The sequence below is a fragment of the Phacochoerus africanus genome, chromosome 15, assembly GCF_016906955.1.
Source record: "Phacochoerus africanus isolate WHEZ1 chromosome 15, ROS_Pafr_v1, whole genome shotgun sequence".
Lineage (NCBI taxonomy): Eukaryota > Metazoa > Chordata > Mammalia > Artiodactyla > Suidae > Phacochoerus > Phacochoerus africanus.
Window position 1 is genome coordinate 90,867,442 of NC_062558.1, and position 70,634 is coordinate 90,938,075.

The 70,634-nt window shown below is 49.0% G+C and overlaps 3 protein-coding genes across 3 annotated transcripts in view; all 3 read left to right on the forward strand.

Annotated features, from left to right (window-relative positions):
* The window catches only part of SLC18A3 (solute carrier family 18 member A3), a 2,216-nt gene extending 277 nt beyond the window's left edge, over window positions 1–1,939 (forward strand). The window contains exon 1 of the mRNA XM_047761113.1: window positions 1–1,939. This exon is cut by the window's left edge and continues 277 nt beyond it. Within this exon, the coding sequence (XP_047617069.1) occupies window positions 1–1,551 (1,551 nt within the window). The 3' untranslated portion in view covers window positions 1,552–1,939.
* A 3,878-nt stretch (window positions 1,940–5,817) lies between these two features.
* Window positions 5,818–55,356, forward strand: CHAT (choline O-acetyltransferase). Its single transcript, XM_047761117.1, has 14 exons — window positions 5,818–5,925; window positions 8,813–9,004; window positions 9,692–9,810; window positions 11,918–11,971; window positions 14,226–14,406; window positions 16,268–16,445; window positions 35,652–35,821; window positions 38,564–38,664; window positions 39,800–39,928; window positions 42,976–43,098; window positions 46,234–46,375; window positions 46,525–46,587; window positions 52,330–52,467; window positions 54,218–55,356. The coding sequence occupies exons 1-14, from the start codon at window positions 5,860–5,862 to the stop codon at window positions 54,485–54,487; spliced, it is 1,926 nt and encodes a 641-aa protein (XP_047617073.1). The 5' UTR covers window positions 5,818–5,859; the 3' UTR covers window positions 54,488–55,356.
* Window positions 55,357–64,399: 9,043 nt separating this feature from the next.
* C15H10orf53 (chromosome 15 C10orf53 homolog) overlaps window positions 64,400–70,634 on the forward strand; it is a 10,151-nt gene continuing 3,916 nt past the window's right edge. Inside the window, exon 1 of the mRNA XM_047759789.1 lies at window positions 64,400–64,496. Within this exon, the coding sequence (XP_047615745.1) occupies window positions 64,400–64,496 (97 nt within the window). The remainder of the gene's footprint in view (window positions 64,497–70,634) is intronic.

Genomic DNA, 70,634 nt, shown 5'->3' on the forward strand with positions numbered 1-70,634 from the left:
GCAGCCAGCAAGCTGTCGGAGGTGGTGGGCGCGGCGCTGCAAGATCCCCGGCGGCAGCGGCGCCTGGTGCTGGTCATCGTGTGCGTGGCGCTGTTCCTGGACAACATGCTGTACATGGTCATTGTGCCCATCGTGCCCTACTACATAAGTGCGGCCAACGAAAACCCCACCCCGACTTCCAAAGTGAACGCGCCCATCTTGCTACCGACTACTCCGGCCAATGCCAGTGCCAACATGGCCAACACCTCAGAGTCCTCGACGGCCGCGACGCCAGCGGGTTCTACAGTGAAGCCGCACTATCCCGAAGACAGCGAGGACGTGAAGATCGGGGCGCTGTTTGCCTCCAAGGCCATCCTGCAACTGCTAGTGAACCCTTTGAGCGGGACCTTCATCGACCGCATGAGCTATGACTTGCCGCTGCTTATGGGCCTGGGGGTACTGTTCGCTTCTACCGTGATGTTTGCTTTCGCGGAGGACTACGCGACGCTCTTTGCTGCGCGCAGTCTGCAAGGTCTGGGTTCCGCCTTTGCGGATACGTCCGGCATCGCTATGATCGCCGACAAGTATCCCGAGGAGCCCGAGCGCAGTCGCGCCCTAGGCTTGGCGCTGGCCTTCATCAGCTTCGGAAGCCTAGTGGCGCCGCCCTTCGGGGGGTTCCTCCACAAGTTCGCGGGCAAGCCCGCGCCTTTTCTGGTGCTCGCCACGGTTTCACTGCTCGACGCCCTGTTGCTGCTGGCGGTAGCTAAGCCCTTCTCGGCTGCAGCACGGGCGCGGGCCAACCTGCCAGTGGGCACGCCTATCCACCGTCTTATGTTGGACCCCTACATAGCCGTGGTTGCAGGCGCGCTCACGACATGCAACATCCCCCTAGCTTTCCTCGAGCCCACCATCGCCACGTGGATGAAGCACACGATGGCGGCGTCTGAGTTGGAGACGGGCATGGCCTGGCTGCCGGCCTTCGTGCCACACTTACTAGGCGTCTACCTCACAGTGCGACTGGCAGCGCGCTACCCGCACCTGCAATGGCTATACGGTGCGTTCGGGCTGGCAGTGATCGGCGCCAGCTCATGCTTGGTGCCTGCCTGCCGCTCCTTCGCACCATTAGTAGTCTCGCTCTGCGGCCTCTGCTTTGGCATTGCGCTGGTGGACACTGCGCTGCTGCCCACCCTCGCCTTTCTCGTGGACGTGCGCCACGTCTCGGTCTACGGCAGCGTTTACGCCATCGCCGACATCTCCTATTCCGTGGCCTATGCGCTGGGGCCCATAGTGGCGGGCCACATCGTGCATTCTCTTGGCTTTACGCAGCTTAGCCTTGGCATGGGCTTGGCCAACCTCCTCTACGCGCCTGTCCTACTGCTGCTGCGCAACGTGGGCCTCCTGAAGCGCTCTCGCTCCGAACGCGACGTGCTGCTGGATGAGCCGCCGCAGGGTCTGTACGATGCTGTGCGCCTCCGGGAGCGCCCTGTGTCCGACCGGGATGGAGCACCTGGCAGTCCGCCTGGCCCCTTTGATGAGTGTGAGGACGACTATGACTACTATGCCCGCAGTTAGCAGCCCCGCTCCTCCTCCAGGCCACCAACCCACTACCCACCCCCTCCCCACACCCCACCCTTATCCTTGGGTCAAGGTGGCTGCTCTGTGAGCACCCTGGCCAGCTGAGGCTCAGGACCCGCCCCCTCCAGCGAGTACCCTAGCCCCTCCTCTGTCTTTATTTCCCCTGTCCAAGTCCCTTCTCTTTGAGCTTTTCTGTGTCCAATGGGGCGTGGAGCACCGAGGCACGTGAATTGATGTGCTCCTGGAAGAGATGAGGCGCCGGGGCCGCCACCTCGGGGCTCCCGGGTGTGGAGCTGTGCCTCTGTCTGTCCTTCCTTCCTTATCTCCCAATGCCAACTTGGCCCGCTGCACCTCCGGGCCGAATCAATAAACTATATCTGTATGAGACCGAGTCTCTTTACTGATGGGGGTGGGCGGCCGGGCAAGGGGCTAGGGCAGAGGGGAGGGTGAGCTGGGTCTAGACCCAATCCGGGTCTCAGTCCAGCGGCCACGTAGGAAGCCTGTGGCTCTTTCGCTACCTGGAAAAGGTGATAGGAAATAAGCAAATCCAACAAGGGCTCTCATTCAAGAACACCCTAGTGTACACGGAGCCCTCAGCGCTCAATAGCCCTTCCCCCACCCCAGGCCCGGCGCAGCGCCCCAGGGCGCCACCCGGGGGAGCCTGAGGACCCGCTCCCTCCGGGTGCGCTGGCCCCACCCCTTGAGGACACTCCCTGAATCAGCTACAGAGCTCGAGGGAGCCCAAGCTGGGCTTCCCTTCGAGTCTGGCAGCCTGCCCCGTCCAGGCTTCGAAAGGAAATTGGAACCGAGCTGTTATGGGCAGCGAAAGAAAAACTAGCCCCATTTTAAAGGGCTCGATTTCTGGAAACATGCGTGTGTGAAGTGGGTGTGTTCGTTAGAGACCTAGGCTCTATCCTACAGAGCAGTGGGGAAGCAGTTGCTGGTGTTTCCGCTGTGTCCTGGATGTACAGGTTTGAGTGGGGGCTGGAGAGTGTGCGAGTGTGCGAGCTGGTACCAACCCCTACCCCACTCGGTCCTGAGTTGAAGCAGCCCCCTAGGGCTGTCAGAGAAGTCTCCCCACTTTGACAGCGCGTACCCACAGTCCCAGACCGGCGTTTGTGCACCACTCCCAGACCTGCAACCTGGGTCCAGGCCGCAGAGTCCTCCGATTCTGGCATGGAGCGGCCACTGTGTTGGGGTACGCCTCTGTATTAGACAACGTCTGTGGGGGTCTGCACTGCTCGTGTGTGCACGTCTGTTCTTGGTTTAAGAGTCCGGCTGCGTGTCTGTTTGGGCAGGGTCTGTTTTGGTGGGTCTGTCTGTGTGTGTTCTGGTGTAAGGATCTAAAGGGGGGGGGGATGCTTTGTCTGGGAGGAGTGTCTGCCTCTGCCTGCATGTCTCTAAGCATCACCAGATCTTTCTCCTGCATATTCCTCATAATGCCAGACTGGATGAGTGGGAATATAAAAGAGGGACCCGCAGTGATCAACAAACAGGTTTATTACTGTTATTATTATCGTCAGTAATAGGGTTTGAGCCTGCCCTAGACGGTGGGGAGGGCACAGATTTACCCAGACTGAACCCTTCCCAGGGCTCTCCAGACGCAGCCAGGGCTGGGAAAAAGGGGTTGGGGGAGCGCGGGGGAATAGGGAAGGCTGGGCTGAGGGCGATGGGCACCAGCGAAGCAGTGTTCTGCACCCCCTTCTCCGGCCTGGATTCTGATGCCTTTGCGAGAGCTCGAGCTCCTCCGGGAAGCCGTCAGCGGGGGATGGGGGCCGGGAGGTGGGGTCCCGGAAGGCAGGGGGTGCGGGGAACGGAGGATGGAGAGGGAGAGAGGTAGGGGTGGGGCTGGGGGAGGGAGGAAAAGGAAGAAAGGGGAGGGAGGAGGAACAGGAGGAAAGAGGGGAGGGAACTGGCGCGGCCGTCTCTCTCGCAGCCAGTCGCGAGGCCTCGGGGACCCGGCGACGTCGGAGGCTCTACCTCAAGCAGAGGGAGCAGTCCCTACCCCCGCACTGCTGATGCGCCCCCCGAATCCCTTCCGGCTCACATTCTAGCCCCTAGTTCTGCTTGGTGCGGTGCAGCGGCGGCCGAGGCAGCAGAGCCCAGGAGAGCAGGTGAGAAGGGCTGGCTGGCGGAGCACAGGGCGGGGAGCAGCTCTTAGGAGCAGAGAGCCGCGGTCCGTCCGGGGACAGCGCGGGGCCGAGAAGCTCCAGAACCCGCGGAATCCTCCCAGTCCTGAAGGGCAGAGGCCGTCGGGGGGCACCGCCAGGAGAGTGGGATTCTGTGGCTCCGTTTTTCTACCCAGGGTCTGGACACGGGGAGACTGGGAGCAAGCTGGACAATGAGAAGTTAAGGAGAAAGGGCTTGGACAGGCTTGACTGTCAGGGCTTCAGGGCTTTACGGCTCCACGTGGATGTCCACACTTCTCATGGACCCCCGACTGCTAAACGCCAGGGTCTGCACTTCCTGTGCGTGGTCAGAGGGTCTGCAGGTCTCATGCTGACAGGCTGAGGTAATTGGCTGGAATCCGCCTCTCTCAGACTCTGGTGGAGGCAGGGGGTGGGCTGTCAGCGTGGTCGCAGTGAGTCCCTGGAGCATGCCAACAGCCAATCGCCCCACGGCTAAGCTGGGTTTGGGCCTCTGGGGCAGAGCAGAGACCCCCTCCAGGCATCCTTCAGAAACTAGGCTGGCAGAAGCATGGACTGGAGGGCACCAAACTGACACAGAAAGACACAAACACATATACACCCTTTAGGTGCCAGCCTGAGAGCCAAAGAGAAAGAACACCTGGCAGGCAGGGATCAGGCCCTTCCCTTTGGTACACACAAAACCATCCTACTCCAATCTTGTGTCTCTCTCTGAGACATGAGGTCTCTGAGGCTTGACTGGTATCTTCCCGCTGTGGCTGGGAGCCAGAGCAAGAGGACACATTAGCCACACTGTCTGTCAGGTCTTTACCAACTTGACCGTGGCCTCGTCACCCCCTCAAAACTCCACTGTGCTGGGATTGACTCTCACCGGGATGCTGCTGCTGCTGCTGCTTTTGCTTTGCAGTGAGTAGCCCCCCACCCCCACCCCTCTGCCGCACTCCAGGGCCAATGAGGACTCCACATTCTTTGCCCAGTGCTGCCAGGCAACCCTGGGCTCCTCTACCCCTGGGCTAGGATTATCCATCTTTCTGGATGCTCTGTCTTTGGGTCAGCTGTGCTTTGCACCCAGCTTCCACTCTCTCACTTTGCCTGTGCGGGGGTGGGGGTAAGGTGGGGGTAAGGTGGTGAAGTGGAATGGAGTAAGCTGTAGCTTTAGGCTCTTAGGAAAGAATGGGGGTAAATGAGCAGAAACTATGGGTAGGTGTTTATGCCTATGCAGGTGATCTCTGGGAAGAGGTTGGGCCCCACTAGCTTTAAAACTGGCTTTTGGCCCTTTTGGCCTGGCTCACTTCTACCGTACCTTGAAAATTAATCCACCTCTCTCCAGGCCTATTCAAGGGGGCCTAAGGGCCTGAGCAGCTCAGCTTCCCTGTACCACCTCTTTCAGTATTCCCATGCCACCTATACTGGGAGCCTGCAGACCAAAGACTACCTACTTCACAGCCCATCCAACAGGGTCCTCCCTGTTTTGGCCACAGGCCAGTTTCCCATCAGCCTAGAGTGCCTCCTGGAGCCCAGCACCTTGGAGGACATTGTATTCATTCATGCACACATGCATTCCTTATACTTAGCTACCCAACACTGATTTTACCCCATGCCAGAGAAGGGCTGGGGACCAGAGGTAAAGCACTGAACAGGGCCGGTATAGTCTTGCCCTGAAGAAGCGCACAATCTGGTGGGAAAAAGAGATTTTAATCTGCAAAGCACATATCTATCAGTGCCAGACAGGAACAATGCAAGTGCTCAGCCAATGACCTCGTGGATTTGGAGTGAGCAAGCCCAGCCCTGCTCCCTCCCATACTGCTCTGGTGGTGGTTGTTGGGGCTGGGGGGGGGGGGGGGTGGTCAGCTGAGCCTGGATGACGCAGTCTTGTGGAACAAGGGCCAGATGAAGGCTCACTTCAGGCCCCACCCTCTCCTAATGGAAGCTCAAAGAGGACACTGTGGTCAGGGGAACTGGTCTGGAAGTCAGAAGATTGGAGCCAAGCTCCTGAATACTCCTGCCCAGCTTTGGCCTCCTCATAGGGCAGGGACAGGGTGCCAGGCGGTGGAAGGTGAAGGGTCCATGGCAGGTCTAGGTGGCTGTCATGTTGATGCCTCTCTGCTTCTTGGTCCTCAGGTCTGCATCTCTGCTTCCCCAATCAGGAGTCATCAAGATGCCCATCCTGGAAAAAACTCCCCCTAAGATGGCAGCAAAAAGTCCCAGCAGTGAGGAGGAGCCTGTGAGTGATGTTTGGAGCTCTCTCTCTCATCCCTGCTCTCCCTACTCACAAGCCTTTGCTTCCAGAACACTCCTGAGTGAGATCGGCCCCCAACGCTTGCCTGACCCCCAGTCCTGCGCTCTCCTGTGCATGAAGTCCACACTGCAGAGCTGCCCCAAGTTTGTTGAGGAGCCCAGGAGGGCCTGGAGGGTCTGGGAGTAGCTTCAGGGGATACTGAGAGAATGCTGACAGCTCACACTTCTAAGCCCCAAAGTCAGGGCAAGCCCCTGACCTGGGCTGGGTACTCTCTTTTCTCTCAGGGCCTCCACTCTCCTTCCAATGGCTTTGAGCCTAATAGAGTTGCCTTAGGATGAGGCTGGATTCCAGAATCTAAGCCTTGTCCCATCCTAGTCCCAGCCTTTAAAGCACCATCTTCTCTGCTGGTTTGGGACAATGCTGACCCTCCTTGAACAGGAATCCTTCCTCCCACCCCAACTCACCTTCCAATGTAGATAGAGCAACAGATCTGATCTTCAGGTTGTTGCACATGTTGGTCCCTCTTTTTGACACCTCTTTACTCCAACCCCTGATCAGAACTCTGATCAGGGAGATCAAGGGCATCTCCCCTTGAAGTTGCTCACCACATTGTCCAACAAACACTTCTGTTGTTGCCTCTGATCTGTCCCTCCTTTTGGACTGTGGCCACCTTGAGAGCAGGCCCTGTCTCTCCATTGTCCCTGGGCTCAGCCCAGGGTGTGGCTCACATGAACTGCCCAGAAATGTTTATTTATCTGAGACCCCAGGGCCCAAAGACCCTGATTTGTAGAAGTCCCTGCCCCTGTACCCAGGCAAAGCCAGAAGTCCATAAGTCTGGGAAGAGCCCTAAGGGGCTAAGACATTTGAGCAGAGATTTACTTCCTGCCTCTCTCTTTCTTACCCTTCGCTGATTCTCTGGGACGCAGGCTGAGTCAGAGTCCCGAAGAAGGGTAGCCTGTTTCTAGCAGGGGCTCCAGCCAGACCTGCCGGCACTCTTAGCCAGGCCACCAGCTGGACTGAGCTTTTTGTAGGTGTTTGCCTCCCACTCATCCATCACAAGGACCCCCAGACCTCAAGAGAAGGAAAAAGGAACCAGAGTGGTTAGGTGGGGAGGCTGGTCCTGGCTCTCTAAGAGTGGGCTGGGCAAACTGGACTGCTGCCCAGACCCGTCCTTGAGTGCTCCTCAGGGCAGAGACAGCCCATCCACCACACTGCCATCTGCCTTCCTCCGCCTAGGTCAGTGAACTGTAGATAGGCTCAGACAGGCGGAGCCCATTCACTCATCAGCGCATGCGCTCCGGCACACGCGCGCTCTGCGTACTCGCACTCGGGGGTCCCTTCCGCCCAGGGCGTCTGAGGGTGATGGGGTCGGCCCAGTTCCTGCAGCAGCAGCCGCAGCAGCAGCAGCAGCAGGAGCAAAACACAGGTAAGCCTTCAAGGGACCCCTTCACTCCGCAGCCTGGCCGAGGTGGAAATTCACTGTCTCCACCAGCCCACAGAGGAGAAACCCCTGAAAGAAGGCAGCTCACTATCCGCCAACTTTGCGAAGTTTAAGCAATAACATGAAAAGCAGCGATTTCTGATTGTGACCAGCTAAGTGAGGAAAAGGAAAAGGAGGGATGGAAATGGAAAAGAAAGCAAGGGAGAGAACGGCCAGAGGAAAGAGTAGAAGCGCGGTGGGAGGACCAGACTTCAGGTCCGGCCTCTGCCTTCGAAAGGCTGGATGACCTTGGATACTAGTCTCTCCTCTCTCTGGCCCTCAGCTTCCTCATCTGAAAATAGGACAAAAATCCCTGCGCAGGCAAAGCCGTAATTGTTGAACACACACAGGAGAAGCCAGAGTGACCAAGCTGATTAACGGAGAAACCCAAATCAGGAGGACATTGGTGGGGAGTTCTGCTCAGACTCTTGAGACACTCTGGGGGCCCTCAGGTATTATGGGTTTTCTATTAGGAATCCCCCCAGAGGGATAAAGATAGTAACATCACAACATTTTATGATGTGTCTACTTGGGGCTAATAGTTTCCCTTATTTAATTCTCTCTGTGCCCCTCTAAGGTAGGAATTGTTATTTATGTTTTACGGATGAGGAAGCCAAAGCTTGGAGGGATTAAGAAAGGAAGGATTTCCATTGCAATCCCCACCCCCACTCCCTCCCCATACCTATGTGGAACTAAATGCCCTTACCTGGGTTTCATAACTGAGAGCGATTTTAACAAGGAGTCTAGGGCATGAGTCACCTTTCTAGGAAATACCATGCAGAATTCTGGCCCTTAGGACAAGCAGCGAACTATACCTCTCACCCTCTTTCACCTGTCCAAACCTCACCCTTTGGATTCAGTCACACCCTTTGGGTTCAGAGATCAATTGGGTTGTGGAGCCCCAGTTGGGAAAAGTTCCTAAATTAAGAATGGCCAGCAGTCAATATGAGTGACAGGACTATTTCATCTTAGACTCATTCTTTATGCTTTATAAGCACATCTACGGTCTCTTTGATGCTGTGAGAGGTATAAATTACTACCCCCATTTTACAGGGGAGGAAACTGAGGCACAGAGATAGTGGTTATTTGTTCAGGATCTCACAGATGGTCCACAGGAGGGTCAGGCCATGAACCCAGGTCTGTCTGGTGTCAGTATCAAGGTCTTTTCCTCTGCACTGTGTCCTCTCCCAGAGGCAGGCCTGGGGTGTGGGAGAAAGCAAATAGGAGCTACCTAAGTCCATAATTCTGCTGAACTGAGCCCTAGAAACAGATGAGTCCCAGGATAGGGAACAAGGATGGGGCAGATAGAGACAGACACAGGGGATCAATCTGGTGACAGGCACAGACCACACATAAGGGCAAGCATGAAACCCTGTGAACCTTCTCTTCCAGGGGCTGCCCAAACTCCCTGTGCCCCCATTGCAGCAGACCCTGGCCACCTACCTGCGGTGCATGCAGCACCTGGTACCTGAGGAGCAATTTAGGAGGAGCCAGGCCATTGTGCAGCGGTTTGGGGCCCCTGGTGGCCTTGGCGAGACCCTGCAGCAGAAGCTCCTGGAACGGCAGGAGCAGACAGCTAACTGGGTAAGAACTGCTGAGAGGGGCAGACAAGGACTCCATGGGGCGGGGTACAGCAGGCAAATATGGAGACAGAAGGATCTGGATGAGGGGCAGGTTGGTGAACAAAGATGGAGCAAATGGACAGTAAGGCATGGGGAAGAGCCAGAGGGATAGCAGAGAGCAAGAGTGAAGGACAGACAAGTTTGGGGTGGGGGATAGGGTTGGGAACAGAGAGGGAACAGATGGGAATAGAGATGGGATGACAGAGAGACAGGGTGCAGGGATGGAGGACAGGTGGGGATAAGGATGGGGGACGGAGGGGGCAGATAGGGGGCAGTAATAGGGGGCAGATGAGTAGCAGGGATGGGGGCAGCAGAGGATGGCGATGAGGTCAGGGAAGCAGAGAGGGGTGAAAAACAGGGGCAGGCAGGTGATGTGGGTGAAGTATCAAACAACCAGGAGGAACACTGGGGTGGGAAAAAGGAGATAGTATGGGCCAGAGCTGAAGCACAGGCATGGTGGACCAGGGAAGACAGAGGCCCAAGCACATAACTGAGGCTTGGTGAAATGAATGAATGGAAAAAGTGCATGATCCAGTGAAGAGTCCCCATTTTCCTTTGAGGTCATTAGGATGGGACTGGTGCACTCCACAGGCAAGGCGTGTGTGCAACCATCACAGGTAATGGCGCCCTTCCCCACCTTCCCTGGCAGGTGTCTGAGTACTGGCTGAACGACATGTATCTCAATAACCGTCTGGCCCTGCCTGTCAACTCCAGCCCAGCTGTGATTTTTGCCCGGCAGCACTTCCAAGACACCAATGACCAGCTAAGGTGAGGCCACCAGGCTCCGGGCTCACAGCTCGGGAGTCTGCCTGGAGGAGGGGGCCTGGCTTCAGCACCAGGAAGGAAAGGCCAGAACTTGTGCCGTCCTGAACTTTCTGAGGCCAAATGACCCTGAGACAGTGGCCCGTCCAGGCCATGGGGTCAGAAAGGAGGTCAGAAAGGTGAGGGGCACATGCGTAACAAATGCAGGATCTGCCTTTGAATGTATATATTTGGGGTGGGCCCCACTGGAAGCCATGGTCCCCTAGGTGTCCCTGTGGCAGTCTGGACCCAGTTGAGGCCCTGGGAGGAAGCCTATACCCTCTGATCCCACCAGTACTTGAGGCTGGGGCTTGTTCCTGGGACACGCTGCCCCAGGCTATCTCAGAGGGCTGGGCCTCTACTGTCCTGCAGCTCCCAGCTCTAACCAGAGACTCCGAGGGGGTGGAAATGGTTCTTTCCCACCAGCCGCCGCCACCAGAGTCTCTGCCATCTGCTGCAATTTCAGAGCTCACTGAGCTGCTGGAATGGTCTCAGGAACCACTGATGACTATGGAGGGGCCCTTTTTGCAGCAGGGGTTGTGGGGCAAGGGGTGGGGTTCTCCCTGCTGGAGTCTCTCAGAGACAAACTCAGGTCTCTGGCCTCAAGACCAAAGGTGGCACAGCGTGGGCAGAGTTCAGAAGGAGTTAAAAAACAGGAGGCACGGCTCCCCTCAGCCTCGGGGCAGGGCTCAACCCTGCCTGCCTCCTTCCTCACCAAAACCAGCCCAACTAACCTGCAGGCCGGGGGCAGCCTTCCCCCTCCGCTGCAGCCTGGCCTTTCCTGGGCAGAAGGAAGTGGGCAGACAGATGAATGACTCCTGGAAACAGTTCTCAAAATTACATAGAAGGGGGGGTGCTTCTCTCCTGATGCAATTAAGCCAGCCAGGTTCATCATCCTTGGGCGATTAAGATGATGCAGTCCCGTGGCATAGTTCTCTGATGCCACCCCCTCCAGCCCTCAGCACCCGCTTTCCTTTTCATTAACAATAACAGGACCAAATTACTGACTTTTCCCAGGAGACTGGATTTCCCCAAACCACGGGGGTCTTGGTCCAGTCCAGCCCCAGCACGCACAGGCTTTCCCCTGGAAGAACTCCACCACCCCTGACTGTCCAGCCCTCTCCTGCCTATTCTGTGGCCTCTCCTGGCTTCCTCTCCATCCTCCTCCTCATTCACCTTCCAGTTTCCTCTCCTGCTCACAGTTCTCTCCTTAGGACCTTTTTTTTTCTAAATTTTTATTATAGGAGTTCCCATCATGGCACAGTGGAAACGAATCCAACTGGGAACCATGAGGTTGTGGGTTCGATCCCTGGCCTCGCCCAGTGGGTTAAGGATCTGGCATTGCTGTGAGTTGTGGCGTAGGTAGCAGACATGGCTCGGATCTGGTGTTGCCATGGCTGTGGCATGGACTGGCAGCAACAGCTCCAATTAGACCCCTAGCCTGGGAAACTGCATATGCCATGGGTGTGGCCCTAAAAAGACAAAAAAGGCAAAAAAAATTTTTATTATAGATGATTTACAGTGTTCTGTCCATTTCTGCTGTACAGCAAAGTAACCCAATCATACACACATATACATTCTTTTTCTGACATTATCTTCTATCATGTTCTGTTACAAGAGATTGGATATAGTTGCCTGTGCTGTACAGTAGGCTCTCACTGCTTATTCATTCTCAATGTAATGGTTTGCATCTACCTACCCCAAGCTCCCCTCCCCCTTGGCAACCACGAGAGTCTGCTCTCCACATTCTGTGCATAGGTTCATCTGTGATCAGGACCATTTTTAATCTAAGGTTTGTGAAGGATTGAGGGCATGGGGGTGGGGGTGGGGCAGCAGGAATCCGATCTGATTAGGGCACCACCAAGCCAGGCATCTGGTGGGTTGTCCATGAATTTGGGAGAGACAGAGGGAGGAGGGAGGAGGGAAGGGAACAGGGGGGTAGAGAGAACAGAAGAAAGAAGGGATGCAGGAAGAAGGAAGGGAAGGAAGGAGGGAGCTGAAGGATGGAGGAAGGGAGGGAGCCTAGGTCAGGAAGAGGAGAAACTAAGGCGTCTTGTCTCATGTCTCTCTGCAGGTTTGCAGCCAACCTTATCTCTGGTGTGCTCAGCTACAAGGCCCTGCTGGACAGGTAGGAGTGAGCCCAGCCTGGGAAGGGCAGTGCTCTGTTCTGGCACAATCTGTTGATTCATCAGTCTCCCTGCCACATCAGACAAAGAGCTCCCAGAGGGCAGGGACCTTGTCTGTCTCAGTGTTCCTGGCTGCGCCCATCACAGAGCAAATAACCTCACGCTCATGTGCTGTGCGCACGCACGCACACACACACACACACACACTTCCCTAGCATCAGAATGACCTTTCCCCCATCTGGCCCACCATTAACAACTACGTTTCCCGGGGTAAACACATTCCCTCCTTGATCTCTTTAAAATGCTCCCCTCCCTCCATACCTCATATATATACACATGCTATAGATCACTGTCAGGAATCTAGAGAGCACATCAAAAGTAGGGAAGGAAAAGTCCTTGGAGCCAAGTGATGGTGAGTTCAGCCTTGCTACTTGTTGCTTGAAGGGAACAGTCTCCCCTTTCTGAGCCTGTTTCCTCAACCTCATCAAGCTTGAGAGCTAACTCAGTGGACACAGGGTGTCCTGATAGCTAGAGAGCTGCATAAGCAGAGTGGGTATCACTGATCTTAGGAGGAAAATCCCTCTTTTTTTTTTTTTTTTGTCTTTTTAGGGCCGCACCCACGGCATATGGAGGTTCTCAGGCTAGGGGTCCAATCAGAGCTGCAGCTGCCGGCCTACACCAGAGCCACAGCAACACAGGATCTGAGCCCTGTCTGTGACTTATACCACAGCTCACAGCAATGCCAGATCCTTAACCCACTGAGTGAGGCCAGGGAGCGAACCCTCAACCTCGTGGATCCTAGTCGGGTTTGTTAATGGCTGAGCCATGAAGGGAACTCCAGAAGGCCCCGCTTCTGGCCAAGCACCAGGTGCCTGGGAGCAGCAGGAGAGTAAGAAGGTGTGAGGGACCCAGGGACCCCAGAAGCAGGTAATATAAGAGCATCCAGTGCTAGACAGAGAGAAGGGCCCTAAGCAGTGTCCACTGCACAGACAGGAAGCTGAGGCTCAGAGAGGTTAAGGGGGTTGTGCTTGTGGTCATACAGCCCAGAGGTAGCAGAGCAAGGAAGGCACAGGAGCTAACATCACTCACTTTTTAAGTTGGTCCAGTTTAGTCTTACCTAGCCTTAGAGTGGAAGTTCAGACCTGCAGCTCCTTCAGGGTAGGGTGATTCCTCTGGAGAGGAGGGGGCAGAGTGACTCAGGGCTTGGACCCTGGGGTCAGAATTCTGACACCCACAACACAGGATTTTTTTTTTTTTTTGTCTTTTTAGGGCCACACCCATGACATATGGAAGTTCCCAGACCAGAAGTCAAATTGGAGCCGTAGCTGCTGGCCTACACCACGGTAATGCCAGATCAGATCCATGTCTGCGACCTATACCACAGCTCATGGCAACACTGATCCTTAACCCCCTGAGCAAGGCCAGGGATAGAACCTGCATCCTCATGCATACTAGTCAGGTTCATTACTGCTGAGCCCTGTCTGTCTCATCCCCCTGTCTCACCACCTGCTTGTTCTCTTTGACCCACCTACATACCCCAGACCTGCTCCCCACTAGAATGGGAAACTAAGGTCTTGTCTGCAGCTATATCACCAGATCCCAGTATGGTGCCTGGCCCAGGAGAATGCTCAGTAACATTTGGTGGCTGAAAGAGTGGCAGGAGGGAAGGAAGGAAGGGAGGAAAGGAGAGAGGGAGGGAGGGAGAAAGAGAAGGGGAGGGTAGGAAGGAAGGAGGAAAAAGAGACAGAGAAAGAGAAGAAAAGGAAGAGGAGGAAGGGGGAAGGAAAGGCAAGAGAGGAGGAGGAAGTGGGGGAAGGAAGGAGGAAGGAGGGATGGACATGAGACATGCTGAGACCACAGGAGAAAGAAAACTTTTGGTCTTGAACTCAGAAGAGGCTTGTAGAAGAGTTGATGAAGGAGTAGCTCTTGAAAGAGTGGAGGGAGTTTTCTAAACACTTGAGTTGAGTGCAGGGGATTGGGGGGGAAGCCTTGGCGAGCATACAACACTATAAGCAAAGGCTCAGGGGGCTGAAGTGGCCAGATCCATAGCGCATGTGACTGGGTGGAGAAGACTAAGGGAGGCTGGAGAGCACTGGAGGGTCTCCAGGGGCCATGGAAATGGGGCACTCCGCCCCTTTAGAAAGTAGGGGGTTGAGCTCTTTGGCAGCCAACCTAATGCAGTTCTGGCGTCCATGCCCTGTTTTGCTTCATCAAATTATGGTAGAACCAACTCTAATTCCCTGCCTCCCCCTCCAGCCACTCCATCCCCATCGACTGTGCCAAGGGCCAGCTGTCAGGACAGCCTCTCTGTATGAAGCAATACTATGGGCTTTTCTCCTCTTACCGGCTCCCTGGCCACACCCAGGACACCCTGGTAGCCCAGAAGAACAGTGTCATGCCCGAGCCAGAGCACGTCATCGTGGCCTGCTGCAACCAGGTAAGCGGCCCCTGCTGCTGCAACCGCTCAGGCCTGGGGAGGACACACATGTGCTCTTCCATTCCTGCTTCCCCAGGGATGCTCAGCCCCTTCCCAGGGTCACACGCAGAGCTGGGGCAGGGTGGCCCCAAGGTGGGGGGGGGGTCCTCTGGATTCCTTGTTAGTTTCATTTCTCTCCACTGGTTGGATTTTAAGAAGGAGGAGAGTCTTCAGTTGAGAATGTCTTCCATGGGCTCCCATTTCAGCCCTGACCAGCCAGGTCAGGCGCAAAGAACCGCCTGGATGGACTGAGGGTCGTTAATGAGACCCATCATATTCTCAGCCCTTCCACTTGCAGACACCCAGGCCATCGCCTTCCTGGAGACCACACACAGACAGACATGTCGTGACTGTCACAATTTCCATGTCCAGACCGTGGACTTGGCCCCTAATCACATTCATCCCGTCTGATCCTATGACGACCCTGCAAAGGGGGCCTTGGACCCTCCACTAGACAGATGAGGAAACGAGACTTAGGTTAAGTGGCTTGTCTGAGTGTGAGAAGGATTCCTAAGTCTGCCACTGTCTCTAGCCCATGCTCCATCCCCTGAAGCTCAGGTCCTAAGACCGGGTTCCAGGGAGCAAACGAGAGTCTTTGAGGGCCTAGGGCACAGGCTGAGCGTGAGGACTCCCGACCCTGTACTCGTGCTCACCAGGCAGTATATTCTAAATATCGAGGCTCCACGAAAATATTCCATCTGACTAAAAGCTGGGTTCTCTTTTATTAAACCCAAGTTTGATACCTACCACAGGGACCACCCTGGTATTTGTTCTACAGTGCTTCCTTCTTGGGCTCCTCTGACATTTTCAGTTCAAGTCAGGAGCCCTAAGTCTGCCGTCTGAGAGCCCCTATTCCCAGGTTCGAAGCCCACCTTGTGCCTGGCTGGCTACAAAAACAAGAACCTTTCTCCCTCTTAATTCAAAAGTCAAACTCAGCATTTCCCAGCCTCCCACATGCCATAGTATCTGTGCCTTCCAGACATGTTCTCAGGACTCCTGTACCTGCTCAGGGCATGGGACCAGATACTCAGGGCAGCCAGCTGAGAAGGGATCCTGCCTGGGGCTAGGAATAAAACCCTTAACAAGGCCCAAGGCTCTAGCTTCAGAGCTACTGAATGACAACTCACAGGCCTCACACACAAGGCACATGTTTGTGCCCACATCTGCATAGAGCATTTTGTGTGTTCTTTTTCCATTTTAATCTTCCTCTGAATGTTACTTGCTGACTTGCTTTTTTTCTCCACTCACCAGCATGTTTGGGATCTGTCCCTGGTTCATTGCTTTTAACTGCTGGACAAATACACCACATTTTCCTTAGCCAGTCCCCTGCTGGAGAAGCTGGGCTCCCTCCACCATTTTGCTGTTGCCCACAAGGCTGGTTTGCACATTCCTTTATATGTTTTCCAGGACACAAGAATGTAGGTTTTTCTAAGCCTTGGGCTAAAGTGTGTATTAGTAAGAGCAATTGCTGAATCACAGAGTATGCACATTTTCGATTTTGATTGACACTGCTCTCCAACAGCACTTGTACCAATTTCTACTCAATTCCCCACAAACATAATGGTTCGATGTCAACCAGGAACTGCAGAAACGAGCTTTCCTTGGCTAAGTTTAATCTGGCCTTTGATTTGGGGCAGCTTGGAGTCCAGTACATTTGACTACATCGGGCCAGTCCCCACATTGTGACTCTCCCAAACCATCACCTATGCTGGGGACCATGGGCCTGAGCATCCCCCATCCTGCTCCCATGTGAAGGCTCAGGGAAGGCCTGATGTCTTGGCCAGCTGCCCTGAGTGACGTGTTTGACCTGTTTCCCCCACAGTTCTTTGTCTTGGATGTTGTCATTAATTTCCGCCGTCTCAGTGAGGGGGATCTGTTCACTCAGTTGAGAAAGATAGTCAGAATGGCTTCCAACGAGGATGAACGCTTGCCTCCAATCGGCCTGCTGACGTCAGACGGGAGGAGCGAGTGGGCTGAGGCCAGGACGGTCCTCGTGAAAGGTTAGCAGCAGTGCCCAGCGCGAATCCACGCTCATCTCATCCTCCTCATGCCCATCGGCCTCCCTTTCTCCGGGGGCAGGCACCATGCCTCATCCCCATTTGCCACAGCCCAGGGCACTCAGGCCTCCCTCCAGCCCCAGTTGGCCTCGGTGACTTGAAACTGAAGATGACTTTTATACCCTCGTGTTTCACCTGACGATATTCTAGCATTCTGGGTGAGGCTGGCTAGCACTGGAATCGGAGTTATGTCCTGGAATATTGAGAGAGGGAGAGTTTTGAGCTGGAGGAAGACCAGCTACAGTGAAGCTTATGTATTTTACTGGTTGGCAGGGATGGTACTCGTTTAGGGGTCCGAGTCACTGGGAGAGCTGTCAGATGGAGACTTGGAATGGAACCCACCTCTGGGAGGGTGACTGGCTGCCTCCTTCGTGTGATGTTTTTGGTCCTAGAACTCTTCATCTTCAAGCTGACCTTCTCCTTCTGCCTGCTGCTCTTATGAACGTTTCTGAGCATTCCCATAAGAAAGCCAGCAGAGGCCTTAAAAGTTTCAAATCATCCTTCTGGAAACACTTTTCAGATCCAAAGTAAGCCCTATTCTCAGGGACTGGATTGAGAGTCTTCCTTTCTTGCCTGCATTAGAGAGTCCTGCATGAGAGGTGAGACTTCTGTAAGCCTCCCTCTGCCGCTCAGGTTTTCGTGCAGCCATGAGTCCATTCAGACTCCCCGAGTGTCTATAAGCCGGCGACTTGGGCTAGGCCTGGGGAGTGTAAGAGACAGAGAGAATGAAGCCGCTGGCCCTGAGCAGGTCCCTGGATAGGAATTGAAGAGGAGAGTGTATACAGGGGAGCAGATCCAAGTATCTAGGAACGCAGTGTCGACCATGTAAGGCAGTAGAGCCAGCAGGTGCCAAATAACGGCCCCAGGACTTCGGATTCAGGGGGGAGCCCTTCCAACTGGGAAGCTTTCAGAAGGCTTTATAGGAAGAGGTGGGAAGTGAGCAAAGCTCTCTGATGGGAGTAAGAGGGGCCAGAGGGAGGGACAGCATCCAGGCAGGAGGACCCACTATGGGCAAGGCCATGTCTGCCTGCCCAGCTCCATGAAGAGAGCAGTCTGGCTGGCAAAGATGGCCACGCCAGACGTGCTGGGAGGATGAGGGGGTGGGGTCGTCAGGGAACAGACCCTTCTCTTTCCCTGGAAAGTTCTTCCCCAGGGCTGGTTAGCTCCTTGTATGATCCAGAGCTCTGCTCAAGTGTCCCACCCTAGACCTTCCTCGAACACTCCGCACCTATTGCCACCTCTCCCACACGCACTCTGTCCCCTTGTCCCGTTTTCTCACCTTGACTGCATTTCTCACTCCCTGAAGTCAGCTTTTCATTTGTTTGATTCATGCCAATTACTGGCCTCCCTTCACCAGGCTACAAGGTCCAGGAGGATAGGAGCCTTATCTGGTTTAATTTCTGAATATGCTGTGCCAAACACAGTCAGGCCCCCATTATATTTGTTACATAAAACAATGAAGAGCCACTAAGGATACTGGGCTCCAGACTTAGTTCCCACTTCCCAATTAATTTTGCTTTCATTTAGTTATTGAGTACCTTCAAATGCTTGGTTCTCACGGATTTAGGATGCATGGGCCACGGGAAGGTGAAAGAGCCGACTCCATTCTCCCCAACCTCACTGCCAAGTGGGGGAATTAATAACTTATCACTCCAAAGTAAGTTAATTCCCTCAGGAGACCATGGTGTAATCAGATCCCACTCTTCTCCCCCTCTAGGGACAGAGACAGTCCTCAAAAGAATTGCCTCTGTTTCCCACTTTATTAGCAGGCCAGGCCCAAGCCGTCTCCCTGCAGGATTGACCAGGATTGCCCTCGGGTCTAAGTGCTTGGGCTGTGCTAATCGGAATTAATTTGTTAATGACACTTGATCTGGCTTTCTGAATGGAAGTGCTGTTTCTGAGGGAAGCACGGCAGAAAGGAGGAGACACACACACACACACACACACACACATGCCTTCCCTTTAGAAATCTAATTAATCCAGTTCTCACTGTCTGTCATCTGCACAGCAGGAAGCCCATCCTTCACAGAGTCCCCTCCTCCCAGGAGGGCCCCTTCCCACCAAAGGGAAACAGGGAAATCACTTAGGAAATGATTTCAGTGTGAGAGTGAAAGATTAAGGCAGCTTGGGCTAGAGATGGGAGTGAAGATGGAAAGACACGGGAAGGGTCTAGATATATTTCAAAGTAGAAGTGACAGCAAAAGGAATGAGAAAGATTCCTAGGTTTTTGATTTGAGCCACTGAGTAGATGGTGGCACCATTCACCGAGATGAGAACCAGGTTGGAGAAGTGGCCACAGAACGGAGACAGATGTTACGGCTGAGATGCCTTGAGTCATCTAAGTGGAGACATCAAGTTAGATCTATGCGTCTGGGGCTCAAGGGAGAGGTCAGTACAGAGATATAAATTTGAATGCCATCAGCACAGAAGTGATGTTTAAAGTCATGGACCTGCATGAGATCATCTAGAAACAGAAGAAGGGGGCCTCAGAGGTCAGGTAGAGAAAGATGCAAAGGGAATTAAGAAAGAGTAGCCTGTGACGTCAAAAGAAGACCAGGAAATGAATCACAAAGATCCAAGAGGGAAGGAGAGAGCTGCCAACCCCGTGAGATGCTGCTGAGAGCTTGTAGAAGAACAGGACAAAGAGGAGATTCTGGGCTTGGCAACCCTAACTCATCCCTGACCTTCACCAAAGTCAGACTGGAGTGGTGGGAACAGTGAATGGTTATATGCAGATGGGAGCAATTCAACAGCAGGAAGGAAGTGTTGATGAGACGGTCACTGAATGGCAGTCAGTAAAGGTGGATGCTCTTTTCAGACATTTTGGTACTAGAAGCAGCAGGACAGTGTGAGTGGTTTGAAGAGGATGGGAGTCAAAGGAAATGTATTTAGTAGAAGAGGCAAAGGCATGGATGTAATCTAGTTAAGTGAAATTGTTAATGAGAAGTGAGGAGACAAATAGAGGGATGGGATTCTTGCAAAGGCAAAAGGAGATGGAACCCAGAGAGGCAGGTGCTTTTGGTTGGTACAGGGGAAACAGAACCTGGGTCTGAGGTCCCCTGGTTCGTAACTGTGGTGGCAGGAATATGAGGAGGTTCCCAACCGGTGGCTTCTGGCCTCAGATCAGCAGAGCCATGGCCATGTGCCAACAGATGCTGGGATGGGATGCTGGAGACAGAAGAGCATGTATGAAATAGCCTCTTGGAAAGTGGGAAAGACAAGCTACTCAGGAAACTTGCTAAGATTCATGGACTATGTTGGGCCCATATTTGAAGGCTTGGGGGTCATGCATTTTAGAAGAAACTAAGTAGCCTTTTAAAAAAATAATGATTTTTCTTTTTTTCCACTATAGCTGGTTACAGTGTTTTTCCACTATAGCTGGTTTACTGTCAATTTTCTACTGTACAGCATGGTGACCCAGTCACACATACATATATACATTCTTTTTCTCACATTATCATGCTCCATCATAAGTGACTAGATATAGTTTCCAGTGCTATATCGCAGGATAATTAGCCTTATTTTGCAGTTCCTCCCCTACCCCCCACCACAGTGTTCAGGTTCTGAGGCTCAGGCAAGGAGAAAGTGGGTTGCTGGGTTCAGACAAGATTGCAGAGCATAATGGAAGGAAAGAGGTGTGGCAAGGGAATGGTTATGATGTTGGAGTCTGATCTGAGTTAGGAGGTGTGTGATTCTGCTCAGGCTGCCATAACATGTACTACAGACTGGAGGTGCTTAAACAACAGCCTCTCAAGTTCTGGAGGCTAGAAGTCCAAGACCAAGGTGTCCACAGAGTTGGTTTCTTCTGGCACCTCTCTCCTTGGCTCGTAGATGTTGGATTAGGGCCCACCCTAATGACCTCATTTTAATTAATTACCTCTGTAAAGACCCCATCTCTGCTGTACAGTGGGAAAATGAAATGAAATTAAATTAAATTAAAAGACCCCATCTCCAAATACAGCCCCATGCTGAGGTACAGGGGATTAGGGCTTCAATTTAGGAATTTTAGGGAGACACAGTTCAGCCCATAACAGGAGGGAAGTGAAAGACAGCGGTGGGTGATGGAGAGTTGAAATAGGTGGTGGGGCGGATGGGTCTTGGGGGTGTCGATGAGATATGTTGCCATGGGGATGGGCAACAGAGTGTGTGAGTCAGAAATCAAGAGGGTGATGCTTGAACTGAGACTTCGGGTGGGGGGTTGGTCCCTGGTAGTGATAACTTCCCTGATGTGATTGCAGGAGTGTGGCTAAGTAAAACTGTCAAAGGTGAGGGGCAGGGGGCTGAGAGTGGAGGATGCCAAGGAGGTTTAAGCTGCTAGAAGGATGACCAGAGTGGTGATGGGAAGGAGGTGATCAGGGAGCTCAGGTCCTCGTGGCAGGGAGTTGTGAGGTCACTGGAGCACAGCAATAGGGAGGACAAATGTGATGGGGAGACGAGCGGCTGCCAGCAGCAGTTCCAAAGGGAAAGGGGCAGGGGAGGAGTCATTTAGGAGAAGGAACGGGGGAACACCACCTACTGATCTGGCCCTAAAGGAAGAGAAGTCTCCTGGAAGGGGTGCAGGGAAGTGGGCCTGGAGGGGGCCAGGCTCCAGTTAAGGCAGAAGGTGAACAGGTCACTTTCAGAAGAGGTTAGCCGTGTAAGGGGACAGCCAGTCAGGCACCACGAAGCGTCCAGGAAGGAGGAAAGGCGAGGGGGGTGGGTGGGCTCAGTCCGTATGGGGGATACTGGAGCAGCAGTGGGTGGGAGTGTCAGCGAGAGACCTAGGAAGTCATCACTGCAAATGAAGATCCCACATCCCTAAGCTCTAGGAAGCCTCTCTCGCCTGGTTCCAGAAGCAGCTGCTGGCTGTGGTTGTGAGGCCGGGGGTCTTTTTGGTTCGCAGTAGAACCACAGTTAACACTACAATGAGTTGAGCTTTCCAGAGTTTCTCAGCTGAAATCCCAAGAACTCCACCTCCTTTCCTGGGACCCAGGCAGAGACTAGCGCCCATGGGCACTGGGCTCAGGCTGACACTGTCCAGCAGGAGGCCTCAGCCAAGCTGAGCTCCACTTGTCCTGCTGGGAGTCTGGACCAAGAAGGCTGAGCTCACGGGGTCATCTGAGACCCAGAGGAGTAGTTGATTCCATCAACCATCTCTCGTTAGAGAGATGGTCCCTGACCCTCCCTACCCCCCTCCCCTCCCGCCATCATGCTCCATCTCCCAACCAGGATGGCTCCCTCTGTGAGCTCCCAGGCCGCCCACCTCCACCCTCTGCCATGACATTGAGAAGATGTTGCTCTCAGAGGTCCAGTAACCGCCGGCACGGCACAGCCCAGGAGCAGTGAGCCAGCTGTCTGCTGCAAGGCTCATGCTCTTCCTCTGCCCCTTGGGTCCCTCTGCTCCCAGCACAGTGCTTCTCACCAGAGCTCACTGAGATCATGATGCAGGATGAGTGTGTGTATTGTAACCTCTGTCAGCAACCTGACAACCACAGCCAACGCCAAGTGCCCTCTGGGGGTGGGGGTGCCAAGAGCTGCAAGACCTGCTGGATCCCGTCCATCACTGCCCCTAAGGCCTGCCATCTTGCTGGGGAGACTGGGATAAGCAGAATCATTAGAACCAGAGTGGGCAGGAGAAAACCAAAGGAGGGTCTGCAACAGGAGTCTTGCGGGAATTTGGGGGCTGTGAGCCTCTACAGGTTGTAGCCTAGGCCCGCTTCCTGTGCTAAGCGGGACTGGAGGCTAAACCTCAGTGGGTTGAAGTTGATGTGACCCAGGCTGGCTGATGACATCAAGATCATCTAGATTGGAGTTCCCAAGTGGCTCAGCAGTTAACGAACCTGACTAGCATCCATGAGGACGCGGGTTCGAACCCTGACCTCGATCAGTGGGTTAGGGATCTGGCGTTGCCATGAACTGTGGTGTAGGTTGCAGGTGTGGCTCTGTGGGTTAGGAATCTGGCATTGCTGTGGCTGTTGCATAGGCCGGTGGCTACAGCTCCGATTGGATCCCTAGCCTGGGAACCTCCATATGCTGTGGGTGTGGCCCTAAAAAGACAAAAAAAAAAAAAAAAGATCGTCTGGATCATCTAGAGAGCTCCTTAAAAACAAACAAACAAACAAACAAAAAACAGGGGCATTCCCATCATGGCTCAGCAGAAACAAATCTGACTAGCATCCATGAGGATGCAGGTTCAATCCCTGGCCTCACTCAGTGGGTTAGGGATCCTTCATTGCTGTGGCTGTGGTATAGGCCGGCAGCTGTAGCTCCAATTCAACCCCTGGCCTAGGAACCTCCTTATGCCATGGGAGCGGACATAACAAGACCAAGAAACAAAACAAAACAGATTCCTGGGTCCTGGTGATTTTCCAGTGGGACCAGAACGAGACCAAGGTTTGTGTTCTTTTTGGGAGGCATGGGGCGGGGGGACCACATCAATAGAATGCAGAAGTTTCCGAGCCAAAGATCCAACCCAGGCCACTGCAGTGACAACACCAGATCCTTAACCTGCTGTGCCACAGGAGAACTCCAAGAATTTGTATTCTTAAAGCACCCTCACATGTAGCCCAGTTTGGGACCCACATATCAGATATTATTGGCTCCTGAGCCTTGTCTTGGGTGCTTTCTGTCCCTTGTGGTTGCAAGTCTTTATCACGGCCTGTGAGGTAGGGATTTTATCCCCATGAAGCAGAGGAGGCTGTGTTTCCCACAGGTTGAAGTAACTCCTCCCTCAAAAGTGGTCATTGGTCGAGTCAGGACTGACTAGGAAGCATCTGTCTCCTAAGCCTGAGGTCTTCAGGGCTGGGCAGGCGGGGGCGGGAGCCCGGCTGTGCACATCCTCTCGGGACCTCCCTCCCTGCTGAACACGAAGCTGTGGCCTTCCTGAACCCAGGAGGAGCCAACACCGTTATTCTGGGCTGGAAATTTAATTAGACATTCAGTCTTGAGTCTGGAAGACTACAGTGCTTGTCAATTTGTAGGAAAAGGATAGCCTGCCTGGAGAGCCACCCCCTGCCCCCACCCCCGCCCCGCCCCAGCACGCTAGCTTTCCTGGGTGCTGCCGTGGAGACCCTGCGAACAGACTTTGGAGGCAGATGCTTCCGTTTATACAGTCCTGTAAATATTTATCCCTAGCAGCCAATTAGAGCTGAGCCACTGCTTTCAAGGAGGGAACTGACAGAAGGTAGCTTCATCTGCAGAAGGCCTCCTCGGTCATGGTTTACAAGAACCACTCGGGATGGGGCATTTTGCTCTTTAAATATTGTCATCCAGAGATAGGCAAGTCTGCTGATTTTAAAACCAATTACACATTAGCAATAACAACCTCTCTGATTTAATTGGCCCAGAAATACCTCCTGGGCTCTCGAGGCTGAATGCTGGTTTTTTTCCTCGGGGCCAGTCTCTCCCACAGTGGAAGCATCCAGGCTTTTATGGATGAGAGCATCCAGACAGGGAGAGGCATGTGGTCCAAGGTAAGAGACCTGTGCTTGAGCTGCCCCTCTCTGTTGTCCCCTGGAGGCTGGCTTCCTAGGCTAGGGTATGGAGGTGGCAGCCCCACCCTGTGGATAGGACCAAGGCTATGGAGGGGCTGCAAAGCATGAGGTCTGGTGCCAGGTGCACAGAGGGTGTTCTCCAAGCTATTGCTCATTTGATTTGGAGAAACACTCTGGGGAGATTTTTCCCAAGCCCATAGGCTCTCTGGAAAAAAATCTGGTGAACTGAAAATGGACACCTGTTGATGGGCACTGCCCGTGCAGTCAGTGACAGTGGCCAGTGACCTCAGACTGAATGACTTGTCCTTGTCCTTGTCCAGCCCTGACGCTCCAGACACCTTTCTGCTTTCTTTTCTGTCTGAGTGCCATCTCTCTGGCTCTCGCTTTCCATCTCATGGGCAGCATGATGATATTTGGTTATAATGCCGCTGTGAGGCATTTTTTTGTTGTTGTTCGTATGTTTGTTTGGTTTTTGTTTGTTTCTCCTGCCTTTCTCCATTCATAGCCCTTCCCTTAATTCAGGAAAGTATGATAGCTCTTTAAATCTGCCTTTGTGGGAAGGGTGGCTAGAACTCAGAGGAAAGAACAATTCTTGGCTCCTGAGTTCTCCTTTTAAAAAAATTAAACTTATTTGGAGATAACTGTAGACGCACATGCAGTTGTCAGAAATAAACCCGCCTGTACCATCTCCCCCACCCCATGGTAACATCTTGCAAATCTTACAACATCACAACCAGGACATTGATGTTGATACAGTCACGATACAGAACATTTCCATCCTCCACAAGGATCCCTTGTGTTGCCTTTACAGCCACACCCACTTCTGCTCCAGCCCCATCCCTCCTTAGCATCTCACAACCACCAATCTCTTCTTCGTTTCTATCATGTTATTTTTTAAGATTGTCATGTAAATAGATTCATGATGCATGTAACCTTCTGAGATTGGCCTTTTTACTCAGTATAATTCTCTGAATTGCTTCTCAGCCTTTTTGGTTAAGACCAAGTATAGTTCTCTGGAGATTCATCCCAGTTGTTGCATGTGTGAAAAGTTCATACGGTATTGTATTCCACGGTATTGATGTATCATAGTGATGGATGCTACCATTCACCCACTGAAAGACATCTGCATTGCTTCTACTTTTTGGCTATTACAAATGAAGATGCTATGAGCTTGTATGTATAGGTTTTAGTGTGATCATAAGTTTTCATTGCAGAAAAAAAATGCTCAGGAATGAAATTGCTAAGTCATGTGATATCTGCATGTTTTATTTTTTAAAGAAATGGCTAAAACATTTTACAGTGACTGTATGTACCATTTTACATTCCCAGCAGCAACGTGTGAGTGATCCAATTCCTCAGCATTCTCACCAGCATTTGGGGTTGTCACTGATTTTTCATTTTTATTTTAACCTTCTGATAGGTAGGCAGTGATCTTATTGTAGTTGTAATTTACATTTTTGTAATGACTAATGGTGTTTAATATCTTTTCATGGGCTAATTCTCCATGTATATCTCATCTTTGGCAAATTACCATTTCATGTTTTCTGCTCATTTTCTAATTGGATTTGTTTGGGTTTTGGGGTTTTGTTTTTGTTTTTGTTTTTTACTGTGAGTTCTAAGAGTTGTCTATATACTCTTTGCTAACATTTTATTGAATATGTGGTTTTTCTGTTTTCTCCCACTTGTAGCTTTCTTTTCATCTTCTTGACAGGATGTTCCAAAATGTTTTTAGTTTTGACGAATTCCAATTTGTCAATTTTTCTTTTTATGGATCATGCATTTGGTGTCAAATCTGAGTTCTTTGCCCAGCCCTAGATCCCAAAGATGAATTTCTTCTATAGTTTTCCCAAAAGTTTTATAATATTATATTGTACATTTAAGTTGAACATCACTTTTGAATTGATTTTTTATAATATGTGAGATTTTTATCCAAGATTTTTTTTGGGGGGATGGGGGGATACTATGGGTATCCAGTTGCTCTGACAGCATTTGTTGAAAAGACCATCTTTTCTCCATTGAATTGCTTTTGCACTTTTGTCAAAATCAATTGGGCCTATTTATATGGGTCTCTTTTGAGGTTTTCTTTCTTTCTTTCTTTTTTTTTTTTTGGCCACACCCAAGGCGTATGGAAATTCCCAGGCTAGGGGTTAAATTGGAGCTGCAGGTGCCAGCCTACACCACAGCCACTTGCAACCCAGATCTGAACCACATCTGTGACCTACACCACAGCTCATGGCAACACTGGATCCTTAACCCACTGCGTTCAGTAACGAGGCCAGGGATCAAACCCACATCCTCAGTGATACTAGTCAGGTTCCTTTCTGCTGAGCCACAGTGGGAATTCCTCTTTTGGGGTTTTCTGTTCTTTTCCATTGATCTGCCAATACCACACATCCTTGGCTATGTAGCTATCTAATAACTCTTGAGATTGAATGTAATGATTCCTCTAGTTTTATTCTTTTTCAAATTGTGTCAGCTATTCTAGTTCCTTTGCCTTTTCACATAGATTTTAGATCATCTTGTCATCTACAAAAAGTCTTTCTGGTATTTGATGCTGTGTTAGGCTTGTCTATCAATTTGGGGAGAATTGGCACCTTTACCACACTGAGTCTTCCAATGTGTGAACATAGTCTATCTCTTTATTTACTTAGATCTTTGATTTTTTGCATTAGCGTTTTATAGTTTCAGCATATAAATCCTGTATGTTTTTGTTAGATTTATGCTGGAGTAGTTCATTCATTTTACATGATTGCAAATGGTATTGTAGTTTTAATTTGGATGTTCTGTCTTTGCCATTGGTGTGCAGATTTTTATATGTTTACTTGGTATCTTGTGAACTTGTAACTCACTTATTAGTTGTAGGAGGAGGTGGGTTTTTTTTGTAGATTCCTAATGATTTTTTACATAAACAAATCATGTCATGAAAATAGGCAGGTTTTTTTCCTTTTTGGTCTGTGTCCTTTTTATTCTCTTTTCTTGCCTTTTTGCACTGTTTTATGGCCTAGGATATGGTCTACCATGGCACATATGTTCCATGGGCATTGAAAAGAATGTGCATTCTGATGTTGTTAGATAAAATGTTCTATAAATATCAATTAGAATCCTGTTGATTGATGGTGGTGTCAAGTTCTTTTATATCTTGCTGACTTTCTGTAGTTGTTCTAACAGTTATCAAGAGAGGGGTGTTGAAGTCTCCAAATACACTTGTGGATTTGTCTGTTTCTTCCTTCAGTTCTGTTACTTTTTGTTTCACATATTTTGAGAATGTTTGGTAGATACACATTTAGGATGGCTATGTCTTCTTGGTAGATTTACCCTTTTGTTTTATGTAACACCCCTCAACATCTCAATTTTCTTTGCCCAGAAATTTACTTAAACTGATATTAATATATCCACTCCTGCTTTCTTCTCATTAATATTTGCTTGATATGACTTTTTCCTTTCTTTTGCTTTCAACCAACATATATCATTATATTTGATATGAGTTTCTTGTAGATGGAATATAGCTCAGACATGTTTTTAATCTACTTCATCAATTTCTTGTCAGTGTAGTTATTGATATGCTGGGGTTTAACTCTACTACTTTATTATTTTTATCGTTGTTTTCTCTGTCTTTCATTTCTCCATTTTTCAATCCTTGCTTTCTTTTTCCTGCTTTCCTATGAGTTACTTACACATATTTTAAAATTCTACTTAATATATCTTCAGTGTTTTTAGTGTATCTGTACAACTTTGTCTAGTAGTTTCCATAAGTATTACCTTATATATATATAATTTATCACAGTCTTTTGGTGTTGAAATTTTGTCTGGTGAAGTGAAGTAGAAAGTTTACTACCCTTTACATCTCTTTATTCTCTCTTATTTATAAGTATCTTAAAGATTTCCTCTAATACAAATGCAGAACCAGATCACAGTGTTATCATTTTTATTTCAAAAGTGAAACATAATTTTTAAAAATTCAGGAGTTCCTGGAGTTCCCGTCGTGGCGCAGTGGTTAACGAATCCGACTAGGAACCATGAGGTTTCGGGTTCGGTCCCTGCCCTTGCTCAGTGGGTTAACGATCCGGCGTTGCCGTCTGCGTAGGTTGCAGACGCGGCTCGGATCCTGCGTTGCTGTGGCTCTGGCATAGGCCGGTGGCTACAGCTCTGATTCGACCCCTAGCCTGGGAACCTCCATATGCTGCGGGAGCGGCCCAAGAAATAGCAACAACAACAACAACAACAATGACAAAAAAAGACAAAAGACAAAAAAAAAATTCAGGAGTTCCTGTTGTGGCTCAGTGGGTTAAGAACTCAACTGGTATCCATGAGGTTGTGGGTTCAATCCCTGGCCTCACTCAGTGGGTTAAGGAGCTGTGGAGTAGGTCACAGACATGGCTTGGATCTGGCATTGCTGTGGCTGTGAAGTAGGTCCGCAGCTGTAGCTCCAGTCCGACTCCTAGCTTGGGAACTTTCACATGCCACAAGTGTGACCCTAAAAAGAATAAAAAGAAAAAAGAAGATTAAATTTTACTTACTAAGATTTTCATTCTTTATTTTCTTTAGGTTTCTTTTTTCTTTTTTTTCTCACATGTGGGAGTTCCCAGGCCAGGGATAAAACCCAGGCCATAGCAGTGACAGTGCAGAATCCTTAACCACTAAGCCACCAGGGAACTCCTAGAATTCTGGGTTGACAACACTTTTCTTTTAGCACTTGAACAAAATCATTCACTTCTTACCACACTTCATGGTTTCTGATGAGAAATATGTTGTAATTTGAATTATTTTTCCCCTATTGTGAAGTGTCATTTCTCTCTGCTTTCATTTTTTTTTTCTGTGTCCTTAGTTTTGACTTTGATATGTTTTGGTGTGGATTTCTTTTAATTTATCCTATTTGGAGTTAACTGAGCTTCTCAAATCTTTAGGTTTATGCATTTTGCCAAATTTGGGATGTTTTCAGTCATTATTTCTCTGAGTAAGTTCCTGTTGGCTCTTTTCCCTCTCCTTCTGGGACTTCAATGACATGATTATTAGATCTTTTGTCCATAGACCCTGAGGCTCTGTTTTTTGTTTTTTTAAATCTATTTCTTTCTGTTTGTGTTGCCTATTTTCTATAGTTTTATCTTCAAGTTCACTGATTCTTTTCTCTGACCTTTAAATTCTGTTGTTGAGCCAGTTTACTAAGCTTTATATATTGGTTATTATATTTTTATGTCTTAAACTTTTCATTTGACTTTATATCTTTTATTTCTTTGCTGAGACTTCTTTATTTTGTTTCAAATGTGTTCATAAATGCTTGTCGAAGCATTTTTGTGAGGACTGATTTAAAAAATTTGTCATATAATTCTAACATGTCTGTCATCTAAGTGTTGGCATCTGTGGATTATCTCTTTTTCCTTCAAATTTGGGTTTACCTGAATCTTGGAATGACAGGTAATTTTCTTTTGAAACCTGGACGTATTCCGTTACAAGACATTGGCTCTTATTTAAACCTTCTGTTTTAACTGGCTTCCTCTGACACTGCTCCAGCAGGTAAAGGGGGTGGATGCTGCTTTGTTAGAGCCAGGTGGGGACAGAGTCCAGGTTCCTCATGTGGTCTGTATTGATGCCCCAGGGAGGGACTTTTTGTTACTGGTGGTGGGGAGGGAATTAAAGCTCCCCACATGGTCTCTACTGAAGCCCTGTGGGGGTTAACGTGGGTGGTGGTTTCCACCCAATGGAAATGGAAGTCCCAGTTTCCATCTGAAATCATGCCTTCTCTGATACCAGCAGAGTGAAATGCCTCACTACAGACTGATGATGGTAGATGATGGAACAGCTAGGCTCCCCACTTGGCCTTTGCTGGTGTGAGGGTGGGGTGGTTATTGCCTAAAAGTTTTCTGTCTTGCTAGTCTTCCCCTTCACTGGTCCTTTGGCTACAGAGAGAAGGCTTTTGTTGGACTATTTTCTCTCTACACTTCTTTGTGTTTTTATGCTGCTAACTACTTCAGCTCCAAGTCTGGGGTATTTTAGGTGCAACAGAAAACCTAGTGTATTTGTTTGTTAGGGCTGCCCTAACAAAATATCACAGACTTATACAAAAGAAATTTATTTCTCACAGTTCTGGAGGCTAGAAGTCCAAGATCAAGGTGTCAGCAGGGTTAGTTTCTCCTGAGGCCGCTCTCCTTGGTTTGCAGATGGCCACCATCTCACTGTATCCTCACATGGTCTTTTCTCTGAGCACAGGTTTTCCTGGTGTTTCTTCCTCTTCTTATAAGAACAATGGTCATATTGGTTTGGAGCCTCACCCTAATGACCTCACTTAACCTAAATTACTTCTTTAAAGACTTTGTCTCTAAATGCAGTCACAATGGGGGTTAGGGCTTCAACATATGAATTTCAAGAATGGAGGGAACACAATTCAGACCACAATTTTAGCCAAAGAACCTACCATCTTGTCCCTGAGGTCCTGAGCACCCTAACTACTTATCCTTCCTCTCTCCATCTTTGAGTCATCTTCTGTTTGTTTTAAATATAATGTCCAGGGTTTTCAGTGGGAGGAATTGGGAAAAGTCCACCTGATCTTCTTGGAAGCTGAAGCTTCTCCCTCTTGAGCTCCTTAAGAGGCTTTTGTAATTTATATCAAAGCAGTTCTGATTTGCAGGAGGTAGGTTTCACTGAGCAAGAAACACTTTAGTGATATTCTCATAGCCTCTAGGGACTGAGAATACAAAGATTACCCCATAAGTCATAAAGTATAGAAGAATATGGGAGGTGTGATGGCAGATAGAATTCCTTTTTCATGGGAGGAAAGATGCTCAGATAGGAGCGACCAATGCTGAGAAGCTCTAAGCCTTTGAGAAGGAGCCCATTGCCTCCATCTCCCCAGAGCTTGTGAGCACGTGAAGGAGAACGGTAGAAGTCCCTATTTCCCAGGGAATAGATCAGAGAAGGCAAGTGTCCCAGAGGGGTGTGTGCAGTCTCCAAAGGCAGAGGTGCTGTGTTCATTTTATCTTTTGTCCACCTTAGTCACAGTCTGTAAGCTTTCAACCTCTAGGGCCCTCCAAGTCCTCATGGCCTCTGGAATTTCTGCATCACCCATCACTACCCAGGCGTGGGTGACAGAGCAGCTCCTCCTATTACTCAACTCTGACTTCTACCCATTAAGCAGGGGCTCCTTGAGGAAGATTGATTCACCACATTAAACGAGCCTCCATGTGCTCGATGAGGATGTCACAAGACAAACGGCTCCTGCCATGTGCCTCCAGTCCACCGCCCTGTGTTTCCATTACATTTAGGCCAGAGTCATGGTGGATGAGTTTGGGTGTAGTTCGTTTTCTGCCTTACATGATTAACTTGTCAGCATTTGACCGATCAGGTACTTGTATGCAGGGAGTTCATTTGCAAGGCCACCTGGCATCCCAGCTCTGCTGTCCCATTGCACTCTGTCTAATGAGCCAGGACCTGGCTGCTGTTGGTTGGTGCTGAGCTCCAGGGCCCTCTCAACCTGCATGCAGTAATGATGGCTCAGCCCCTCCTCAGGGGTTCCTCTCTCCTGCCTGGAGGTGGCTGGCCAAGCCTCCACTCTTCTGCACAGAGGCTGTATCAGGTCTGCTCCCCAGCCTCCCCAGGCCTGCCGTGGGCTTCCTGGGGAGCTGCAGCCTGCCCACTCCACACTGGTTTTGGGGCTGTTTCATAGGCAGATCCCAAGCCTGGACTCTCAGATCTCACTGAGACATGGCCAGCAGAGCCAAAATGTGTGACATCAGGGCTGCCCATGGCCCCTTAGTTGGCCTCCAGGCCCATGCCCTCTCTAGGTGGTTAGGCATCACTCAGAAATTCCACTCAAAAGCTCTACCCACAAGCCTGGGTGCCTGCTGCCTAGCCATCAGAGCCTTTTCCTGCACGGTTATCTCCCTCCCTCTCCACCTATTTGAATCTGACCCAGGTGTGACCCAGACTCCCCATGCTCTGAAGTCACCAGCCAGCCTGAGCCCTAAGGAACCTCTAGAATAGCACATAGTGCAGGGCTGGGCACTACGGCCATTGGCAGGAACTCCTACAGGAGCAGAGAGGGACAGGGTGGGGAGCCTTGCAGAGGGTAAGGAATCCCTTCCCTGTCTCTGTCTCCTTTCCTGTAGCCCCCTCCATCCCACGAAGCTCCATGCCCCAAAGGTGGTAGTTTCCTAACTTTCAAGGTGCTGGCTGAGCTCCTCTGGGTTCCCTCTCTGAGCTGTGCACACAGATCTTAGCCTCACTTGTCCATGGACACTCAAGTCCATTGCCAGCCATGGACACTTTTCCTGTGCCCACTGGGATGGGGACCCAGGCCCTGCTCTCTGTGAACTCAGATGCATGGGAGGAGGGGACCAGATTGAAACTCCTGGGGCTGGACTGTCAGTGACTGGGGCCTGGGACGGTGACGGGGTCACTCATTATAGGGTCACGCACTGTGTGGTAGGAGGCAGTGGGTGTAGAGATAGCTGTTCCAGCACAGGCTCAGGTTCCATGTGAGGCCATCCTGGTGGACAGAGCAGAGGGTCCTCATCTGCCCTGAGCAGGCAGCTGAGCCAACATGCTCCCTATGAGAGGCAGCCTGGAGGGCAGGAGCTCGCGGCTGCTCCCACCCGCTCTGGGTACAGGGCTGGTACCATGATCTGGTTAGGGGGCTCGGAAGGATCTGACAAATAGGGCTTTGATAGGCAGAGAGTGAGACAGGCCCTCATCCAGGGGGCAGCCTGCACAGCGGTGAGGGGACAAATTCACATTGGTGTCTGGAAGTGGCAAGAGGCTCCTGTTGTCCAGAAGGGCAGCAGAGGCGAGCCATGGGGCCTGGGGACCGTTTTGAGAAATTTGGATTCCACTCAGTAGACAGTAGGAGCTAGTTCAGGTTGTAGAGGGTGACATGGTGACCGTGGCATACTTAAGGAACAGAGGGAAGGGGAGTTTCCCCCAGGACAGAATGGGGTCTCATTTACCATTAGGTCCTCAGGGCATGACCTAAAGCCTTGAAGTTGATCAGTTGAGGCAGGAAAGCCCAAGAGGTCATGGGGAAGGTGATGAGTCCTTCCTGCTCCATAGGGATCAAGAAGGGTCCTGAATGCACAGTGATCCCCAAACCTGTCTTCCAGATGGGAAGGGGGAGGAGATGACCCAAAGTGGATGACCTGCTGTGAGAGGCATCTCGCTCCCCCAGGATCTGCAAGAAGAGGGAGGAAGGGGAAGTGGGGACTGCAGACTCCTTTCACTTGGGGACATTTGCCTCCACCTCTCATGAACCTGGAGAAATAACCTGAGCAGAGCAGGGAGCAGCATAAGTGGCCTCAGCATCCATGTGCCAAGCAGGTGTTAAGGAGACCTGGGGAGGTCTTAGGGATTACTTCACTCGTGGCTGACTATGCCAGGAATGGGGAGCAGCCCAGAGAGGCTGGTGTGAGGCCAAGAGCCGGGAGAAGCGGATGGGACCCCATCGAGGATGACTCCAGGCTCCTAGCTGGACAGAGAAAGAACGGGTCCCAATGTGGTCCCCACCGGCAGTGTCACCGTGTATTTACTTGCCCTCCCCACCCACTGGGGAAGGTGCAGCTATGCCTAGCTTGACCCATGGGCAGGGCCTGGCTGGTGAACGGAGGCTGCGGGGATCCCCTGAGCCTCAGGGTACGGAAGCTGCACTCGCTCCCACACGTCCCCTGGACTTCGGGAAGGCAGATTCCAGATGACTGTGACACACGATGGGTATATTTTTTGACTTAAGGCTCTGGAAGGAAATAAACTCCAGAGCAGGGGGCGGGGGTGGGGAGTGGGCTCTGGGAAGAGGAGTTCCAACTCAGCAGTCTCTGGCGTTCCAGCGGGAGGGGCAGGAGCACATGGCTGCAGAAGCAGAGGGCTTAATGCCCGGGCTCAGAATCCAGAGGCACAGGGCCGACTGCAGGAAAGAGGAGGGCCAGCACTCAGGCAGGACCAGGGCTGGCTGCCCCGATGCTGGGATAGGAGGCAACAGGACAGGGGGGGTGGGTGTTCAACTACCTTTTTGGGGGGGAATCTTCGGCCCCTAGAATGTTTCTTTCTGACACAGAGAATAGCCTTCTGGACAGGGACCTTGAACTTAAATACCTGGAGAGACAAGAGGGTTAAATAAATGAAAAAGGACTGTGGCAAAGTAAGGGCATAGCTTCTTAGCTCAGCTAATTCCTACAGTGTGGGCATGTGAGTCCAACATAACCAGGCAATGTAAGTTGGTATTGGACTGGCCACATGTGACCCTCTCTGTCTCTCTCTCTTTCTGTCTATCTCTCCGCCCCCCACCCCCCCACATAAACCAGAACTGAGCCCTCCAGAGCTGATCAGTAGCTAGGATTTGTTCATCTCCCTGCAAGGGTGTGATCCAAAACCAGGCCCATCCTCCAGGTCCAAAAAGGAGGCTAGAGTTCTGGCCATCACACCTGTGTTCCAGGCAGTAGGAAGGGAGAAGGTGTGAAAAAAGGTGAAGCGTACAGGCAAGTTGTATTTAAGGAGGTTTCTTGGAAGCTGCCATACAGTATTTCTAGATCTTGTTGGCAGAGTCAAGACACATGGTTTCCACAGCTGCAAGAGAAGCTGGGGGATATAGCTTTAGTTCTGCTTTTCATTGTGCCAAGCTAAAAACCACGTGTTCTATGACTAAAGGGGCTATAGTTATCGGAACATGCCACATAATTGCTCTTTGCCTCCAAATACCACTTCGCATGCATAGAACACTCTGGGGCTGGGGTAGGGGTATTGCCCTGAGCCTCGTCCTGTTACAGCATCCAGCCCACAGGTCAGGATGTCTGGGTGATGTGCAGCTCTCACCATTGGGTCCTGATACCCCACACCCCATATGAGATGTGGACAAAGAACCCAATCACCCCAATAGACTCCTGATTGGGATCAGGGGTACACAGCAGCATCAGCTGTGGCCACAGTCAGGTCCCACTGGGCAGGCTTTGTGGCTCTTCCTGTGCTCATGGAGGAAGCTACCTGGGGCAGCCCATCTGGCCAGCCCAGCTCCATGCCTGCTGTCCCCCGTGGAGGAGTCAAGCTCCCTTGGTGACATGTCTCCGGCACAACTCTGTGGCTTTTAGTCTGTTTGTCCTGATGAGTTCTGCATGCTTGAAATGGCCCCAACAGCCTCATCTGGATACAGGTTCAGAGCACCCTGGCCTTTCTGCCTGTGCTTGGCATAGAAACAACAGCCTGGGGATGGGGAGGAGGGTGATGGGGCCAGGGAGAGAAGCCCCCTTACTCTCTCCCTTCTGAGTATCATAGTTCAGGACAAATAGACTTGCCTGTGTGCTAGATGTGGCTTGCAGGTGCCGGGGTGGGGGTGGGGGTAATGGAGCTCTGCCTCTGCTGAGGGCTGGCCCAAGAGTCTGGCACCCATGGGAAAGGCCCCGCATGACCCCCCTTCATCCTGCGTATAGGACCAGTGACCACACATCTGGGGGCAGTGCTGGCCACAATTGGAGGGTGGACTCTCGTAAGGACCCTGAGGGTGAGCTGGCCCCTGGGCTTAACAAAGAAGCTCAGGAAAGTCAGGCTGACTTCACAGTCCACCCCTTGGGGTAGGGGAAGGGGTCAGGACAGGCTGAAGATCTGCATGTCCATGTGTGTCTGCCTGTGGTATGTGGGACTCTGCAGAGGGGACCGCAGGCCCGGGGCAGGGCAGGTGTTAAGTCAGCCGTGCTTGCCTGTGCCACAGACTCCACCAATCGGGACTCTCTGGATATGATCGAGCGGTGCATCTGCCTGGTGTGCCTGGATGCCCCTGGAGGCATGGAGCTCAGCGACACCAACAGGGCGCTCCAGCTTCTTCACGGCGGAGGCTGCAGCAAGAATGGAGCCAACCGCTGGTATGACAAGTCCCTACAGGTAAGCCTCCTCATGGCATGGCCAGTGGCCCAAGCTAGCACATGCTAACTCTCTGGCCTCTGCTGCCCAGGATGCTGCATCTGGGGCCGAAAAGGAGCTGCAGCAGATGTTCCATTGGTGTCAGTCCCTGGATTGGCCAGACCTCTTCTCAGGAGCAGGTGGCCAAACCCAACTCAAACTCCCTAACCTTCCTATAGCCTGTGCCCAGCCTCTGGATCAGACTTGGGGCTCACTCCCCATCTCCTGTCATGCACTGTAAGGTGAGGCCGTGCCAGGGGCTCCCACCAAACAAATCTTCAACACATTCAGCAAAGATAATGTCTGATGCCCAGAGATGTCAGCTTTCCTGAATTTCCATCACCCTGGCCTGGCCAGTTGCACACACCTCCCTCCATCCCTGGGGAGTAGGGCAGCCCAGCATCTCCACAGAGGAACATCGTAAAATAAAACACAGCAATTCATATGTTTTTCATTCACATGACATCAACCCAGAAATGAGACCTTCACTTTGGCCTGGAGAAAAATTTGCAGGTGAGAATGTAGCTTGGGCCATTCATTTCTGTTCCCCATCCTTTCTCCCCAGCCCACAGAACCTGAGTCTAATCTCATTTATTTTTAAAGCCACCACACTTTCACAATGACCATTGGTAACACCCAACCTTCTCTATGTTTTGGGTGCGCATTGCTCATGCTGATAAGCATTTCTCTGCCACCTCCCGTTTTTCTACCTCTCTGTCCCCTGGGTTCGGTACGTTATCCTTTTTATTGGTTTGCATATTGATTCTGCTATTTCTGATGAGTTCTCTTGCTGCCACGCTGGCTGTTTTAGCTTCCACCAGTAGTGCTAATGGCTTGTAATCTTTCATGGAGCAGCTGTGGGAATGAAATGATATAATTGATGTACAGGACCTGAAACATAGCCTTGGTCGTGGTTTTTAAAAGGCACCGATTTCCTCCCTTTCTTTTAGTGACGGGGACAGAAAAGCACTAATGCGTGAGTGGGCACAGCCCTCCCCTTCCGCCTCATGTGGGTGACTGTGCCCCCCTCTGGGCTCTTTTTTGCAGGCAGGACAGATGATCAGGGGAGCTGGGAGAGCCAAATGGGCTCTGTAAACCAGAATTGGAAGGACTGAGAGGGAGTCTGAGGATAGAAAGGCAGAGGCCATGGAGTGGGAGTGGGGAGAGCAAAGCACCTCCAGGGGATGGATCTTGAAAGAAACCCCATGGGAAGTGTGTGTGTGTGTGTGTGTGTGTGTGTGTGTGTGTGTGTGTGTGTGTGTGTTTGAAGAATGGGAATAAAAGTTCGGGTGCCTGACACATTATGAGAGAGATTGGGGGATGGGGTGTCAGCTCAGAGGTGTGCTGTGCTGGAAAATGTCTCAGTAAAGACTTCAATAGCTTCTTTATTTGTTGGCTTGTTTGCTTATGGATGATGGGCTGGCATCTCTTGAGTGTGACTCTGTGCTGAGACAGGCTTCAGGGAAGCCCCACTGGAGTTTGGTTATGCCTGAAAAATCAAATCTCGGAGTTCCCAGGTGGCACAGCGGGTTAAGAAACCAACTAGTATCCATGAGGATTCGGGTTCGATCCTCAGCCTCGCTCAGTGGGTTCAGGACCTGGTGTTGCCATGAGCTGCAGTATAGGATCCTGCGTTGCTATGGCTCGGATCCCACATTGCTCTGGCCATGCCCTGGGCCAGCAGCTGCAGCTCCGATTCAGCCCCTAGCCTGGAAGCTTCTATATGCCGCACCTATGGCCTCCTCCCCCCAAAAAAAGGGAAGAAAGGGAAAAAAGAGAATCAAATCTCATTCTTCTCAATATTTTCTCTCAGCCCTTTTGTACATACTGAATATGTCCCTTTTCCAAGTCAGCTAAATCCAGCCCTTGTCTAATCATAGGAAATCATAAGTAATCTTTACAGTTCCCAGGGGCCTTTCATAGACCTTCCCTCTAATCCTCATATCGATCCTGTGCACTGAGCCTTATTGGAGCCATTTTAAATGAGAGCAAACTGAAGCCAGAGAGTTGAAGTGTCTTGTCAAAGCTCCCCCGGCTGGCAGGTGGTAGTGGCAGAACTGGAATCCAGGGCCCTGACTCGAAGCCCAGGCAGCAGTCAGTGGGGCATCCTCAGTACACCTTTCCTTCACTCCCACAAGGGATATTTTCTTTCTCCCTTGGGATCTGCACGCCAACCATATTGGATCAGTATCTTTCATTACCTCCTCCCCAAAATTATCGAGCACTTACTATGGGGTAGACACTGTTCTAAATCCTGGGGATAATATCAGTGATAGTTAAACACACAGGGTCCATCAGACACATGATCACACAAAGCAGACAAGGATGCTGGCCCTGGTGTGCACTGTGAAGGGAAAACAGGGCCAACAGGAGCTGAGAAGCCTGCCCGCAACCTGGGGAGAGTGTGCCCAGCCTGAGTATGAGCGCTTATGAATCACCTGGCTACTTGAGCCAGGGAGCTCTGGGCCCCCACCTTCGCTGCCCAGAGCATTTCCAGGAAGGGGGAACACAGTCTAGAGCTGTCTCGAGGCTCCCATGTTCTCAGGCCATGGCAGTTACCTACAGCATTCTTTTAGGAGCTGATGTGCTTTGGTGAACCTGGAGGAGAGGTCCTCCTGAGAAGTGGGGATGGGTGGGTGGGGGGAGTCCTGGCCAAGGGCCAAGGGGTTGGTTTGCAATGTTGCCTGTTCCAGGAGTCCACTCACGTCTCTCTTCCTATTGCAGTTTGTGGTGGGCCGAGACGGCACCTGCGGCGTGGTGTGCGAACACTCCCCTTTTGATGGCATCGTCCTGGTGCAGTGCACGGAGCATCTGCTCAAGCACATGTGAGTCTGGGGCTAGGGCCCCTCCTGAGCAGCCCTGGAAGGCAAAGCCAGACTGCTGATCGGCCACCAAGCTAGGCCAAGAAAAATGTGGGTGGCCACCGGGGGGTGCGCTGGTCTGGAAAGTGTCTTAGCAAAAGATGCATCTGAAAGCCAACTTCAGTGAGATATCATATGCTTTATCAGTCATGGACACAAGAGGCAGACTGGGCAACAGGTTTAGGGCAGTTAGGGTGAGGCTTGGCCAAGAATTCTTCAGCTTAAAAGGAACATCTGCTTTGGTCCAGGGATTCCCAGGTTAGTATCTATTGCTTGGGAGTTCCCACTGTGTCACACTGGGTTAAGAATCAGACTTTGGCGGCTCGGGTCACTGCGGAGGCTCAGGTTCAGTCCCCAGCCCAGTGCAGTGGGTTAAAGGTTGTAGCTGTAGCTCGTATTCAATCCCTGGCCTAGGAACTTTCATATGCTATAAGTGCAGCAACAAAAATAAATAAATAAATAAATAAATATTAAAAATAAATAAATAAATTTTTAAAAATCTATTGCTTGTCCAAAGTCAGGGCGAGGCCTGCTGTTGACCCAGCAGTCTCTTGAGCGGCACGTCTTTCCTTCCCCTCAGGGTGGGTCTCTCTCCCTGGCTCCCAAGTTGGCCACACTGAGTACTTCTCTGTCCCTTAAACACACCAGGCTTCTTTTTCCATTCACAAGTTTGCTCATTCTCTCCTTCTAGAATCTTCTCCCTGAATCTAAGCACCAAATCTTTTCCATGATTTAAGAACTCTTTAGGATCACTGAGAACCCAAACTAACTCTCATAGTCAGAACAACACAATTTGCTTGTTCCACTTATCCCCAAGTGTTTCTGAAGTGTTAGTGGTGTAACATGGTCAAACAGGAAAACGTGAAAAGAACGCTGAGCTTTGGAGTCAGGTGGAACTGGATGGAATCCTGGTCTTGCTGTTTGCTAATTTGGGTGGCCCCTCTGAATGTCAGGCTTTTCATCTGTGTCATTGTTTCGGGGGTGGGCAGCTCACATGCACTGAAACTCTGACTGCTAAGATGACTGCAGAGCAAAGAAACGAGCTGCCAGCAGCCCCCCAGCTTGCAGGGCCAAAGGAGGTCACCTCTTTGTCCTGCAGGGTGAAGAGCAGCAAGAAGATGGTCCGAGCTGACTCGGTCAGCGAGCTCCCAGCACCCAGAAGGCTGAGGTGGAAGTGTTCCCCGGAAATCCAAGGCCTCTTAGCTTCCTCGGCAGAAAAACTCCAACGGTAAGAATCCCAAGGCTGTTGTGGCTCAGTGGATCCTGAGTTGCTGTGGCTGTGGCATAGGCCTGCAGCTACAGCTCCAATTTACCTCTAGCTTGGGAACCTCCATATTCAGCGGGTGCGGCCCTAAAAAGCAAAAAAAAAAAAAAAAAAACCAAAACTCAGGGCTTTTGAGTGATGCTTGGGCGGGGGGGGGGGGGGGGGGGGGGGTGTCACCCTACAACTACCCCACCACCCGAGCTGCCAAGGCACCCTGGAAATTTCCAAAGACCCCAGCTCCTCTGCCTCCCCTCACGCACCTCCTCCCACTCCTCATGGAAATGTAGTCAAACTAAAGGGGAGTTATAACTTGGGGAAATAACCTTGCCAAAGTATCCGTCATTTCCATAAAATGCAAACGTGGAGCTATTTTTTCCCACAGGTTTCACCTGACTGAGCACAGTCAAGGCGGGGGACATCAGCCCCTGCTTCCGGGGGAGTCATGAACAACTGGTTTGAATAGGTCATTTGAATCCAAGCTGTTTTAATTTGCTTGAATTTACACTGCAACTTGATAAGAGGGCCTTCTTTTCCCGAGGGCAGTGCAGGCCCTAACGGGACCCAGGCAGGAGGGACAGGGACAGGGGTGGGCCCCTCAGGGTGGGCCCACACTGGTTGTGGCAAGGTGTGCTGGGAGCCACGGCCTGGCAACTAGATCTGGACCTTGTTGTTAATGCCTTCACTCAGTGAGTGTGAGAGCATTCATTCTTTTACTCTTTCTCTCTTTCTTTCTCCTTTCCTTCCTTTTGTTCACCACACCCACGGCATATGGAGGTTCCCAGGCTAGGGGTCAAATTGGAGCTGTAGCTGCCGGCCTACACCACAGCCACAGCAACATGGGATCCAAACCGCATCTTCGTCCTACACCACAGCTCATGGCGATGCCAGATCCTTAACCCACTGAGCGAGGGCAGGGATTGAACCCACCTCCTCATGATATCAGTCAGGTTTGTTAATGCTGAGCCACAACAGGCACTCCCTCTTTATTTATTCCTTCCTCCCTTCTTTTCTTTCTTTCTTTCATTCATTCTCAAACATTTGCTGAGCTCTGTTATGTTCCAGGCCTGTGATAAGGCTCTGGAGAGACAGAAATGAATGTGCTACAGGGCCTGCCCTGCCTACTTTAGTGGAGGAAGTGGACCTCCGAGCAAAAATGTCAGATGCAGTAAGTGCTAAAACCAGAGAGAAGCATTCAAACCTGAATCCACAGAGGAGTTTTGGCAGGATTTTCAGAGAGGGCTTTGCAAAGGTGGGCCTTGAAGGGTGGCTAGGAGTTCATGGTACTGGCAGCTGGAAAAGAGATAGGTTCATAAGAGATCAGGCTGGTATGCAGGTCAGCACGTGAAAAAAATGAGCAGAGTTGAGGCACTAAAGGGTCACGCTGTGAAGAGTTTCATGTCCTTACCTTATGGGGCCTGGAAGCTATCCTGAGGTGGTGAGGAGCCCCTAGAGGATTTTGTGCAGGGGGTTTTGGAGAGCCAGCACAGGGAATAGCACAAGTGAGCAGGACGGAGCATGGCCAGCTCGGAGGATGAGTCCTTGGAGGCACTGGGGAGGTTAACTGGTTTTCCAGGAGGGAGGGGGAGAGGCTGTTCATCTAAAGTGGTGCCTCCATATCTCAACCCTGCAGGGCTGTTGTTGGCATACGCAGGCCTCCAGGGGAGTGAGTGGGTGGGCTGGTGAGCCCTGTGCTGAAGAAGAAGCCCTGCTTACCTTCAGGGATTCCAGCAGTGATCCTCAGGCCCCCAGCTCCTTTTCTGGAGGCCAGGAAGAGCCAAGAGTGGCCTGGAGGTGGGGGAGCTCTAGGGGGTCCTGAGCTGCTGTGAATAGCGGGTGGGTTGGGTCCGAGTGGGCAGGGCTTGGCTAAGAGGTTTCCAGGCAGCTGTGGTGATCGTGAGCTCAGCCTGTTGAGGGGACAGTGGGTCAACAGGTCAGGCTGAGGAGTGCGTTCCCATGAGAACTGGGCCCCCTTCGAGTCCTGTTGGGTCCCCAGAACCTGGCATGGCCCTACTGAGAGCTGAGCCTAAGGAATAATTCCAGGCGGGCAGGAATAATTCCAGGCTGGGCAGGTGGGGAACATGGAGTCCTGGGGGAGTGTGGGAGTGAGGGTCAGGGCAGCCCACCCAAGGCTCCGCCCACGCGCATGGCTGGGGGATGGATGGTGGGGACCTTGCCAGATGTTGCTCCAGCCTACCATCAGCCCTGACTCTAAACTCATTATGAAGGAGGAGACTGGTCAATACAGCGGGGACGAGGGGGACGGGGAGGGGAGACCCATGCTGAGGTCTCAGTGTAGGCTCAGGGAATCCTTCTGCTACTCGGACAGTGATCCGTGGGCCACACAGACCTGGGCATGTCACGGAAGGCTCAGCAGTTTCTGGGTAAGATGGGTTTTCAGTCACCAGCAAAGTCCGGATGAGCAGCTCTTGTGGTGACCATGACCTGCAGCCAGGCCCCAGGCCTTTCTTCCCGTTGCATCACAGGGATAGGTCTCAGTGAGGAGATGCTGCTTGCAGCTGTCAGAGGAACGGGCTTTTCCCTGGACATAGGGGGTTAGCAGCTCTGGCAGGATGGCCAGGGTGCCAGAAGACTCCACGGGGGTGCTGGACCCACCTTCCCAAACGGGTCAAATGAATGGCCCCTTTCAAGCCTACTTCTGTGGGCCATGGATTTAGGACTTTGTTTGTGGGCAGGGTTCTCCCTGCCCATGCAAATGTCCCTGGTGCCCCTGTGTCCCTCCCTGAGCCAGGCCCTCCTCCTCCCACCCCCAGAGCAGGGCCACCGCCCTACCCAGCCAAGCCTCACCTTCAGCTCAGAGTCACCCTGGCCTCGCCTGCCCTTGGTCACTTCCATATCTCAAGGCCTGTCTCTGACGTGTTCCTGGACGTCAGGGACTGTGTCTTGGACATCCAGAGTGCTAGGACATAGACCAGTCTTGAGAAACTTCCACTCTGCGGTGAGTGGATTCTATTTTACATGCGAGGAAGGCATCTTTTCCTTTTCTTCCACAGAATAGTCAAGAATCTTGACTTCACCGTTTATAAATTTGACGACTATGGGAAGACTTTCATTAAGCAGCAGAAATGCAGCCCCGATGCCTTTATTCAGGTGGCCCTCCAGCTAGCCTTCTACAGGTAAGCACAGCTTGCCCAGCTGGGCAGACCAGCAAGCTCCTCTAGATTCTAGAAGCATATTGGAGGGAGGGATGACTTTTTGTGGGCCCAGTGGATGGAGGTATGACCAGGGCAGGCCACATGGAAGGAGATGTCCCCTAATTTAGTTTTGAAGTACAAATCCAACCTCAGAGATGAAAAGGAAGGATGTGGCAGTCAGGAGGCTCGGGGGAGACTGCAGGGGCACAGAGCTCATGGTGGAGTGGGGGTGAGGGGAGGACCGGGGACACAGAACTCACAAGGGCCAGGCAGGTGATGAGGATGGCAGGTGGAAGGGCTGCATCTCTTCCTGATCTCACCCACCCATCCTGGGTCCCTATAGTTGTGACCTGTTCCTCCTCAGTCCTCCTGGCCTCCATAAGGAAATGGAACCAGCATCCACCCAGTGGGTCAACTCAAAAATTTGAGCTTAATTGGTCTCTCTCTCTCTTTCCCCTGATTCCCATGTCCATTCTCCTCCAAATGTCTGCCCTCCACCTCCACAGTCATCGGCCCCTCCTGAGCCCCCATCCTCTCGTGCTTGGTCAAGAGCAGCATGCCCCAGGGGTCTCCACTTCCACTTTTGTCCCTTATAGTCCTATAATTTTTTTCCTTTTTTTTAAATCTTTTTCTTTTTTAGGGCCACAAGTACAACATATTGAAGTTCCCAGGCTAGGGGTCAAATCAGAACTTTTAACTGCCAGCCTGCACCACAGCCACAGCAATGCCAGATCTGAGCCGCATCTGCAACCTGCACCACAGCTCATGGCAATGCCAGATCTTGAACCCACTGGGTGAGGCCAGGGATTGAACCTGCATCCTCATGAATACTAATCATGTTTTTAACCCACTGAGCTACAACAGGAACTCCTATAGTCCTGTCTGCACAAAGCATAAACCCTGAAATATGCAAAGCAGAGTCTATCACTTACCCCCTTGAATCCTCCCAATGGCTTCCCATCATACTTGGAACAAAGTTCAGGCTCACAGGGGCTCCCTGTGAACCGGCCTTCCCTGGGCCCTCCCTGCAAAGCTTTCTTCCGCCTCCAGAGCTTTGCTCTGACTGTGCCTCTGCCCACCCACCTGTCATGGCCACTCTTCACATGCCAGCTCCTTCCCACCAGGTGGGTCTCAGCCCCGGTGTCAGCCCTCAGAGGCCACCTCAGGGCCCCCTTGTCACCTAGTTCTCTGTCACAGCACTCTGTGTTCTTTTTCCTTCGTGGCCATCATTATTCATGTGCATCACCTTGTTTGTTGATTTGCCAACTTTGTCCAGACTGGCTCTCCCAGGCATGATATTCTGGGTATGACACACTTGGGACAGAGTAGGCATCAGGGACTGTCACAGACATGAGAAAATCCACAGGTTGTAGCCCAGGGTGGCATGGTCCAGTGTGTGGTTTAGAAAAATCTCTCTAGTGTAGCTCTGCGTACGGTATCAAATGCAGAATAGGGAGGTATGGGTTGAAGGCAGGGTAGGGAGCTGAACTGGCCTTTTATAGGAGGTTAAAAGGAAAATGCAAAACAGAGCTTCCTCAAGACAGGTCTGGCTCCTGTTGGTCCCAGCATTCCAGAAGCAACAGCCCATAAACTGTCACAGGCAGTAAATAGAACTACGCCCCAGAACTTCCTTTCGGTTTGCAACCTGGTGAAGTCCCATGGGTACCACCCTGGCGAGCACTTCAGAGCTTCAGATCCAAAGCCCAGAGGGGCTGGTGGACACTACACAGAGCACCCCCTCCTCTACCCTCCAGGGATCTTTGCTGTCACTAGATGTGGCCAGAGGCTGCAGGGCTTATTGAATATGTAAACTGCTACCAGCTTCCATTGGAATGAATTCTTCAGAGTTCCAACTCTAACCAAAAAAAAAAAAAAATTTTTTTTTCTTTTGTCCTTTTAGGGCCACATCCATGGCATGTGGAAGTTCCCAAGCTAGGAGTCAAATTGGAGCTGTAGCTGCTGGCCTACACCACAGCTCATGGCAACGCCGGATCCTTAACCCACTGAGCAAGGCCAGAGATTGAGCCCATGTCTTCATGCATACTAGTTAGGTTCATTACTGCTGAGCCACAGTGGGAACTCTAAAAAAAAAATTTTTTTTTTAATTTGCTCTGGGGTTCAGCAGAGACCTGAAAGCTGCCTAAATTTGGGTTGATCTTGACTAGCTAATGATGGCATCTACTTTTGCTCTTGGTGTGGCATTTGCCCTCAGGAGCTATAGAGATATAGGAAATGAGCTTCTTGCCACAGTCTTGGGAAGGTGAGACATAAGTGTACAGTAAATTTATTCACCTTCTTGGCAGGCCATACTGTGCCAGGCATTGTGCCAGATCTGACTCAGCCTTCCCTCTCCTGGAGCTCATCCAGTGCCTAAGGAGGCCAAGACACAGGGCCATGACTTGCTGTGTGACTTCAGGTTATCACTGCCTCTCTCTGAGTTCTGTGTCTTTCCCTTCCCCAACCCCAAACCCCAGTGTCTTTATTGAATGGTGAGAAAGGTGTGTGCCAGCCCAGGGGTGCTGGCTCAGTTCACGTGCCTGAGGAAGACACATGCCCTGGCCGGTGGGGGGCAGTGGCCACTGCACCTCCCATCACAGACCTGTGATGAGGAGTGGTACAGCCCTGGTGCCCGTGGGTCAGTTTGGCAGCCCTGCTGCCCTGGATGGTGGGCCTGTGCAGTGGCTGATGCCCATGACCACTAAGGCCCCCCCGCTGCCTCGAGCCATAGGTCATGCTTGAACTGTCTTTAAATAAAATGGGATTCCCTCAAGAGTGTGAATGATGAATTATTCCATGCTGTGCTATTAATCAAACACTCGTTGGGTCTAGCAGAAAATTCTAGGTTTCCCACCAGATTGGGACTTAAAAAAAAAAACCTACCAGCCACTTCTTTATTTCATATCCACGCAGCATCACCCATGCAGGAAAGTGTGCTCAGCTCTTCGTATCATTCATCTTTGGGGAGTCTCCTCCAGAATTCTATTAGCATTAAAATGAAATACTGTGCAGAGGGAAGGCGGGACTGTAAAAATAAAGGCAGTGAGGCTATTTTTCTTTGAGCATTTATGACTCCCTGAGAGGCAGCACCGTCTGCCATTCCTCCTTCATCCTGTGCAGGCTCCATGGGAGACTCGTGCCTACCTATGAGAGCGCATCCATCCGCCGATTCCACGAGGGACGGGTGGACAACATTCGATCGGCCACTCCGGAGGCACTGCATTTTGTGAAAGCCATTACTGACCATGCATCTGCCATGCCGGTAAGTCCTGCTGGTCTGATGAGTCTCAGGGAGGCCAGCGAGGCAGCTGGGGGCTGCCCATCCACCTGGCCCAAACAAGCTCTTTTGGCTTGTCTGCCACTGAGCAGCCTCTTAAAGCCCTGTGTGCTGCCTCTCTGGTCCATTTTCAGGATTCGGAGAAGCTGCTGCTCCTGAAGGATGCCATCCGAGCCCAGACCCAGTACACAGTCATGGTGAGTGACCTCATTTGAACTCAGGACTGCAGGCTGTGCCCAGAGTGGGGCCAGCCAGAGCAGGGCCGTAGCCCAGGCCCTGGGTAACAGCTGGGACACCACCATGCCTCTTGGACCCTCCTCTTTCTTATTTTTAGAACCTGGGTAACACACCATTATTGCTTTTTTACGCAAATTTTACAAGAATACAATGAACGATCTTTGAAACAATGATAATAATAACACCAGCATGTATAGCACTTTACAATTTATACAAGAAAAGTCAGATGTGTGGTGGTTTGCACACCTGGCATAATCGCAGATGAGGCAGTATTATTCCTCCCCAGGGCTGGTTTTGCCTTCTTTTTTTTTTTTTTTTTATCTTTGTTGTTGTTGTTGTTGTTGTTGTTGTTATTGCTATTTCTTGGGCCGCTCCCGCGGCATATGGAGGTTCCCAGGCCAGGGGTTGAATCGGAGCTGTAGCCACCAGCCTACGCCAGAGCCACAGCAACTCGGGATCCGAGCCGCGTCTGCAACCTACACCACAGCTCACGGCAACGCCGGATCATTAACCCACTGAGCAAGGGCAGGGACCGAACCCGCAACCTCATGGTTCCTAGTCGGATTCGTTAACCACTGCACCACGACGGGAACTCCGGGTTTTGCCTTCTTATTCTCCGTGTATTTATGTATGCTGCCTGTGAATTTTAAAAATATATTTGCTGAAAGTTAATGGTGAAATAGAAATTGTAATGGAAATGTTTCCCTAGTTTAGGGAAATAATATATTTTCTAGCACTGCAACATCATCATTTGCATACAAACAACAGAGAATAAGCTACTACTTGGGCTGGTGATCAATATATTAATTGCAAATCATTCTGATACAGTCTTTGAAGGATCATATAATCTATGAAAAGGAGTTGACTGATTTCACTTTATATACTTGAAAGCAAGCACAGCATATGTCTGGGGTGTATAACTAACCAATGTAGGCTTTTGTCTAATTCAATTGCTAGGTCTCTGATTCATCTGAAGGGTTAGGTGTTTGTCTGTTTGGGGAAAATCAAGCTTGCTCTCATGTATTCAGTCAGTGTTCTTTGTTTTCCTGCCCTATGCCGTGCAAGGCATTGGGTGCTAGGAAATATAAAACGAAGCCCTATACTTGGGGAATTTACTGTGTAGTTGGGAGAAGTGGTCCTTAAATGACAAGTCTAATTCTATGTGAAAAGAGCCTTCAGGGAGTAGCAGAGAGCAGGAGGAGCAAGCTCTTTCCTCTTCCTGGGAAAGCCAGGAAGACTCAAAGGAAGTGGTGCTTAATATGAGACTTGAAGGATGAAGAGGTGCTTGTCAGGTGGCCATAGAAGGGAATCATAGCCCCAGGGGGGAACAGCATGTGCAAAGGCAAAGAGTCTTGAGAGAATAAGGCAGAGAAAAAGCAAGTAGTTCTATATGTCAAGCTTGCACAGGACAGAAAAACAGGAAAGGTCATGATGTTGAATTTCTTTGTCACAAAACTTACCCTGGTGACCAGGTAGAAGAAGCACTGGTTGGAGCATGGGGTGGTCTGCCAAGAGGCAGCAGCACTAATTAGGAACCTATATAATGTTTCAGGAGAGCTTGTAAAAGGACTGAAGTAGAGCAGGGGCAGGAAGGCTGAAGAGGAAGACACAAAATTCTGATCAATTATGAGGCATTGAACACAAGAGGTTTTGGGGGTTTTTTGTTTTGTTTTGTTTTTTTCTTTTTAGGGCTGAACCCCTGGCATATGGAGGTTCCCAAGCTAGGGGTCTAATCAGGGCTGTAGCTGCCAGCCTACACCACAGTCACAGCAACACCAGATCTGAGCCACGTCTTCGATCTACACCACAGCTCATAGCAACGCCGGATCCTTAATCCACTGAGCGAGGCCAGGGATCGAACCCACAACCTCATGGTTCCTAGTCAGATTCATTTCCGCTGCACCTCACAGGAACTCCTCCTGAACACAAGAGTTTACTCTCACTCCCTCTGAACCCTCCAAAAATATCAACAAAGGGAATTTTTAAGCCATGAATATGCTAGAGTAGAGAGAATGGAAAAGGAGGTGATAGCAAAATTTCGGAGCTGCAAAGTAGAACAGATGGCAACTGACTTAGCAGAGCAGAGGAAGCTGGCATCCAAGCAAATAGTGAGGGAGGCCCAGGAGCCCAATGAACTGCACCACACAACCTCAGAATGGCTCATGTGTTGGAGGCTCCACCAAAGATAGGGGTGCATGTGGGGCTGAAAAGATGAGGATTCATTGACCATCTATATGAAAAGCAGCCCCTCAGTTCCTCCTTTGACCCTAGTATTATATATATATATATAAATCTCTCAAAGAGAAAAAAAAATCAAGTACAAAGATCAGTAATACTTAACATCACTGGAAGGTGGATGATTTTAAATGCATATTCCGTACCCAGCTAAACTATCAAATTTAAAGCTAAAGACATTTTATATAGACAAGATCTTAAAATTTTACCTATTAAGCTGTCTTTCTTGTAAAACTATTGGAGGATGTCGACCACTAATGTAAAAGAATAAAAGACACACAAAAAATCATAGGTTCTCCAAATCAGAAAATTCAGCATAAGAAAGATGTAGAGAAAGACAGTGAGAGTAAGGGAAGTTTTACACTGCTGACTGAGGGTTTAGGAATCAATTGGTTCTAGATATATAGAAAGGTAAGCAAGTGGGAAAATCATAATTTAATCATTTACAAATTGTCAATTCTAGAGAAAACAAAAAATAACTGAATAAGAAAGGAAATCTAATCCTGATACATTATAGGACTTAGCTAGGAATACTTGCATAATTATAATCATGTAAACACTGAATGTTGATCAAGCAACAAGGAGTTAAAATGTAACTCTGTTAGGAGCATAGGAGAGTGGAAGTGTATTTGGGGAGTAGGGGGCTTATAAGAGCCAAAGTTTCATCTTCTATAATAAAACTGAAAAATGCAGTAACAGCAGTCTAGGCATCTTATTTAGAACTAAGAAAATCAATCACTAAAAGAATTCCAAGTGATTGCTTCTGTGGAGTGGGAATCAGTGCTGGCAAAGTGACATAAGCTTTGGCTTCTTTGGGTTTTTTTAATTATAGAAATATACAACCTTGGTAATAATTTAGACTCTTTTAGAGTTCCTTTGTGGCTCAATGGAAATGAACCCAACTAGTATCCATGAAGACACGGGTTCGATCCCTGGACTTGCTTGGTGGGGCAGGGATCTGGCGTTGCTGTGAGCTGTAGTATGTGGTCACAGACGCGGCTTGGATTCCAAGTTGCTGTGGTTGTGGTATAGACTGGCAGCTGCAGCTCTGATTCGACCCCTAGCCTGAGAACTTCCATATGCTGCACCTGCATCCCTAAAAAGCAAAACAAAGATAAAAAATTATATTCTTTTGAGAAACTAAGAAAAAATACCCTCCAGGGAGTTCCCGTCGTGGCGCAGTGGTTAACGAATCCGACTAGGAACCATGAGGTTGCGGGTTCGGTCCCTGCCCTTGCTCAGTGGGTTAATGATCCGGCGTTGCCGTGAGCTGTGGTGTAGGTTGCAGACGCGGCTCGGATCCGGCGTTGCTGTGGCTCCGGCGTAGGCCGGTGGCTACAGCTCCGATTCAACCCCTGGCCTGGGAACCTCCATATGCCGCGGGAGCAGCCCAAGAAATAGCAACAACAACAACAACAACAAAATACCCTCCAAATCATTGCTGTAGGGTTCTGTTATGTTAGCTCTTTTCCGTTGGTGAAAATGACTAAATAAAAGCGATAAAGGGTGGGGAGAGGAGAGCTATACAGATGCTTTAGGTAGATCTGGTGCCTGGCTGGCCGTGAGGGGTAAGGGTCAGGGGAAAGAAGCCAGGAGACCTCCAGATAGCTGGCAAGTATGTTTGGTAGTTGTAGTGGAGAAAGGAAATTCCAGGGAAGGAGCAGATGTGGTCCAGACTCCCTATTATATACTCGAAACAACACCTCATGCTTTTCCTTCCTAGCACTTACCTATGATCGTAAGCTTATTTGTAAGGTTGGTTAACATCTATCTCCTCCCACACATAGGCTCCATGAGGCTGAGTCTGTGACTGCTTTGTGCTTTAGCAGCTGCTAAGGCACATAGTAGGTGCTTAATTAAGATTCTCTGAATGAACAAAAGACTGAATGCTGAGTCCTTTTACTCGTTACTACTCATGGCTCTGATCCAATCCATTAAATCAGCCCCCTTTGCTACAGTGAATTCAGAGATGGTGAAAACAGGAGCAGATTGGCTGCTGCACAGAGTAGGTGCATCTGTAGATCTCCCCAAATCAGCCGATAAACAGAGGCAACCAGAGAAATTAAAAATGCAGCTACTTCATAGATGGTCTGTCTCACGGTTCTTCCCCTCCATCCTAACCCGGCATGTCTAAAGTGAGTGGTAGTTGTATAACATGTCTTTTCAGCCTATAATTAGGAGCATTTGGAGAGACTGGGGCCTCTGAGTCATCTTTATGCATTCATTCTCAACTGAAAGAGCATAGCTGTCAAAATCCAAAATGTGCCTTGTAAACCTGAACGGAGTTTATTGTGGTGGGAGGGTGCCTCCTATGTAGGATGTTAACAGCCAAGTGGCCATCTCACATCACCATGAAACCCCCAAGAGTTACTCATGGTTATCTTGATGTTGACCCAGAGGTTATTACTAGAGGCCAGAGGTGGCCCCCATGTTTCCATCAGCCCCCCTGCAATTGCCCCAAATAAACACACAATCTAAGCACGTGCATGCTGCACATGCAGCCTCCAGTGGGGAACAAGTAGAATGAGCCCCACTGCCTGACTTCCAGCTGTCACCACCCCTGGGCGCTGGTGTCCCTACGTAGAACTTCAGGTGTCCCCACTGCTATTCTCTTATCCTTCGATAAGAGCTGAAATGCCCATGAGAAAATGAAGCTTCTCACTCTATAGCACAGGGAACTATATTCAATATCCTATGATAAAACATAGTGGAAAAGAATATTTTAAAAAAGAGTATATATATATATATATGGCTGAGTCACTTTGCTATACAGCAAAAATTAGTCCAACATTAGAAATCAATAATACTTCAATTTAAAAAAAGCTTCTTCATTCAGTAGAAGTTTCATTTCTCCTTGAAAATGTATACTGAGCCTCTGCTAAGATGTCTAGTTCCTGTCTCAACATTTTTCTTAGGTTCTGAATCCAGTTTAGTTGAGTTGATTCTGAATCCATGAAGCAGCAGCCAAGATTCAGGAACAGACCTTGGTGTCCTCCACCCCTCATTCCTTGGGCTTCTGCTGGAGGGTGAAGTGTTGGTGGTGGTCAGGGTCTGCCAAGTGACAGCCCAGGGCACCCCTCCACATGCTTGGATGGGGCCCAGCACCCGTGCTCCTGCCCAGACTCCTGCTCTACCTGAGCAGGCACTGGGGATGGCCCCAGTCTTTCCACTTAGAGCACCGAGTGGGTATACACAGTGCATGTCAGCAGAGACCATGCCGCGGGGGACTCAGACTCACCAACTAGAACCCAACCTGCTCTGGACTCATCCTGTATACATAGAAATGCACAAGGGCCCAAGGAGCAGAGGCCACATGGTATAGTAGTCCATTCTGGGTGGCCTCCCACACACACTGTCCAGAGCAAGCACTGGGTGGGCAAGAGTCCCCAGTAGCATTGCAGGCTAGAGAGGAGGGGTGGAGGGGGCCTCCACATCTCATTTCCTGTTCTTTGTCCCTGACCACCCAGGCCATCACGGGGATGGCCATTGACAACCACCTGCTGGGGCTGCGGGAACTGGCCCGAGAAGTGTGCAAGGAACTGCCTGAGATGTTCACGGATGAAACATACCTGATGAGCAACCGCTTTGTCCTCTCCACCAGCCAGGTACAGCCCACGTGCAGCTGTCACCTAAGAGGCCACTTAGTGGAAGCAGTGGGGAGCAAGTAGAATGCATGCCTGGTGACTAGCCCATTGCCCAGAGTCAGGCAAGTCCTGGCTCTGCTTCCAATGAGTTGTGTAGCCTTCAGCAGAAGGACCTAAATGCCCCAGGGTGCCAATCTTCCCATCTTCTAAAGGGGTGTAATCACGAATGCCACCTTAGCAGAGGTGGGTGGATGGGAAAACACCTATTCATTCCGGTGCTCTAACCGTTAGGTTTACTCTCTCCAGGGTTGCCTGAGAGGTGGTGTTCCACCATGGTGACCATGGGCTCTGAAGCCTGACAGGCCCAGAGCAAAGTCTTGGCTCAACCCAATGCGACAGTAGGTGGGAAGCCCAGCCTAGCCCAGCACCTGGCACAGACAGGGTCCTCTAGGCAGGTTACAGCCATGATTGTAAAGGACCACTGCCAGTCCGTGTCTCCTGACCAGGGCTACGTGCACTCTCTGTTGGAGGACCCCTACCGCAAAAACAGAATGCAGTCCATTAGAGAAAGGCAGCAATTCAGGAGAGAAAAGACTTCCCCCCACCCCCTCCCCACAAATGTCAGTTTACTAAAACTCCACCTTATCTGCGAAGGGCTGGACGTGGGCAATAAAAAGGGCTGATAAAGTTATGTTTGAGGATAAAAGCCCCCTCAGTAATTTCATTTTGTCATTACGGCAGTGAGCTTGCAGACGTGAGTAAACGAGGGCAGAACACAACAACATAAATTCTTCAGGAAACCATCCATGGGCAAAAAGTGCTTTGGAACAGCTTTATGGCCTTCGGCTGTTGCACGGCAAATTTATCTGACAATGAGGTGACTCTATTAGCAAGACTAATGGTTTGTTCCGCCCCATTAAAATGGCCAGTGTCATTTCTGAAGGCATGAGCACACAGAACGTGTGGGTTTAAAACAAACCCCACCCTGCACCTGCTCAAGAATGTGCTCTATTTTCCCTCTAACACCAGCGAATACAATTAATTTGGGGTGTGGTGATTTTTTTCCCCCATTGAAATGAACATTTATGGCTTGACTGCCTTGAATGTGTCAGAAACACATTTTCTTGGTGTGTGATCTGGATTACAAAATCTCAGCCCTCTGAATTCAAAACATATCAACTCCATAACTCAAACTCCAGTTGATGGTAATCTTTGAAACACCCAATGCTGGGTAATTGTGCGTGGCCAGGCTCTGAAGAAAAAAATCAGACCAGCCAGGCAATACTGACAGTAATTAAGGATGGTGGGAAAAATCGACAGAGAAGACGAGCCAGATTTCCTCCAGTTCATAAATTACTCCCTCTGGGAAACCATCTAACTGTTGGGTGCCACCAGGGTGCCGTTTAGTAAATTGCTCTGATTGCCTCAGTGATTCAAACGGCCCCCAGGTGAAGGAGAGTCTCGACCTGAGACCCAGCACTGGGTCACCGTGGGAGCTTCTGACTCCAAATGTAGAGCAGATTTCACACCAGGGAGGGGCTTACGGCCCCTCTTCTTCTGACTTCCTGCAGTTAGATGAGTTTGTTTTGATGACTCTGTCTGTGGCTTCCATGATGAAGCAATCAGTTGATTTGGTTAATTCAGTCAAACACCCAGGTAGAAAATAATCAAAGAGAAGCCACTGTCCTGTTGAGGCCCCCAGGGTTGTTGGCACGTCTGCTTTCTAGCAGATTTTCAGATCAAGCGGCTTCTGACCTGTCCTCTCTGCCAGGTGCCCACCACCATGGAGATGTTTTGCTGCTATGGTCCTGTGGTACCCAATGGGTACGGTGCCTGCTACAACCCCCAGCCAGAGAGCATCCTTTTCTGCATCTCCAGCTTTCACGGCTGCAAAGAAACCTCTTCAACCAAGTTTGCAAAAGCTGTGGAAGAAAGCTTTATTGAAATGAAAGGTCTCTGCAGTCTGTCCCAGTCTGGCATGGGCAAGCCCCTGGCAACAAAGGAAAAAGTAACAAGGCCTAGCCAGGTACACCAACCTTGACTGCTGCCGCTCAGTTTCGCCTCCCCAAACCTAGCACTCTGCAGCTGCCAGACCCTGCTGAACCCCTGCTCTCAACCCTCACCCCAGCTTTCTGTAGCCCCCCTGTAACTCCAGGCTCAACACACAGACCACAGGAGGCAGCACACAAAGCCGGAGTGTTAGGAGGAATGTGTCCCTGTGGTGCATGGGAATTGTCATTTATCAAGGTACCTTGGGTCTGTGCAATGGGAAATAAGGCCAGCCTGGCTCAGAGGTGGCCTGGTTGAGATGGGGAAGCCACCTCTGACTTGACCCTGGACGCTTAATGTTGGTATTTGCTTCCCAGCAGCACCTAGTGTGTCCAGGTGATGATTTTGCCCAGAGAAAGAATGAGTCACCTTATTATGTGCAGGGTACCCAAATGAACCATGAAGGATGAGGCTAACTCTAGGTCATTACCTCCCATCTCTGGGGAAGGAGCAGGGGGCTTTGTTTTCAGATGGTATTCAGGGTGACCTGCCCTGAGCCACACAGTCCTGTAAGCACTACCCTCAACCTACACACACACACACACACACACACACTGCAGGTTAATTTAAAATGGAGTGATCTGGGCCCACAAATACATTTCTCCTTTTGCCTCCCAGGGGCAGCCTTCCATTCAGTTCAGAAAATCTGGTCCAGCTATTCTGAAAGGGAAGAAAAAAAAATGGTCTGCCATTGCCCTGGAGTAGCTGCTGCTCCCTGCTTTCCCCCAGGGGCATGGTGGGGACCAGTCCACTTCCCTGGGGGTCCTGCCACTTGCATTTTTTCTGGTTGCATTCCCACTCGCCTTCATAAGAAACATGCCCTAGTAGGTGATCTGCCTTTAGAGGAGAGGAGAGAGGGGTGCTTCAGGGGTTTTCTGCCCATTTGTTTTGTTCATTCTTAAGAGAAGCTTTTAAGAAAACCACTATGGGAGTTCCTCTAGTGGCTCAGCAGTAACGAACCTGATTAGTATCCATGAGGATGCAGGTTCAATCCCTGGCCTCACTCGGTGAGTTAAGAATCCAACATTGCCAAGAGCTAAGGTGTAGGTCACAGACACGTCTTGAATCCTGCATTGCTGTGGCTGCAGCTCTGATTCAACCCCTAGCCTGGGAACTTCCATATGTCTCAGGTGCGGCCCTAAAAAAGCAAAAAAAAAAAAAAAAAAAAAAAAAAAGGAAAAGAAAACTTCAGAGTTCCTGTTGTGGCATGGTAGAAACGAATCCAACTAGTAATCATGACATTGCAAGTTTGATCCCTGGCTCCGCTTAGTGATAAGGATCCAGATTACCGGGAGCTGTGGTGTAGTCACAGACGTAGCTCAGTTTCTGGGTTGCTGTGGCTGTGGCATAAGCCGGCAGCTGTAGCTCCGATTGGACCTCTAGCCTGGGAACCTCCATATGCCGTTGGTACGGCCCCAAAAGGCAAAAAAAAAAAAAAAACAGAGAGAGAGAGAGAGAGGGAGAGAGAAAACCTCCATGACATTCATTTCAAAAAATGATCTCAGGACTCCCTTAAATAGCTGGGCTCCTCTATGTGGAGGATGCTATGCAGAGATTCTGACTAAAACCTGAAGAGCCAAGAGCAAGGCTCTCCACTGGCCTGGGGGCCAAGGGCAGAGCTGGCAGTGAGCACGGCTGGGAGGAGGGAATGGCCCCATGCAGAGCCAGCCATGATGGTTGGGCAGGGAGTCCACAGAGCCGAGGTAGGGTTGTCAGGAGAGGCTGAGATTGTGGATGAGATGTGAGAGGCCCTTTTGCTGAGGCATATTTTTATGGGAAAGCAACCAGAAAAATCAAAACTGCAAGCAGCTGAGCCTGCCTCTCTCCAGAGGAGGTGCAGAACTGGGCTCCCATGCAGGGTTTTCTGGAAAAGCGCCACCCCCCCAACCCCTTTCCCCATCCCTGTGCTCTGTGTCATTCCAGCCATCCACTCTGACCCAGGGACCCTGCACGTGTCCTTTCTTTGGGCCACCGTGCAAGCTCTCTGCAACCTGACCTGTATTAAAGCAGGCAGGACTGAGATGGGGCAGGCATTTTGACCTTTGCTGGGCTCTTTGAAAACACAAACAGCCCTAAACAGTGAATTCCTAGAGCCCCTGGTTTTAGGTTGAGGGCATCTATTGGCTGATCTGGGAGATTCTGGCACCGCCCCTTCAAAGGCATTGGTCATTGTGTCCATGCTCCTTCCCTCAGGCGTCCACCTTCCTGCTCCCTGCTCCCCTGGAAAAAGCCCAAGGGTCCCAGGAATGTTTGGGAAATTGCTGTCCACTTCCTTGGCTTTAGGAAATGGAAATTGCTGTCCACTCCCCAAAGCCCCTTATCTGTTCTCACCAGGTGACCACAGGGAAGATCTGAGTTCTCACTCAGTTTCTCTCTGTGGGTTTCTGGGCAGGCAGAGGGTTCTAGTTTGGGGTTCAGGCAACCTTACTGACTATGACCAAGGGACTTAAATGCCCAGAGATTCAATTCCTTCCACCATCAAATGGGGACAGAGTGACCTGGGCTTTGGGCTGTCAGGATTGTAGACCAGTGTGTAAGGGCCTTGCACAAGCATGTGGGCACTGGTGCCCACCATCAGAATGATGCCAGTGGGCATTGTTCAGGTGATGTTTGTCTCCAACTTTTTACAGTGATTTGACAGATCCACATTCACATACGCCATTCTCTGAGCGTAGAGAAAGGAAACTGTTTTCAGACATTGACCATGTGTGGATAGTGGCGGTTTGGCAGGAGGGGCCACCTCTTATCTCTGAGGAAGGGGCTGGAAGCTGGTCTTCCCCCTCCAAGAACAGGTGGGTGCACTGAGCCTCTATGCAAAGGCAATGCTGAGCCATGGCCATGGGCGTCTCTGTGGGGAACCCTGGTAAAGAAGACTGTTCCAAGTGTCCCCAAAGGGGTGGAAAATGAAACATGGAAACATTTGGGGGACAGCGATGCATAATAAAAATGTTTGTGGCCACCTTACAATACTCCTGAGTTACCAAAATATATAAAGTTAATATTTGAGTTCTATTTTTATAAAATAGTTCTAGATTTATGGCAATGTGTACATGTGTATTTATAGCCTTTTGATTTTAAGTTATAGTTTTGTGCTTTAAAGAAATATATGTAGGACTAAAGAACTGTATATTGAAAGTACTATATTCAAATTATTTAAAGACTGTATGTCTATATTCAATAAAAAGCAATGCCAAGAAAGATGGTGCTGGCTATTATTTCTGCCCAGAAATGCTATAAAAATTTTGTTGTAAATTTGGTGAGCTGGGTCAACAATTCCTTCACCTTTGTCTGAGGTCTGTCAGCAGTGATGGCGGATGTCTAAGGGGCTGAGAGAGACAAGGGAGGAGGGAACTTGGTCTCTCCTAGTGGGTGGCATGCCATCATGGGTGGGGGTGAGAGGCAGAGAGACCTCACAGCGTGTTTGGGATCAGATTGGCAGAAACCTGGGTGCAGAGATGGGTGTCTCCACTTAGGCCTCCACAAACATGCACAAGCAGAATGGAGTGGAGGGGAAAATACCAGGCCTGGAGGTGAGATGCCTAAACTATAAACTGGCTCTATCTCTAACTTGCTGTGGACTTTGGGGATGTCACATTCACCTCTCTAGCCCTCAGTTTCCTCATCTGTAAAATGAGGGTGCTGATATCAGCACTTACCCCCTCCAGGGTTCTGGCAAGGTGACCTAAGATGATCATTATTTGAAAACTAAGAAGTGATGTGAAAACCTAACATTCTTATAGTAGGCTTACAGGTACGTGTGCACACAGGTTCTTGCACCTGGCACAGCCCTGCACCCTGCACAGATATATTCCAAGCTGCCAGACTCTCTCCACAGCAGCAATCAGCCACAGAACCAGAACGGAATTCCTCCGAATGGAAGCCCAAATGCTTTCCGATCAGAACCTAAAAGGACCCCTCAAGTGGATGAATTTGTGTGATTGGGATGCGGAAAAGGGAATCTCCAAAAAGATAATGGCTAAGAATATTCCAGGAGCAATGGAAGGGAGAGGAAGGAACAAGATGAAAGTAATGTGAGTTTGCTCCTATTGATCACATATATCATATGTGGCCCCAAAATAACCAGATGTAGATGACAGAGAGGAAAGAGTACCAACAGGCAAGCCAACCCCCAGCGTGCAAAAGAATGGCCCCCTCCTTGTTGTCTCTGTCCTGCAAGGTGGATGTTGGTACAATCAGGTTAAAATGTAAGGGGTCCCTCCCAGGTTCACATGAGCAACCACAAGTTTCCAAATTACTCCCAAGAAGTTCTCCTTGTGGATAGAGGGAGAACCAGGAATTGGGGTTCCTTTTATAAATTCAGGCACACTCTCTGCTTTTACATTTCTCAGAGTTTTCTTTCTAGGATGACTGCTATGCTATCCAGGGGAAAAGCTGGCTTCACATCACTAAGAGAACCTTTCTAAAAGCTCTGTTTTCCCTTGTTTCCTAAGGACCAGCTCTCTCCTTGTTCTTTTCCTTCTGCTTCTTCCATCTCCTTACGGGATTTCATTTCTTATTTCTATCCTTTTATGTCTTTGGACCTGAGCGTTCTGCCTTGGTCTCTATTTCTTATGTTTAAGGAGCTGCAAAGGGTCAGGCTGAGCTGATGCAGAAGGGCCTCCTCTACCTATAAAAACATACAAGGAGGAAAAAATTTTAAACATATAGTCAACCTCAAAAGAAAGAAAATAGGAGTTCCTGTTGTGGCTCAGCAATTTAAGAATCCGACATAGTGTCTGTGAGGAGGCGGGTTCAATACCTGGCCTCGCTTAGTGGGTTAAGGATCCAGCATTGCCACAAGCTGTGGAGTAGGTCACAAATGCAGCTCAGATCTGGTGTGGCTGTGACTATGGCTGTGGCATAGGCCGGCAGCTGCAGCTCCAATTTGACCCCTAACCCAGAAACTTCCATATGCTGCAGGTGCAGCAGATATAGAAAAAAATAAAAATAAAAATAAATGAGAGAAAGAAACCCTTAACTTACAGGAATAAAGGATGTCCAAAACAGAGCAGTGGGCAGGAGCTAAAAGTGCATCCGACCAGACACAGACCCTAATGGTTAACAGTGGGCTTTTCCACCCCTGCAAGTTGAGAGGACATATTCTCAGCCCAGCCAAGGTGGGAGATGGAGCTAAATGCCCCACACAAAAGCAGAACCCCAGAGAGATGTCCCAGCTCTGTAAAAAAGACTAGAGGAGTTCCGGTCGTGGGTCGGTGGTTAAAGAATCCGACTAGGAACCATGAGGTTGCTGGTTCGATCCCTGGCCTCGCTCAGTGGGTTAAGGATCCGGCATTGCCATGAGCTGTGGTGTAGGTCACAGACGTGGCTCGGATCTGGTGTTGCTGTGGCTCTGGTGTAGGCCCACGGCTACAGCTCTGATTAGACCCCTAGCTTGGGAACGTCCATGTGCTGCAGGTGTGGCCCTGGAAAAGACAAAAAAAGGGGGGGGCTAGAAACACTCTTCCCATCAGCTCAGGGGAGCACTGAGAAACCATTCCATTCACTCAGGGCTGCAGAGGGTGGAAAAAGACGTCCATGAGAAATTTAATTATAAGCTTATGCCATATGTGGATATCAAGTCTGAAAGTATTCGATCTATCTATAAAGCAGGAATTCCAAGCCAATCATTTATTTCAATCACATGGGTCAGTTAGGTCCGAAAGGCCTCAGCAGAATCAAATATAAAGCCACTTTCTACAACCTTGAACACACCAAATACCCACATGGGGGGAAACACTCCACTAAAGGAGAGTTCACAGGCAAAAAAATACACACAGCACAAGCAATGGCTCACAGGACAGAAAGCAGCAGATAAAACAAACAGGTGAATAACAGACTGGAGAAAAGAGATGACTCAGAGAGAAGCTATGATACAGATTTGTTTAACATTATAAGGAAATAAAAATACAGAAAAGATACATGCAGAAATTCAGAAAGGAGAGATTGGAGAGAATGGAGGAAAGCACTATTCAAAGAGAAAATGGGTAAGAATATTCCAGAACCCAAACACACACCATTCTAAAACTCATGGTCAAAAAAGAAATAATCATAGAAATTCAAAATTACTTAGAGCAGAGCAATAATAAAGATACCTCATATCAAAATTTCTGGGATACGGCAAAAGTGATGCTTTGAGGGAAATATATACATATATCAGAAAAGAGGAAAGACTCAAGATTGATGAGTGAAATGGAAATTCAAAAGTAAGAAAAAGGACCAAAGAGTAGATTCAAAGAAAGTGATAAAGATAAAAGCAGCTGTCAATGAAAAAGAAAGGAGAAAACAGCAGAGAAGCTAAATAAAGGAATAGTCAGTTCTTTGAAAAGACAAATGAAATAAGCATATCTCTGGTAAAACCAATAAAATAAAAGATCAGAAACACATAATATTGTGAATACAAAGTTTGCATAACTACAATAAAGTAAACAATAAAGAGACAGCAAAAATACACCATCCACTTTATGCCAGTAAATTTGAAAACTCGGATTAAAAATAGAAAAATTCTTAGAAAAATATGATTTACTCAAACCTATGCAAAAGGAAATAAAATTTCTAGATAGTCCTATAAACCTTACATAAACTGAAGTCGTCATTTAAAATCTTCCACTCAGGGGAAAAAAGGGGTGGTGAAGAACATAGCATTTTATATTGTTTATGTCCTACCAAACATTCAAAGTGATCATTTCAATTGCATGCAAACTAAGGGGATATTGCCTCTGCTTCTTTACTTGCTTATTTATTCTCTGAAGCTAGTATAACTTCAATATCCAAACCAGATAGAACATACAGTAAAGAAAAACTATTGGCCCCTTTCTCCTTTTAACTCATGTGCACATATCCAAAAATCCCAAATGAAATACTAGCAAATTCTAACAGAATATAAAAGAGATAGTACATCCATGATCAATTCAGGTTTATCCAAGAACAGAGGTAGTTTAATAGTAGAAGCTAACTAAATGTCATTTACTCATCAACAGCTTAAAGAATAAAAATAATAGAATTATTCTAATAATTAAAATAATTAAGATGCATTCAAAAAATTCAACATTCATTCATAATTTTTTTAAAAACTCATAATAGGAGTTCCCTGTGGTGCAGCAGGTTAAGGATCCAGTGTTGCCACTGCAGCAGCTTGGGTCACTGCTCTGGCATAGTTTTGATCCCTAGCCTGGGAACTTCTGCATGCTGTGGGCAGGTCAAAGAAAGAAAGAAGAGAAGAGAAGAGAAAAAAAACTTGTAGTAAAATGGCATGAGACAAGAACTTAGCTTGACAAAGAACATCTACAAAAAAATACAATATACATCATCCTAAAGAAGGAAATACTGGAAATGATTTTTATCCTTTAAAATCAGGGTAAAGAGAGGATATATACAATTATTACTTCTACTCATCATTGCATAGAGGTTCGAGCCTGTGTAATAAGAAGAGAAAAAGAAAGACAATGAAATAAATAAAACTATCATTGTTTGCAAACAATGTGATTGTCTACACAGAAAATCTGAAAAAATCTACAAATAAATTAATAGAAATCATAAGAAAGGCCAAGGTACTTTATAGAATATCAGTACATAAAAGCCTACTTAATTATACACAACAATAATATCACAATGCAAAATATATGAGTTATGATAGAACCTTGCAATAAATCTAACAATAGACATGAAGACCATACATCGACAATAATAAACTATACGGAAAGACACTGAGCAAGATCTAAATAAAAGAGGTATCTCAATATAACAAATAGGAAAGCCTCTGAAAGATTCAGTTTCCCCCAAATTGACCTCTAGATTCAGTGCAACTCCAGGAAAATTCTGAATGGGGAAACTTCTGTTGCTGATAATGGTAGAGTAGTCTAATTCAAACTATGCTTCCTACATAAAACAGCTTTAAAAATATGGTGACATGTTTTTTTAAATCTTCTTGAAAAACATAAAAGAGCTAACTGGATCAATATCAGGGAGAGGATAAGAGTGAGCATAGCATGGAGATGTTTTTTCTCTGGAACTATCCATTGATCTTCAATAGGCAACCTAGAAGATGAGATGGAATTTTGACTGTGAAGTCAGGCTTCAAAAATTGGGGGATCCCTGGTAAGCCACCACCCTCACTGGGCTAGTGTCCAAAAACACTGCACTACAGACATGAGAGAGAAAGCATAAATAAACCAACCTCCACATGGACTGCAGCCCAGTTTCAGGCCATCTGGATGGCTCCGAAAATCTCAAGCCCTGAAATTATGTTAAGATGATCCTGGGTTGCTGGTGTTACCAGGGCCTGGCAAGAAATGGGAAAAAAAGTCTTCTGTAGAGGAAGATAGCATCTTTCTTGGCCTCAAATTGTTCCTACAAATAATTTTTCTAATACAATATCCAGTGCACAATTAAAATAAACCAAGCATTCTAGGAGACAAGACAAAATGAGAGCAACTAGCAGAAATAGGCACGGAAACAGACACACGGGTCTCCAGATAGTGGAATTCTCAAACACAAACTATAAAATAAGTATTTTTACTATGATCAAGAAGATAAAACCAAGCCTAAAAATTTGGCAAGAAACTGAATTCTATAAAAAGTGGCGCAGCAGATTTGAAAAGGGACCAAACTAAAATTCCAGAATTGAAAAATAAATAAACTAAATAACCAGATTGATGGCTTTAAAACACAACTGCAGAGAAAATTAGTAAACTGGATTACACTTAAAAAAGAGTTCCTGTCATGGAGCAGCAGAAATGAATCCGACAAGGAACCATGAGGTTTTGGGTTCAATCCCTGGCCTTTCTCAGTGGATTAAGGATCCAGTGTTGCTGTGAGCTGTGGTGTAGGTCACAGATGCAGCTTGTGGCTGTGGTGTAAGCCAGCAGCTACAGCTCTGATGCGAACCCTGGCCTGGGCACCTCCATATGCCACAGGTATGGCCCTAAAAAGCAAAAAAAAAAAAAAAAAAAAAAGAACTGGGGAGTTCCCTGGTGGTTTAGCGGGTAAAGGATCCAGCCTTGTCACTGCTGTGGCTCAGGTCTCTGCTGTGGGACAGTTTCAATCCCTGGCCTGGGAACTTCTGCATGCCACAGGCATGGCCAAAAAAAAAAAAAAAAAAAAAAGAATGAATGAATACATGCATACATATAATCCCAAAAGAAGCCTGGAAGAAAGAAAAAGAAAAATGGAAAGGAAAGAGTGTGACAGTGAGAAGATACAGCGGGAATACAGAGAGACTACAGCGGGAGGTCTAACGTTTAACTCAAGTCCCTGAAAAATGAGAAAATTGGACAGAAGCAGATGTGTGAAGAGATAATGGCTTGAAAATTTTGCAAAAATAGGTAAAGGATTTAAATTCAGTTTTAAGAATCCCAACAAATCCCCAGCAAGATAGAAAAAAAAGACATCCTTACACACCTCACAAAGGTTTCAATTCCTGCTGCAGGCCTGACTTGCCTGGGAAGGTTACTTGGCCTCTCTGAAACTCAACCTACTTCCTAAGAATGGTGAAATTATTAAATGAGATAACATGGAAAGTGCTTAGCTTTCTGCAACATCCTTTCTGCAACTAGCTGTAAAAATTGGCTATTGTGTCATTTATTATTAACATTTGCAGTACCAGGTTGAGCATCTGTATTTGCGGGGCTGTGAGGGTCACCGCAGCAAGTGACCTCCAACCACCACTGCACCTTTTTTACACCCTAGTGGTGGGCAAACAGGAGTTGGTGCAGACATCCAAGGAGATTCCTCATCCCCAGTCTTTGTGCCAGGCAGAGGACTTGGGGTGCAGAGGATCCCTGAGCTCCACCCCGACAGTCTGTGGCCCCGCCCACCCACGTGCCACCCCCACCCCCACCCCCAAGGGCCTACAAAGCAGTTGCCTAGCAATGTTTATTGTGCTGAAGCCCAGGCAGGCATCCTGGCCATGCCTAAGAATGCCTTGGTGGTCCTGCGCTATGGGCCATATAGCTCAGTTGGCCTGCCGGTGGAGCACCGCACCTACCGCCTGGAGGGCCTGCTAGGTAAGCAGCTGAGCATAGAAGGGCCACCCAGTGTGTGGGTCCAGGGGCATCCCAGTTTCTGGGCATCTGTGCAGGCTGTGCCCTCTGCCTAGACTTCCATCCTTCCACAGACCCAGACCAAGTGCTACGTCCTCTGGAAGCCCCTGCTTCCCCAGGATGATTTAGCTCTTCCTCTGGTTTCTGCTGCCTCAGTATTAGAGTAGGAACTAACATGCACTGTGAGCCCACCGGGTGCTGGGTAGTGCGTGTGAATTACTCACCTAGAAAGGATTGTATACCCTGCTTTACACGTCGAGAGAATGAGGATCAGAAATATTAAATGACTTTTCCAAAGTCATATGGCTGGAAAATGGTGGAGAGTCTGTCACTTGATCCCTCATTCATTCAGCAAACCCTTGTTGAGCCCCTAATATGTATTAAACCTTCTTCCAGGTACTGGGGGACACACTGGAAGAAGATATATGTCCTTGAAGTGACCTTCTCATTGTTGACTACTCATTGACAATGTGCCAACACTCTGACAGAGGAACATAAACATAGTGGTACCTACCACTGGCTGTAACTGGAGGGGAGAGGAGAGATATTTGGAAAGGTTTACTGGCCTGAATTACATTTGAGTTGAGCTTTAAAGAAAAAAAAAAAAAGAATAAGGACAAACTAACTAGGTAAAGGGAAGAAAGAGTTTTCCAGGCAGTGAGACTAATATCTGCAAAGGCTGGAAGCGTGAACAGATGACCTTGTTGAATTGATGGGAGGATGAGGCTGGAGAGAGAGGTGGACAGGGGCCAAATTCTAGAAGGCCATATAGTTTTAGGCAGGGGAATGAATCTTTGGCTGCTGTGAGTAGAGCAGTCTAGAGAGGAACAAGAATGGAAGCAGGGAGATAAATCAAGGGGCTGTTGGGGTGGCCCAGGGGAGAGGTGAGAGTCGTTTGGACCAGGACAGCCATAAAGGGGTGGTCGATTAAAGTAAAAGTAATGGTACTCCTTGAGAGGATGGAGATGGGAGGTGAGGATCAGGAGGGTGTCCTCCAGATCTAGGCAATGTCCAGCTAGAAAACCCTAGAGTCCACAAAATCATTGAGCTAATACACAAAATCAGCACAGGTTAAGGATACAAAATCAATACACAAAAATGAGTCGTAATTCTACACACTAGCAATGAACAACATGAAAAGGAAATTAACAATTACAATAGCATCTAAAAGAACAAAACATATGTGAACAGATTTAACCAAAGAGGTATAAATCTTCCACACTGAAAATTGTAATAATTGCTAAAAGAAATTTAAAAAGACCTAAATAAATGGGAAATTATACCATGTGCATGGATTAAAGTCTTAATATTGTTAAGATGACAATACTTCCCAAAGCAATATACAGGTTCAATGCAATTCCTATCAAAATCTCAATGGTGGTTTTGTTTTGTTTTTTGCAAAAATGGAAAAACTCATCCTAAAATTCATAGGTAATTTCAAGGGACCAAGCCTAACCCAAATGATCTTGAGAAAGAACAAAGTTGAAGGTATCACATTTGCTGCTTTCATAACTTACTCAAAGTTACAGTTATCAAAGCCGTATGGTTTGTAATGAGGATAAACATATAGACCAATGGACTAGCTTTGAGACTTCAGAAGTAAACATTCATATTAATAGTCAATTGATTTCTGTCATGAAAGCCACAACTATTCAAAGGGCAACTATTTGATGTCTCTTTAACAAACTGTCCTGGGAAAACTGGATATCCATATGAATATCTTTTGAATGATATAAAAATTTAACTCAAAATGGATTAAAGGTCTAAACTTAGAGACTATAAAACTCTTAGAAGAAAACATAGGGGTAAATCTGAATGACCTTAGATTTGGCAAGTATTTCTTTTTTTTTTTTTTTTTTGGTCTTTTTGCTATTTCTTTGGGCCGCTTCTGTGGCATATGGAGGTTCCCAGGCTAGGGGTCGAATCGGAGCTGTAGCCACCGGCCTATGCCAGAGCCACAGCAATGCAGGATCTGAGCCGCGTCTGCAACCTACACCACAGCTCACGGCAACGCCGGATCCTTAACCCACTGAGCAAGGGCAGGGACCGAACCCGCAACCTCATGGTTCCTAGTCGGATTCGTTAACCACTGCGCCACGATGGGAACTCCTGGCAAGTATTTCTTAAATACCAAAATCACGGAGTTCCTATCGTGGCGCAGCGGTTGGCGAATCCGACTAGGAACCATGAGGTTGTGGGTTCGATCCCTGGCCTAGCTCAGTGGGTTAAGGATCCGGCGTTGCCGTGAGCTGTGGTGTAGGTTGCAGACGCGGCTCAGATCCTGCATTGCTGTGGCTCTGGCACAGGCCAGTGACTATAGCTCTGATTGGACCCCTAGCCTGGGAACCTCCATATGCCGCGGGAGCGGCCCAAGAAATGTCAAAAAGACAAAAAAAAAAAAAAATCATAGGTAACAAAAAAAAAAGCAGAAAAGTTCATCAAAGTTAAAAACTTTTGTGCATCAAAGCTCACTACTAAGAAAATGAAAAGACAATCTACAGAATGGGAGAAAAGATTCTCAAATCATCCATCTGTAATCAGGACCTCTCACTGTCACTGGGAGGCTTAGTAGGCATCTCAGAACTTTATGTCCAAAGTTTCTAAACCAGCCTCCAAATACTCATCAGTCCCTCCTGCACTCTTTTCATCTCAGTTCATAGCAGCGCCATTATTTCACTTACTCCAGCTAAAAGCCTTGCAGGCATCTTTTCCTACTCTTTTTCGCTCACACCCCCATATAGTCCTAGCAGGACATTCTGTAGGCTCTATCTTCACAGCTTCTCAGCGGAATTCAACCACATCTTATCCTTCCTACCACCACCCTCCACCTCTTTGTCCAAGTCAGTCATCCCCTGCCTCGATCGACTCCCCTGGCGTTCTCAATGAGCTCCCTGCAGCCACCTTGTCCCCTTCAGTCTGTCCTCAGCATCAAAGCAGGTGATACCATTAAACCTGAGTTAGAGCCTGGCCCTTGCCTCTGAGAACATTCCTAGCTCACTCAAGTTAGAAGCCAAAAGCTTACAGTGGCCTGCCAGGCTCCTAATGACCTCCTGGACCTCATTTCCTCCCATTGATGCTTCCCCTCTCCCCTCATTCACTCTGCTCCAGCCACACTGGCCTCCTGGCTGAGCTTGAATACTCCTGGCCCACTTTCATCTTGGAAGAGCTTGGAAGTTGCTCTGTTTGGGATGCTCTTTCCCCAGACTCCTGCAGAGTCTTTACTCTTCACTCGCTCAGCCTGCAGGTCTTTCTCAAAAGTCACCTACATAGATAGGTCTTCCTTGAGCATCCCCACTGACAATGTCAGCACTTCCCTGTGCCTCATTCTTCCTTATCATCTCTCTTCCTCCTCTTTTATTTCTTCCCAGTGCTCATTGGTACCCAACATAACATATATTTCACCTCTTTATCTTGTTATCCTGCTCTCCTACCATCCTAATGCTTCAGAGGAGCAGGGATTCTTGTCTGTTCTCTGCTGTGTTCTGGAGTCTGGGATAGTGCCTGCATATCTTAAAGATCAATAAATATTAATTAAAATGAACCTGCATGGCACTGAATGCTGGAACCACAGTTGGTGAGACTGTGGAGGAAGAAAGAAAGTCAGAACTGGAAAGACCACAGGACAGAGGCAGTGGTCCCTGTGAGGGACACAAAAGCAGGAAAGAATCTGGAGACACAGGAGGCAGCAGAGATGGGAATTTCAAGAAGAAAATGACTAATGGGCACCAAACTGTTAGCAGGCATTATCTAAAAAAGATGATGTGTGGTTGATGAAGGACATAGAAAAGGAATATTCTCAAGGACATGATGGGAGGGAAAGTTGGCACAGTAACTTTGGAGGGCAATTTGGCTGTGTCTTAAATTTAACCATATACTGTAGGATCCTGCTAGTCTATTTCTCAGTTTCTTATATATATATAAATGTGCACATGTACATGGAAGGATGCCCATGAAGGTTTTCGGCATTCCTTGATCATTGTGAAAAACTGGAAACAACCAGAAAAACGTGTTGCATCTGTCACATGAAATGCAACACGGCAAATATGTGTATACTGACAGGGCTGGATCACCACAATATAGTGTTAAAGGAGTAAAGCATTTTCCTGAATTTGTACACTTTGAGCCCACTTCCATTGAAAAAGACAAAGGATGGGACAGGGGAAGAATTATAGGGGATTTTAAAATTTTTGTCTTTTACTTTTCTACAATTTAAGTTTTTTTTTTTAAACCATTGGTCTATATTACATTTTTAATCTGATAAAAATTTTAGAGTTTAAAATATTTTCTCTTACCAGCACAAGTATTGTAAGAAGCAAAAGAGATATGTCAGCATGCCATCTGCTGAGATTGGAGGAGAACTGAGTGAGCCATTGGATGTGCTGATGGGCCTTTGCCTTGAGGGGCACAGGTTCAGGAGAGGTTGGGCTCAAGCTCCAACTGCAGGCGGAAGGGAATCAGTAAAGATGAGGAAACAAAGAGCCCAGGCAGCTCTTCCCACAGTAGGGGCTGGGGAGGAGTATTTTTGAGATCAAGGAGAGCATTTTTATGGTTGAAGGAGACTTGAGTATGGCAAGGTACCAGCAGGTGGTTGATTTTTAAAGTTAGCTTTAATGATAATTTGTGATGATAATTCACATAATACTGGCAGCCAACATTACTGAGGGCCAGTGACAAACAGCAGGGTGTTAACAGAAGCAAAGCAGGGAGCATCTGCCCCTCTTTCTCTGTCCAACACTCTACCCATCCCTTTAGACCTAACACTCACATCCCACCGAGCACAGGGGTGCATTTGCAGACCCTCATCTATAAAATCTGCCTCTGAGTTCTGTGTGTTTCTTTAAAAATAATAGCCCTTTATCATTTCCCGAAGTCCTGCTGGTTTTGGAAATGTGCCTGATCTCTCCTGAACTTACCATGCCTTAAGCAATCTTTCTTTATTACTCATGAATTATAATAGCTCAGCAAAAATGTCTATGGCCTCAATACTGATGAAACTAAACGAACTATGCTTAACAAAAAATGCTAATTAATTTCCCTCGCCATGGCTGCTCCTTGCCTGCTGTACTTAAGTCTGCCAATTGACCTGCTAAAAAGGAAAAGACTCGTAAGAATAGAACCCATCCTTATTTAGCTAAGGTGCTATGTGTGCCATCCTCCTGTCCCTGGCCATGCACTAGTTGTCCACCATTAGGTCATCAGGGAGAGGCCTGTCTATTTGCCTTGACTTCCTAACCAGCAGCTTGTAAATCATTTGCAGATGGTGCACAGTTCCGCCAGTACTGAGAAGAGGGAAGCTTTTCCATGTCCCTCCAATTCACCCAGATCCCCCTTGAAGAATGAGGTGCCACTTCAAAGAGGCAGGCTTTCTGCGGGTGGCTTTACAGCTTCTGGTTGATTTATGCTGGAGTTTAGCCACTACCTTTGCAAAGACTTTGTTGCATGGAGTATATTTATCTGACCTTTCTTTGAATAGACAACCCATAGCAGCTCATAGGAAAAAAATGGGTCCTCCATGTAGAGAGGTGGCATTTGGATGAGCTGCAGGAATTCTGCAAACTTCTCTGAGTTTGATCCCTTAAGCCTACACAGACCGCCCTACAGCTGGGCTTAACACATCTTGAACTAGTGAGAAGGGGACAGGCATCCTGAGGGTGAATAAATGATGTAAACCTGGAAGTAACTATTTGCTTTAATAAGAATCGGATTTAGGTCACTCCAGATGCAAAAGAGTCACTGGAGATGCCCGTTATTAGTTGGTTTATTCAACCAACTGGATTAACACCAGGCATGGGGGTGGAGGAGGGAGGCATGGATTGTGGTCAAGTGAGGAATGACATGCTCAGTTCAGAGGATTTCTTCCTGTGGGGCTTCATTTGCTTAGATAATGAGGCAGATTCCTACCATCCTGCACCCCCCAACCTCCATAGGGTGGGTCATTCAGTGGATCGAACCCTATTTCTTAGGTACACCTTGCTATAAAAGAGTGCTGCTGTTCTCATAAAGCAAACCCAAAGGCAAATGCTATGTGAAGCTCAATCAAATGGGCCCTGCAGGGAAAGGGCCATGGCAAGCTATAGAGTGCACAACCTCCTGGGGTTTCCT

What these genes read in the sequence shown, in the direction of transcription:
- CHAT (XM_047761117.1), top strand. Translation starts at nt 5,860, where the DNA reads ATGCCCATCCTGGAAAAAACTCCCCCTAAGATGGCAGCAAAAAGTCCC. An exon ending in AGGAGCAGACAGCTAACTGG is followed by an intron (nt 9,005 to 9,691) that starts GTAAGAACTGCT and finishes CTTCCCTGGCAG; the next exon opens with GTGTCTGAGTACTGGCTGAA. An exon ending in GGTATGACAAGTCCCTACAG is followed by an intron (nt 35,822 to 38,563) that starts GTAAGCCTCCTC and finishes TTCCTATTGCAG; the next exon opens with TTTGTGGTGGGCCGAGACGG.